We start from the raw sequence: 68,465 nt of genomic DNA on the forward strand, positions 1-68,465 counted from the left end.
ACTGTTAAGTTATGCACACACGTCCAACACACTCACAATGACACAACACACAATCAATCGGTCAGCGGCAGCGTCCTTCCCCCTCATCATCATCGTCGTCACTATCATTATAATCATTAGATAGGTGGCGGCCAGCGATGCAGCACACCAGAACCGGTTCGCTTCCACGACTTTTTTCATTCAAGTTTTTCTTTCCTGCTAAAAGCTTTCAGTATCCCTTCCGGGCTCTAGCGGAGCAGAACAACTTCTGACCACACCATCCATTCCGGAGTGACCCACCGGACACTGGAAATCTTGTTACTGGAAAAAACCCTTAAAATGTGGTGATTGAGTTTTGGCTTCCAACGGGATTTGGGAAAAGGTGGTTTTTCGTGGAAGCAAAACTGCTGCGAAACTAGCGAAAGTTGGAAAGCCCACAACAAGAACGAGGACACACAACTAGACATCGAAAGGAGCAACAACAACGACCGTGCAAAAGCATAGAAAATCGAAACACTGCACCAGGTGAGTCCTTGTTAGGCTGTGGGAAATCAATGGAACAACTCGGTCATGAGCGCCTATAAGAAGGAAAGGAAGTGAAATTCTGGTTTAAAATTTAAAAATACAAAAATACAAAAATACAAAAATGCAAAAATACAAAAATACAAAAATACAAAAATACAAAAAAAAATACAAAAATACAAAAATACAAAAATGCAAAAATGCAAAAATACAAAAATGCAAAAATACAAAAATACAAAAATACAAAAATACAAAAATACAAAAATACAAAAATACAAAAATACAAAAATACAAAAATACAAAAATACAAAAATACAAAAATACAAAAATACAAAAATACAAAAATACAAAAATACAAAAATACAAAAATACAAAAATACAAAAATACAAAAATACAAAAATACAAAAATACAAAAATACAAAAATACAAAAATACAAAAATACAAAAATACAAAAATACAAAAATACAAAAATACAAAAATACAAAAATACAAAAATACAAAAATACAAAAATACAAAAATACAAAAATACAAAAATACAAAAATACAAAAATACAAAAATACAAAAATACAAAAATACAAAAATACAAAAATACAAAAATACAAAAATACAAAAATACAAAAATACAAAAATACAAAAATACAAAAATACAAAAATACAAAAATACAAAAATACAAAAATACAAAAATACAAAAATACAAAAATACAAAAATACAAAAATACAAAAATACAAAAATACAAAAATACAAAAATACAAAAATACAAAAATACAAAAATACAAAAATACAAAAATACAAAAATACAAAAATACAAAAATACAAAAATACAAAAATACAAAAATACAAAAATACAAAAATACAAAAATGCAAAAATACAAAAATGCAAAAATACAAAAATACAAAAATACAAAAATACAAAAATACAAAAATACAAAAATACAAAAATACAAAAATACAAAAATACAAAAACACAAAAATACAAAAATACAAAAATACAAAAATACAAAAATACAAAAATACAAAAATACAAAAATACAAAAATACAAAAATACAAAAACACAAAAATACAAAAATACAAAAATACAAAAATACAAAAATATGAAAATATGAAAATACGAAAATCTACCTCCTTTTTGTAGGCTCTTTACCCGGTCATGGCAAAACCGAGGAACCACATGCCAGGATGAACTTGCACACTCCGCTGAACTGAAAAGAAGAACGATTGACTTTGAAACGAGCAATTGGTGAAAAGCTGGAAATGGCACAAAAAAAAACTTCCTCCATTAAGATGGTCCTCATGGTGTTTCATCTTTGTTTTTGGTCGCACACATGTGATGAAACTTTATTGATAGAGCACTCTGTTTGATGAAGACACATCGGTTGCCGATGGCAAGAATGAAACAAGTTGGCATATTCCGTCTATTTATCAATAGTTACGGAACAAAATTGTAAACAAGTCACGTGGGTGTAAATTTACTATTTTTGCTCCACTTGCTCACGCAAAATTAAACTTTTGTAGTATTTTTACCAATCGGGTCAGTGACGAACTTCATTAAAGGGCATTTATTTTTAGTACGTAAAAGTCTATCTGTAAAGCAAATTCTAATTAAGTTTTATTTGATGTGCTCGGAATTTGGAGAAATGTTAATTATAAATTCTGAGTATTTCTGATGTTGTGTACAATATGATCGAGTTATGAATTTACCGTAAAACGGGGTGACTTTGATAGGTTTGCGATTTTTCCGCAAAATGAAGAGTACAATTAAAATACGTACGGAATGGTTTAGAATCATACTGACCATCGTAGAGAAGTGTTCAAAGTATCTCAAAAAGAACTTTTCATAAAATTTCGAAAAGTTAAAAAAGTTAGTTAACTATAGTTAAGAAAATGTTGATGAAAGGCATTATTTTAAACTTCTCAAAGTGTCACGACTTTCTCAATGAACATGATTTTGAATCGAAAAACGGAATGCATTTTCGGATTCTTTGGACAATTTTCCACTAGGAGAAAGTTAAATAAGTTTGTAAATAGTAAATAATAAATGTTTTTGAAACAAAATTATAAAAATCTCCTAATTTATAGGCAATTTCAGTTGAACAAATTCCATGTAAAATGTGAAAACTTTTGATTTGTGCTTCGAATTCAATATAAAATGCAATATAAATCGATAATTTTATAAACAAAACTAGTTTTAACAAATTTCAGGCTAATTACGACTTTTTAACAAGTTTACCTAAAATATATATGTATATTGTTAAAAAGCTTATAAACTTAGTTAACTAAATATAAACATTGTTTTTTTTTTTTCTTAAAGACTATATCAGCTACTTTAGTGATGGTACATTTAACGTACAAACAAAGTTTGAACATCTTAAATATGATTGAGCATGAGCATGAGCATGAGCATGGTTGACTGTCAATGAGCTGCTACTCCGTTATTGACAGATCAGCTGAAGTTAAACAATGAATCAAAAATGATCAGTGGGAGCCAACCATCCGTTCACTGTTTAACCTCTGAAGATCCCTACTTTATTAGTCAATACCGGCGCCTTCCCAAGAAGCCTGCAGTTCAACGAAAGGGAGGAATGTTAGTCCGATAGTTGAAGTTGCAGACTCATCAAGCACATAGTTTTTCGCTATATACTTGTTGATACCGCTTGAGACCGTTGAATCCACAGCATCTCCTTCAAGCATCACGTGATTTATTTATTTTTTGTTAGTAGGATAAGGTATTGGCTTTTCGATGCCTCCCGAGCTACGACGCTATGGAGAGGACTTTCATAACAGACCCGTCGGCGAGCCTTCCGAGCAACGATGCTATGGGAAGGTCTTTCTGGTTAACACACAAAATCACTCACTCACAATTATCTCACTCCACTGTTAATTAATCCAAAATGTCAGTGCGTCTTTCGATCATTATATAGAAATGGCTTTTTCACAGCAAAAAAATAAAACCTTATTCGAAAAATTTAAGCACAATCCACCCGATGTCGTGCCTTCCGATCAACGATGATATAGGAAGGGCTTTGAAAATCACAAAACAATTAATTAAGTTTACAAAAGCACAAAAAAAAACCAATTACACAGAAAAAAAAAGTTGAATTTTGGAATGTTGAAAATTTGGTAGGTTGAATATTACCTCTTTATTTGTGTAATATTACATAAAAAATGTGTAAAACTGTGAACCTGATGAATATTCATCAAAAAATTATGAAAATTCATCATTTTCTGGGGTAAAATTTATCATTTATTTTGCCACAAAATCTGTCACCATTTCCTGATGAATATTACCATCATTTTTTTTCTGTGTACTCAACGAGAAAGACAAAAATAATTCAGTAAGGCAAGCGCGTGGCCTCACCGCCCGCAATCGACTGAAGTACTAAACACAATTAACACCCAGTTACTTTGGAACACAATTAATACGACAAACTCAACCGGCGGCGTGCCCTCCGATCAACGATGATAAAGGAAGGACTGATATCAGCTGATATTATTATTACTAGCAAGAAACACACACAATTCACGACAAAAGGCACACAAAAAAATCACTTTTCACTCCGAATATTTTTTACGACCACGCGCTCCCTTTACAAATTATGCACTAACCCCATACGAACAGCGACACAAAAGCACACCAAAAAAATAACCTGAATAATCACGACTTCGCGTCCCCACTTCCAGCGCACCAATGATCTGAACATCTTAAATATGATTTTAACAAGAAAAACTATGACTATCAAAGTCACCCCGGAATTTTAACTAAGAATTTTTAACGTAACTATTTTTCTAAACACTATTGGAAAAACTTTATGTCCAAAATAGTGCATGGATTTTGTGTAGCCTGTCCCAGTACATGTTTTAAAAATAATAATCTTGAGAAAAACCTTACCTATTGGAAAATATTCCAAAAACAAATTGAAATCCTATCAAAGTCACCCCGGTTTACGATACTTCCAGATTTAGTCAGCCTTTATACAAATATAAAACATGTTTTTTTTTAATTAAAAATACAATCAATTGTACATGTATTTATCAATAAAATGTCAATTTTAAATGAAAGAGAATTTTATCACTGCTTCGTCACTGGATATCGAAAAATGGACCTCGGATGCTTGGAACCTAAATTACCCCTTAGAGCAAAGTTTCACACAAATTGAAGAGGGGTGTGAGTTGGAGGAGAATTACCCATTGAAACTGCATCAAACTCATCAAAATCGCAAATGAATTCAGCGCTTAACCTTCAACGGACATTTCGTCGCTGTCGTGCTAACTTGTCGTACGTGCATTTTGGGCTAAATTGAGTTAAGAACGCCATTTCGTGCAGCTCACAATGCCTCACCTTTTGACCTTCACAGATCCCCAAAATTCGATTTCAATCCTGAGATATTCAATAAAAACCGAAAAAACTTCGTGCATTTTTGTCAAATGAAAAAAGTTTCAATCTTGTCGTGCTAGCTTGACACAGCCTGACAATTGAGGTAAGTGCGACAATTGGCCAAAGGGATTTCAGGTCAGAACGCGTTTGACACATGTACAAGCTCGACTAGCGTAAACATTTGCAATTATAACTCGGGACTCCAGCAGCCAATTTCAACCAAACTTCGGGTCAATGAACAGAATAGTCAACCAAACAAAAATACAAAAATACGTGTTTGTTATTGTTTATAACATTAAACGCGTTTTTCTCGAAACGTCAAAAAGCGACGTACGAGAAGTTAGCACGACAGCGTCGATTTGTTTGTTTGAATGAAGACAATGTTGCATACTTTCCGGCGTACCAACGTTACAAAGTTCATTCGCCAAACTGGAGCTCGTCGAATTTGCCGACAACTTTTTCTCGTGCCCCTTTTGGAAATGCTCCTTTCAAAAGGACTTAATCGAAAAAATCTAAAAACAGTCTGATTCCCACAAAAGGCGTGGGAAAATCCACCCTGGCGGTCACTCTCCGTGAACAAATACCCCTTTCAAATCCTTTCGTGCCTTCTCTAATTAACGACGCCCCGTTGGTTGACGTTATGACGGCAAAGCAGGCGCAATTGCGTGTGCTTTGACGTGCGCGCCTGAATGCACGCTTCGTGCCGCCACCCAATAGATGGCCCTGGTTGTTTCCGTTAATAAGCGGCCCATTTCCGTTTTGTCGCTTGTTTGGATTGCCCGGTAATTTTGTTTTATGTCATCACAGAGTGGTGGACTGAACACTTTGAATTGACATGCATAATTGAAATGCCAGTTTAGTGCTTTGCACGTGACGTTTTACCGCTGAAAAATGCCAAGTATTAACGTCGTTAATCTGTGCTACCGCCTTATTATCTTTATTATCTCACATAAGTGCACTTACGAAAAGTTACACTAACTTCCTGCTCATTTTCCGAAAGCTTTTCCGACCTCCAGACATTTCAGCATACTAAATAAAAAGACTGTCACTCACGCTAATATGTCCCGGGCACGTGACGAATAACCTCATTTTTATCCTCGTTATTCCGTTGAGGTCGCATAATCCAGACAATCCAGTGCGCATTAAATGACTTTGGTTTAGTCCCTTCTCGAATGTTTCTCCCAGCCGCCCATCCATCAGGCAAAGTTTTAATGAATCTGCCACAAATTAGCGGCGTGTCTAGCTTGAAGCGCTCTGGTGGTACCATTTTTTTATTCGTTGTTGTTGTCATTCTATAAGGTTGTATACTTTTAGGGGCCAAGCCAAGGGAATGACTTTGAATCGGAGCGCTGCTGGATGTAGAATTGCAGGCGCGTGCATTTGCTGAGGGGTGTGGAGAAAAGCCACAGTTGATGTGAGTTACGGATTGTGGCCCGATTGTATCACGGAAATGGAAAATTTCCGTATACGTGAGGGAATGTTTACAGAGGCGGTGTAAAAACAACGGACAAAGAACTGGCAGTAATGCGGAGGGAGGGTTTAAGGTATTGCAGGTAATGCTTACAAATTGCTGCAACTAAACTGCTGTAGTTAGTTCAATTTTAAAATTACACTTTGAGATTTAATTATTAACTGCAAACTACTCTTCATCTGTGATCTACGGAACAATTTTTGGAGGTCCTGGTCAATAACAGAGTAGCAACTACCGGTAGACACCAATGCTATGCAATGCTATTTTCACACATGTTCGATTTCTTTTCCATGTATTTGTAAATTTTTGTTTTTCAATTTTTTTTCATTTATTCAAATTCAATTCAATTTTTTTATTAGTAATTAATTTCAACTATGATTTGTACTATAGTTCATTCAGATGTAATTTGATATTCTAACAATGGATTTAGCAAGAGAAGTTTTTTCATTTATTTTATATTTATTTTCCTTTAATTTTTAACTGGTTTTCTATAGATTTTACATTTATTTTCAATAAAAAAAATATTTTCTACACAGCTAAAAAAGTAGTAATCCAGCAGCGTGTAAAAGGCCTGGGTGTATAATATATATCGCATTATTTTATGCAATTTTATGTGATTTTACACCCTGAAATATGTAGCCCATCAGTATGGAAAACCTACTTGACCGAAATGTCAAGCTCATATATGCGTTTATCCTAACAGCTCTTCATCGGTCTGATGGCTGATTGTGTTTGCAAAAATTGTACATGCAGTGTGTAATATTAAGTGTTTATTTTGACGAAGGTGATGTGCATGCTTTTGCATGCGATTTTACCATCAGATTTTTTGCAGACCAACGTAAATTTTATTTAATGTTTTTTTTAAATCGGGTTATTTTATTAATTTTACGAATTTTTCATTTTTGGCCCACAAAAAGCACAACTTATTTTCTATTCACTTCCGGTTTACTTTTCACTTAAGTTCCTTTTTCCATTTATTTTTTGGTTGGTTTCCATTTATTTCAATTTTAAGTTCCTTTCATTATTCCACTATTTTCCATTTAGTTCTGTTCGTTATTTATCAATATTTCAGATATTTTCTATTTATGTTTCATTTATTTGCTATTGTTTTTCGTTTGTGTTCTGTTTATTTTCAATATATTAACCATTTATGTACATATTTCCAATTATTTATTTCACTTGGTTACCAATCATTTGTCATTAAATTACCATTTATTTTATTTTTCATTGATTTTTCATTTGTTTGAACCGCAATTTCGCAATTTTTTTCGTGACTTTTTGATTTGGATAATACTTTGTCCATGCATGCTTTATGTAAAAAAAGTAATTATGCATCATTATTTTTTTTTCATACAGGTCTCCATACTATTTTAGAGGATGGTCATACACAATGGGTATGTAAATGTATGAAATTCTGTATCAGATCGATTTGGGGTCGTCGGCAAAGTTGTTGGTTATGATTAGGACTTTTCAGAAAATAGGAATACGGAAAAAATCCCCTTTTTAATTTTACTTTTTAATGACTAAAAGTTGAATTCCCAAATTACGTATTTTTACATTCGAACTGTTTTAATATGTTTTAGGATGCTAAAAAAAGTCTATTGAGTCATAGTGGCGTGATGGTGCAAAATCTGAAAGGAGATGGAGAAACGTCGAAAATCTCGACTAAAAAAATATTTTTTGAGTATTTTTTTACTTTAAACAATAATACTTAAAAGAAAAGCACCTCTGTAAAAAAATATTTTTGAAAACCTGAGAAAATTTTCTGTCAGGAATTTTTACAATCGTGCAATTTGATTTAGAGTTACAGCCTCACAAAGAATTCGAATCGATGAAAATTAATTTCTGTAAGTGTCACCTAATTAGACTGTAATACAAAAATTAAAAGTTTAAAACTTTTGCGAAATTTTCTAATCTTTTCAACAAAAATAATTTCAAAATTTTTAAAATTAAGCTCAACTTTACTGCCCATAATTGAAAATTCGGCTATTATGCCAAATCAAGTATTCCGAGAAAAACGCGTTTTAGTGTTTGTCACAAAATCTCCGTCAAGGCAATTTCCTATAAGAGTGGCATATTAGCCGTTTGCTTTTTCGCATCGGCAGCCAAGTCTAAACACTATTTCAGTGAAATTCAAGTTCCAGGAGATGCGTTGGAACATCCTCTACCACCTGGTGCTAATATCTCGTTTTTGCCAAAAGTGGATATTAGTTGTTTTTTGAATGGTGGGCAGTTTAGAAACGATTAAAAGTAGATAATTTTCCCTAATTCATATATTAGACCAAATTGTAATTTTTGAAATAGTTTTTATTGAAAACCCGGGCAGACGGTAATAACAAAATTCATGCCATTTCAATAACAAATATTGTTAAAATAACAGAAAATGTTATGGAATCTTCTTGAAAAATCCATTTTTGCATAAGAGTTTAATAACAGATAATGTTATCTAAACAAAATTTGTTATTGGTCTGATATTGGTTGAAAGCCAAAACAACTTTGAAATAACATGTTTTTTTATCGAAGAATACCTTCAACTGTTATTGGGACGATCGGATTAGTTGTTAAAATAACAAAAAATAATAACAGAGATTTTTTGGAAGAATATCAGACCAATAAGGTCTGTTATTACAATAACAATCCAATAACAAAAAAATCATAACGACGAATAACAAATTTTGTTATAAATAACATAAAATGTTATTGGCCTAGTATTTTCAAATATCAAAAAATGTTATTCTCAAGTTATTTCCGTCTGCTCGGGAAGATCAGAAAATGTTGCTGAAGTTCCAGGGAGAAAATTGTAGGAAATACTTTTTTCAGAAAAGCTTTTCTTTTAAAAAATATTTTTAAGCTCAAAAAACCTTTAAAAAATCTAAAATGTATGCCCAATAGGTAGTAGCTATAACTTTGAAACGGTGTTTTATTTTTAAAACGGACTTTTCGATTGCAAATTTGATTCTGCTTTAAAAAATCATTACTTATAATTTAATTGTACAGATTTACGATACATGAGCATGAGCATGAGAGATCACCCATGGTTGCCCCTCCGTTGCTGAACAGGACCGTAATATCCTATCAATACAACTGACCATACGCTTAAACGATCTAATGGTGTTTCCCTTATCAACAGCATGTATGAATGCGCTGAAAAGATAAAACACCATGATTGCCAAAGCTAGATCAGTTGCGAATAGGTAACAGTCATTGGCCACCAACGGCGCCCGCCATGTCAGTTTGTAGACCTCGAGTTTAAGGGACGGGAATGTTAGTTAGCGCAGGTTGCTACTAGGGCAGCTGATTTACTCTGTGCTTACACCCCACGAGCGCCAGGAACCTGAAAACTTGTTAGTAGGATAGGGTGTTTGGTCAGGATTCATCATAGAAGATGATGATGCGACCCAAAATCGAATGTTTTGTTTGGAGGGATGATGTATTATTCTCAAGGCAAGCAATCGGATGCTGCTGTTGAGACAGTTCCCGTTTATATGTTGAATTTTATATCAACGGTTTGATCTTAGACAGCCGGCTGTGGAAAGATAAAACCAAAGCTATATGTAAAAAGAGGGTAAAATATTAATCTCAGTGAGTGATTTGGAGCGATCTACATACTTGATTATTTAATTAAACGTAAAGCGTACGATCGTGACAGATTTACGATACATGCCAAAAACACAATTTTTTCAATAATTTATGTATTTTTCCGAAAACTGTATGCAGTTTTGCAAACTTACTTTTGACATTGGGAATACAAGGACGAAGTTTCATCCAAAAATACAAAGAAAAGTCAGCCTAACATTTTAATATTTTTAAGTGGTTTTGGTTGGACCAGATTCAAAGCAGAGAAATGTGTTCAATGTACACCGTACATACAATTTGAAGCTTTCAACTGCTCTGAAAGGTGCTGTTCCTATTCAGACTGTAGTCCCGATTTGCCCCCAGATGAGGGTACTCTATTTTGAAAAATTGAAAAACTGTATCTGCTGTGTCTCGAAAACTTTTTGATTTTTCATTTTTTTTCAATTTACATCAAAAACTTATCTCATTTTTTCAAGGATTTTTTTATCCGAAAAACAACGGCGTCAAAATTTTTGTTCGCATTTTTGTACGGCAAAAACTTGAGTTGATGATGGGAAAATGATTCTTCCCAAGTAACATTTTTTTCCAGGAGTTCTACAAGAGCTCTTCAAGATAGCTACAGCATAGCAATTTGGACCGTGGTAGGATAAAATGATCTTCAAAACTTCTTCAGGAGTTTGGAAGAGTACTTGAAGAGAGTTTTATCCTACCGCGGTCCAAACTGCTATGCTGTAGCTATCTTGAAGAGCTCTTGTAGAACTCCTGGAAAAAAATGTTACTTGGGTTATGACCATACGAAAATTATAGGCTAGTTTTGGAAATTTTGATTTTTGGGTCATATATGACCTATCAGGCCAGAAAGGGTTAAAACATATCTAAATTCTCTAGAACTTTTCCGTGTTCCTTTTTTTCTGAATAGTCCTTATCAATCCCGAAGACTGCAAATCGATCAGAAAATTCCTTCTAAAGATAAACGTTTTCGATAATTTACGTACCTTTTTTTGTATGGAGCAATTCCATGCCAAATAAGGAATCGGTTGAAACTTTGTAGACATATTATCCTACGCTTATATAAGCCATTTTTATGTATATGGAGCCAGTTCCATACGATAATGACATTTGAGAAGGGCGTAAGTGTTTTAAATATTTTTGTAATTCGGAATTTAAATATTTCTGTATCTCGAAGCCGTTGCATCGTATCAAAAAGTGGTCAAAGACAAACTTGTAGGAAATTTGACGGGCTTTTCGATAAAAATACACTGAAAGAAAAAAACAGTCAACTTTTATGAGATTTTTTGATTTTTAAGTTTAAAAGCAGACATGCATCCGCTCTAACTCCCCTTTTAGAAGAACTTGTTTGGCATTTCACTTAGAAGATACCCAGCATGTTTTGCCAGTGATTAGTATACGCTTATTACGCTTGTCTTTTAGGCTCCCGAAGACCTTGAGAGATTATTTTGAAACCCAACTGAGATATAGGTTAAGAACTCTTAATTGCACTCAAAGAGCTTTTAAGAAGTTCTTCTTGAGAGCTTAAGAGAACATTTACATGAAAATATAGCTAAAATCGGGTTTTTCAATGAACCAAAGTTTTCTACACATTATTCAAGCCAAAAACAAGAGATTTTTACCTAGCAACAAGCATAAAATTGCTTTAAACGAAAATGCCATCTAGAACAAGCTGAGTGCTTTTAAAAAGAGCTCATAGTGCCGATGCATGTCTGTTTAAAAGTCAAATTTGAGGGTGAGCCCACGATTTTTTTTCGTTCAGAATTTTTGTGAAAATAGCCTAAGATGTTACAAAAAGACTCACGAAAAATGCAGGATGGAGCATCTCACCTAAAAAAATACAAAAATCATTTACTGAAACTGTTTTTTTGAAAAGTGCTCTAAACGTCAAAATTTTCAAAAACCGAATACGGGAATCGATTCTCCAGACAATTTTACATAAAAGTCTCCATATTGACTACTGTCCTAAGTCCAATCCTTGTGAAGTTACAGCGGTTTTAAAAATAAAAATGTTGAAAAAATGAGTTTTTTGATGGTTTTTGGCAATTTCTATATGACAGACTTAATTTTTCAGTCTCGTAAATATTTTTACTGGAAAGCTCGTCCAATTTCCCATAAGTTTGTCTTTGACCACATTTCAATTGGATGTATGGGCTTACAGATATAAGCTAATTTACTATCCAGGTTACTATACTACACTGAAAAAATATTATGTTTTCAGTTATGAGCAATGTAATTAGCTTATATCTGTAAGCTCATACAACCAATTGAAATGTGGTCAAAGACAAACTTATGGGAAATTGGACGAGCTTTCCAGTAAAAATATTTACGAGACTGAAAAATTAAGTCTGTCATATAGAAATTGCCAAAAACCATCAAAAAACTCATTTTTTCAACATTTTTATTTTTAAAACCGCTGTAACTTCACAAGGATTGGACTTAGGACAGTAGTCAATATGGAGACTTTTATGTAAAATTGTCTGGAGAATCGATTCCCGTATTCGGTTTTTGAAAATTTTGACGTTTAGAGCACTTTTCAAAAAAACAGTTTCAGTAAATGATTTTTGTATTTTTTTAGGTGAGATGCTCCATCCTGCATTTTTCGTGAGTCTTTTTGTAACATCTTAGGCTATTTTCACAAAAATTCTGAACGAAAAAAAATCGTGGGCTCCCCCTCAAATTTGACTTTTAAACTTAAAAATCAAAAAATCTCATGAAAGTTGAGTGTTTTTTTCTTTCAGTGTATTTTTATCGAAAAGCCCATCAAATTTCCTACAAGTTTGTCTTTGACCACTTTTTGATACGATGCAACGCCTTCGAGATACAGAAATATTTATATTCCGAATTACAAAAATATTTAAAACACTTACGCCCTTCTCAAATGTCATTATCGTGTGGAACTGGCTCCATATACATAAAAATGGCTTATATAAGCGTAGGATAACATGTCTACAAAGTCTCATTGAAATCGGAGAGGGTCGAGAAAAAAGTACCTGAAAAATTCCTGTTTTGGGCTGGAATTGCTCTATGGACAATTGAAATTGTATGGAACCGGCGAATCAATGACTCAAAATGGCCTTTTTGCCATAGGAATGGCCCCTAAAAGTTTGAGGCCAAACCAAAAATACATGAAATTTACGGATTTCGTCGACAATTGCTTTAGGATTATTTTTTTCTTTTTTTTTTCGTTTTTCAATAAAATAAATTTGATCACTTTGTGCGTGGTTCTAGATTTTTGTTAACGCTTGTTCACGATTTTAGGAACTCATTCGCCGTGTAGGATCAACGCTTTTTACTACAAAAGCTTTACAAAAACCGAGAGAAATGGCAGAATCATCTCACACATGAATACAGTCGCAAAAATGTCCCACTATAACAAATTTAATATTGAAACTTACATTAAAACTCTGGAGCACACACTATGCGTCTAATACCTCAAAAACATCAAATTCCTTTTCAAGTTTTAATAAAACTCCAGCAGGGACAGTTATGCTTTTCTTGGGCAGTTAACCAAATACATTGCAAAACAGTTCAAAAAGAAATTTCCCCGCCAAAAAAGGCCCATTTGTAAGCCAATAAAGGGGGGAACAACCAGCAATCAATTTACGATTCCGGCAGACAAACATCTCGAAAAACGGCTCCACAAATCCCCATCCCGATAGAGCCATTCAAATTGAGTTGACTGCTTATCGCAACGCCAGCCAAACGTTGTCTACAAATGGGGTGGTACAAAATTGACGTTTCATGAACACTATACTATGCTTTTTTGTGTTGAATTTGATTTGTTAAAAGTTGGTGATAAAAAAGTCTGGCCATTTTAGTTTAATTTTGTACCACCCTATAGCATACTATACTATCCCTCCCAACAGTCACCATAAATCCTGCCCCAGCTTTCATTGGGCCAATAAAAACTCCATTAAATCACCCTCTTGAGTGAACACGGGAGAGGTAGACAACAGGCCCCACTTGTTCAACTTTGTTTGTTTTGCTACTGATCCTTTAATATACATACTAGAACCATGCTAAATTTGATTTGTTTTCCCGCTTTTTGCAGGTCAATTTGCTCCGTGATCACCCCCTGGTTTATCTGATTTAGAAGAGTTGATAATCTTGGCAGCGAAAATTGCCGACCCGCGACGAACTTCCACTTCCGGCGATGTCCACCATGCGGATCTGGACGACCGATAGTCAAAACGATGGTGAGTTTAGGAGTGAGTTGATTAGTTTGAAAATAGATTTGATTGAAAATTGATATTTTTTTCGATTTAAATAGATTTACTGTACCCTAGAAATAACTGGAAATAATTATAACCCTCTAAAACAGTAACTTCAAATTCAGTACCAGACAAAAATTTAAAATAGAAACGAGTCCCAAAATTTTGTTTTCGTTGAAGAATTGATCAAATTCCATCCTTATCCAATTAACTCGTTGTAACGCGCCGGCACCACGCTAATGAATCTCCGAGCCCACAAGAAATGTGGCAAAATTCTTCCGCGAAAGTGAAACTTTGCGGTGCCAGCCAAAATTTAACCCCCTGCAAAAGTTTGGCGCACCAACCTACGGTAAAAGTGTTGTGTCTGTAATTAACTGCTGCGCGGATAATGTCTCGATCGATATTCAGATAAAATTTATTCTCGGAATTGGGGCTTTTCTGTCTGGTGGCCTCGTCGAACTACACCCACCCTTAATGTGGTTATTTAATGAGTTGAATGTTGAAAGCTAATACGATTTGCACAGACAAAATTAGAAGCACTGACTTGACATTTGACTTTTTTATATATTTTTAATTTTATTGTTGATTGGTTTTTGCAGCAAAATTTAACAAATAACGCATGTAATTTGATATTTTTCAAAACAACATTTCTCTACACTCACTCTAAATTCAGGTCATATTCTAACGAAAGATTAGCAAGGATTGTCAAATCACGAGAATTTTTCTTATAACCTCTTTAAAAAATCACAAAAAATGGGAAAAATACTTGCATATCAGATATAGTAGAACTAGTAAATTTTAATAAAGCACAAATTGAACTTGATAGTAAAAGTAAATTAAAATTTTCAATCGAAAAGTATTTCACTTTTTATAACATGCACTTTTTAATTATGATTAAAATATTATTTTGAATTTTATTTATAGACTGTGGGCCTTGGCTGCTCTACTCCCAAAAAATTCCAAACTGTTAAACTTAGTCCAACTGTTACTTAGATGACAGACTTTTGAGAATGTAGTAAGTTTCAAAGTAGAAGTACCCACAATTTTTTATAAAAACCGTATTTTTATTAAATACTCAAATTTTCATAATTTGCTATGAAAGTATCAAACAAATCAAAATTTTGTATGCATTTTCACTGTATTATACATTTTGGAATGAAATTCTAAAATTTTCTCAAAATACCGTATTTTATGAAAATGTAAAAACATTATCATTTGCAATAAAATAAATAAATTTTGTATGTAGTTTCAATTTAGGGTTTTTAATAAAATTCTAAAATTTCTTAAAAAATCGTATTAAAAAAAAGAATTAAAATTTTCATAATTTGCATTATTCTGTATGCATGTTCACTTTTTTAGAGTTTTTAAATAACATTTTCACTACAAAACCCTTTCTTAAAATTCCTTTTTTTTATTTAAAATATAAGCATCAAAAGATTAGAAAATTGTACGCATTTTCACTGTTTTTTGGGTTTTTAAATGAAATACTTAAAAAAATCACTAAATAATTTCATAATTTGCATTATGAGTATCAAACGATTTTCACAAAGCAACGTTTTTTTTAAATACCAGATTTTTTTAATTTGCAATATAAATATCAAATGATAAGACATTTTATAAATGTTTTCACTGTTTGAGAGTTTTTGGAATTAAAAACTAAAATTTCAAAAAATACTGAATTTTTTTTAAACACTATTTTTTATAATTTGCAATATGGATATCACAAGAATCGAAATTTTGTATGTGTTTTCAATGTTGAGGGTTTTTATAATAATATTCTAAAATTTCATAAAATACCGTATTTAAAAAAAGAATTGAAATTTCCTTGGTTTGCATTAATCTGTAAGCATTTCCACTCTTTTAGAGTTTTCAGAATAAAATTTTAAAAATTTCACTGTCTTTAAATTCAAATTTTCTATAAGCATCAAAAGATAAGAGAATTTTATGCATTTTCACTGTTTGTGGGGTTTTAAAGCAAAATGCTAAAAAATATCACCAAATACCTTATTGAAAAAAATACTGATATTTTCATAATTTGCATTATAGGTTTCAAACGATTTTCATAAAGCAAATATTTTTTAAAAATTCTAAATTAGACATTTTGTATACTTATTCACTGTTTGAGAGTTTATGGAATTAAAAACTCAAATTTCAAAAAATACCGAATCTTTTTTTAATACCCATGTCTTCATTATTTTCAATATGGGTATCAAACGAATCGAAATTTTGAATATATTTTTGAAGTTTTTGTGTTTTTGAACAATATATAAAAAAAATCAGAAGAAAACGTTTTTTAATACTAAAATTTTTAATCAATACTTTATTTATTTTAAATAACATGATTTTTATAATTTGCATTATGGTGTCAAATTATTCGAAATTCTGTTTGCATTTTTACTGTCTTAGAGTTTTATGAATAAAACAAGCCTTACCCGACAAACTTCGATCTGCCTTTTTTCGTTTGTTGACGTTTTTAACTTTTTTGCTTTATTCAGCCTCCTGTGATCAAAATTTGATTTTACGTAACTTTTCCCATATAATCTGCAGATTTTCCGGAATCGGTTCCAGAGTGGCCAAAGTTGTTACTTTTTGGCGTAAGAACCTTCCTTGGACTTAAACGAACCTAACGCAACAAAGAGCACCTCGATCCGACGTTCCGTGTTGAATTGATTTGCGTTTGAACAAAACCGTCGAAATTTTATATATATAGATTCAACAATTATCACAGAATATTTTTTTAAAATACTAAAATCCTCTGCTAAAAAAATACTAAATCAGTGTTATTGTGTTATAGTGCTATAATAAATACGTTACGTCACTCTAGAAGGACAGACCAAATAAGTGAAAGGATTTTCAAATAGTTTAAATGATTTTTGATAAGGAAAGATCCATAAACCAATCGCCAAACCACCTCCCCCCTAAAGTGTCCACGTGGTATATGGATGGCTCCTAAGCCTTGAGAATCAAACTTAACCCTCTACTGCCCAAATTTTTTTTTCGAAATTTTTTATTTTTCCCGTGTTTATGTAATTTTGAGCAACTTTTGTTCTACGAAAAACTTAACTTCTCTTATTTTTGTTTTTCTTTTTTCTTGATTTCTTGTTTTATTTTTAGTATTTTTATTTGCATTTATCTTGTTTTTGTTTGTTTTTGGTAGTATTTGGACTATACTACTACTTCCTATCATTACATTTTGTCTATCTAATTTTTTCATGTTTGTACAGTCAGTTTTTCATATTTTTTTTTTGCACCATTGTTATTTAAATTGTAAAAAAAAATGCGTAGAGGCATAGTCCGGGCCACTACAAAAATTACTGCATAATTCATTTTACTTAAAATATAGGAAATGTTAGTAAAAATCACAGCCAAATTGTTTGACCTCTCAAAAATGACATTTTTAAAAACATTATCATAGTCACCTAAAACAAGTCAAACTTCCAACTCTAAAATTTTCTAAAATTTTAAGAGTTCTTCTTTCCAATGCTTTTGAAAGATCAAAAAATGGTTGAAAATGGATTTTTGGCGACTTTTTAGATCGAAGCCCGTTTAGAGGCAGGGTAAGGTTGTAGAGGGTATCTGATTGACTGAGAGGTATCCCAAATGACTTTAACTTTCAAAAATCAATTACCCAGAATTACACATTATATTCGCCACGCATAAGCAGCCTGTGGGTCTCGTGGCGCAGGGGTAGCGGCTTCGGCTGCCGATCCCGATGATGCTATGAGACGCGGGTTCGATTCCCGCCTTATCCACTGAGCTTCTATCGGATGGTGAAGTAAAACGTCGGTCCCGGTTTCTCCTGTCTCGTCAGAGGCGCTGGAGCAGAAATCCCACGTTAGAGGAAGGCCATGCCCCGGGGGGCGTAGTGCCAATAGTTTCGTTTCGTTTTTTTTTTAAGCAGCCTTAATCGTCACGGCCTACTCAGCGATCCCAAACGATAAATAAACAATCCCTGAAATTGTCTGCACTACCCTCGAGCCCTCCACCGTCAGACAAATATTTCATATTTCCCCCTAGGGACAGCGGGACTGCCAGAGCCGAAACGCTCCAAGTCTGGGAATATTTACCAAGTTGGTACAGCCGGCCGCCGCCATCTTTGCATAATTTATACACCGGCTTGTTTCCGGCGTTGTCTCTGTGCGTGCAGGCCCGCGTGCCTCGTCGAACCCAGCTGTGACAGGTCGCGACGACGCCATTATGGCAAGCCGTTCAATACTTTTCCCACGGCCTACTTTATGTGTGTGTGTTTTCTTTTTTTTTATTAAAGCCCGTGTTCAGTATGTTCCTATTGATTACTCCTCCCTTAAAGGACAATGCCCTCCACACTTCCCCCGTTTGTGTTGCGCCCGATGGTGGACGTTTTTCATCGAAAGTTTGGTGACACATTTCCACCCGATGACAGCGCGCTGATTTACGGCTGCAGTTCAGTGACCAATGAATTTATTATTATTTGCGCCCATTGACGGGGAAAATAACGGAAAGTGAAATGACAGCTAGTGATTGACTGAAGCGATATTTACAATACCTTTCTTTGAATTTTCGAAACATTCTTTTTTCCAGTCTGTCATTCTTTGGGAAAAATTGCCCAGGTTATACACCGGTGTTGGTCACTTTTTCGTTTGACACCTTTTTAGTACCCCGTTGGTTGATCAAAGTCAAACTAAAAAGTGACGAACTGTCACTTTTTACACGGCGCTCACGCACACTGACAAAACAAACGTTTGGTAGTGTGTGTGAACTCCTTGTAAACGAGGTGTCAAACTAGAAAGTGAGCCAGTTCGTTTGACAACAGTTGGTTTTAAACTATCGGGGTTTGGGTGTAGAAGTATTTGGCTTTAATCTGTTTATCTGTTCAACTGTTACTTTCTGCAAAATTGCATAATTTTCCCAACAATTTCCCCATTACCACTAATAGTCGCGCTAATTCTTTCCACATGTTTGTTCTCACCCACAAAAGCTCTCTATTCACTACTATACTCCGCTCATTAATTCATATTATGGTTGCGTTGAATCGACCTCCTTGTTGTTCCTTTTTTAGGTCACATAACTGACAACAAAAACAACATAAATCATACCGACGCCGCCGGCGGAAGTACGCCCAGCGATGCGGCCAATGACTCCAACCCTTACCTGGTGGGGGTGCAGTCGAGGTGAGTTGAGGATTTTTTATGTTCTGAAAATATGTTTTATGTTCTGAAAATAATTGAAAATAGATCAACAATTGAAGTCTTTGTATTTTAAGATTTTATAGTGTTTGCTATAAAATTACAAGCTCCTAAAAATTCTCAGTTTCAAAAATCAACATTTTAAAAGGGTTTAGCTCAAAATTGTGACCGTTTGGAACAAACCCAGTCGCCTCCTCTGCATAATTTGCATACCAAATAAGTCAATTGATTCCAAATAGAACGTCTTTCAATTAGGTTCAATAATCTTGCCATAATGGACAATAGTTGCCTATCCGATTACTAATTCACTTTCCCTGTACAATCCCGATACAGGTTTCGCCGCCGCTATTACCACAAATCTATTTTCATCGCCCTAGTTGTCATCATCATTATTCTCCTAATTGGAATCATTGTTATTGCCTGTTTGCGTAAGTATCTGGAAAGGGGTGTGGGAAGCGTGGGAGGTAACCCATTTTTGGGCTAATTATTTAATTTTGCCAGCATGCTTTGATCTTTTACTGTATTGACAAATCAATTATGGCACCGCCATAATGGCGTCGCAATTATGTCATACTGACAGTTCTAATAATTAACGTTTTCATTTCAAAAGGACGCAACATCATCCCACTAAATGAACATTTTCAGCGTGCTTTTTCCTGGAGGGTGCTGTGTCCTATCGCTCGCCAAGACCAGACCAAAATCCATGATAAAGCTGTCAGACAAAGACTGTCAGACCAAAGAGTTAAAAGTAAACAATCTTGGTATTTGACGTAGGTGCACACAATTCAAAAAAAGAAAATTTGAAAAATATTTTTTTATTTTTTTCATTTTGCAAAATTAAATGTACGCCAGAAAATGATTAAATAGTTCCATCATATCCTTGGATTTTTCACAAAGTCTTTTTCGGCGACGCCGTTATGGCAAACTGACAGCTCTAACATTCAGCGTTAATGTTACAAAAGGGCGCAACTTCATCTCATTTAAAAAATAACAGGTTTTTTTTTCAAAAAGTGCCATTCTGAAGTCGCCATTATGGCAAACTGACAGCTCTGAAATACAGTGTTTTTATCCATTTTTGCTTCGCAAATCCATAACACAAAAATGTTTTTGAAAAAATCGTTTTATAGCAGCCACTTTCCCTTCCACCAGTCCACTTCCCGCCGGAGATCTGCCTCAGCCCGGAGTGTCTCCGGTCGGCGGCGGACCTCAAGCAAACCATGAACACCCGGGTGGACCCGTGCGAGGACTTTTACGCGTTTACCTGCGGCAACTGGGCCGAGGATCACCCGCGGCCCGAGACGTACACCAGCTACGACTGGTTCAGCGAGCGGCAGTCCCGCATCTTGCGCAACGTCCGAACCTACCTGCAAAAGAATGACAGCGACTCGGAGCCGGAACCGGTGCGGCAGTCGCGGGCCATGTACCGGGCCTGCATGAATTTGAGTAGGTTTGCTGGGTTTGAACTGGTTGAGATTTATACTAAACATTTCTTTAGCCGCCATGGATTCGCTTGGCTACGATCCGATCTTCTCCGTGCTGGGCGAGCTTCAGCTACCGAACCTGCCAACGATACTGAACCTCACGGACACGGACTACGCGGCGTACAACTTTGACTGGATTCGCTCGTTGGCCAAGGTCAAGCAGCAGCTTCAGCTGGACGTTCTGTTTGGGTTTGACGTGTTTCCCGACCCGAAGGATCGCGACCATAACCGATTGGTGCTGGGCACGATCGAGACCAGCTCGAGTTTACCCTTGTAAGTTAGGTTCAACGGGTTTTTGAGATTCCGTACTTTAAGTTCCGCTTTGCAGCAACGATCACATCCTACGGCACGTCAGGGCGGCAAAGCACAGGATAGTGGTAAGTGAGAGTGATGACGATGACGATGACGTTCTGGAAGTTGATACCGCGTACCTGAAGGCGTACAAGAAGTTTATGATCGCGGCCATGAAGGTCCTGGCGAACAACACCGACTCCAAGGTTGAGTTGGACGCGCACGAAGAAAGCTTCCAAAAGGCGGCTGATATCTATGTAAAGATGTCCAAGGTCATCAAGAAGGTAGGTTGTATGATCGGGTGTAAGTAGTGGTTGATGTATTCTCTTGTAGTTTGAAGATCAAGCCGAGAATGCTTCCAAGACCAACAGCACCGAAGACAGGCTGAACTTGCACGACGTCGTCTACACGACGGCCCCCGAGCTTCAAAACATGACCGACCTGTACATAGCTCCGAAGGAGCCTTTCCCAATTTGGGAGCGCTTCCTGAACAAAGTCTTCGACGGCATTCCGGAGGCCCAGCTGAACGTCAAGGAAGACCTCATTCTCACCAGCAACGCGGACATGCTCTATCTACGACTGCTCGCGGACTACCTCGCCCAGACTCCACTCGCTCACATCGAGCTGTTCATCTGGTGGACCGTGGTGGAAGAGCTGATCCTGCACACGACCACCGAGATCCGGAAGCTGCACTACGAGCACTACCAGTCGATGATGACGGCGAACGGGTTCACGCCGCGATCGCTGTACTGCACCGGCACGGTCAACAAGCTGATGGGAATGGCGGTCAGCTACGCGATCGCGGGCCAGAACTTCCTGCAGGACACCAAGCCGAAGGTGCAGCAAATGCTGCAGTACATCCAGCACGCGTTCGAGCGGCTCGTGCGGGACACGACCTGGATGGACTGGAGCACGAAGCGCGCCACGCTGGACAAGTCGGAAGCGATGCGCAGCTTGATTGGCTTCCCCGAGTGGATTCTGGACGAGGAGCAGCTGAAGAAGCTGTACGATACGGTAGGTAAGGTACCTGGTATTCTGAAGCTCCTTAAACGATTCTTTTCTCCAGCTTGACATCAGCGACTCCCAGCACCTGGACAACATGCTGCAGATCATACGGTTGAGAAACGTCAAGAAGCTTCGCTACTGGCGTCTCAAGAACGTCGTCGGCTGGGGCACGCTTCCGACGAACGTGAACGCCTTTCACACCTTTCAGGACAACGCGATCAGTAAGTACCGTCTTTAACGAGTCCGTACAACGAATCCTAACCTCTTTGACATTCCCCGTGCAGCTATTCCGATAGCGATCCTGCAGTACCCGTTCTACCATCTGGGTCTAGAGTAAGCCTGCGCTGACGTTCTAGTTCTTGTGTCGATTTTGGCCCACGTTGCACTCTTTCAGCACACTTGGCATTGCTTGCAGAACTGTAGCACTGTTGCGACGCACCCCCTTCTGTCTGTCTGTCTGACTTCGTCTGAACGTCGTTCCCGTTCCTTGTTTCAGAGCGCTGAACTACGGAGCGATTGGGACGGTGCTGGGTCACGAGCTGACCCATGGGTTCGACGACAGTGGTAGGTGTTACGGAAGGTTTGGAGACATCCCAGCACTAACTGGTACCCATTACAGGTAGACAGTTCGACAAGGATGGTAACCTGAAGCAGTGGTGGTCCAACAGCACGATTCAAGAGTACGTCAACAGGACGGCTTGCTTCGTGCAGCAGTACAGCGGATACTACATCGACGAAGCGGACGACTACGTAAGTTTCCAAAACTACCAACTAACCTAACCTCAAAACTAAGACCCCTTCCCCATTCCAGATCGACGGTCTGCAGACCCTCGGCGAGAACATCGCCGACAACGGGGGGGTACGCGAAGCGTACCACGCGTACAAGATCTACATGAAGCACCACCGGAAGGAGCCGCTCCTACCGGGCTTCGAGAACTACACCCACGAGCAGTTGTTCTTCATCTCGTACGGCAACGTGAGTTCCTTTCGCCCAATTTCTTTGCCCCGTAAAAAAAATCCCCTCTTCGTTACAGCTCTGGTGCGAATCGCACACGGCGTCCGCGGCCAAGGCCGCCTTGGATGACACGCACTGTCCGGGCTGGATACGGCTCAAGGGCGTGCTCAGCAACTCGCCCGAGTTTAGCCGGACGTTTGGGTGTAAGCCGGGTAGCGGGATGAATCCCAGCGTCGGGGAAAAGTGTCGGATTTGGTGAAACAAAATTTGATCGGCAATCAAAAAGTGTGTGTGTTTGTAATTTTTTTAAGTGCATTCAAGTACAAGGTTTTCAATTTCCAGTGCAACCCGAGTGTGATATGAAAGCAATAAACTTTTTCAAAACAGCAGCAGCGGTGCGATGCGGGTAGTGTTGTTTGCTTCGAAAGCCAATATTGAACATTTTAGTTATGAGTTTTCTTGGAAGGGCTTGGTTTACGATGGGGATAATCAAAAAATTGCATTACCCGGCTAGAGTTTGTTAGAGCTTTGGAAAAAACACCTCTCTAACTTTTTTGGCTGGATATTGCTGCCAAAATGGCGGTGATGAAATACTGGAAAAAATCAAATTTAAATCAGACTAGGATACTTAAACACTTTTTGTGCTTATTTGGGGTCTATTGCTCCTAGGATCCGACCATTAATGTGCCCATTTTCGACCCACCTTCGGCGATGTTTTTTTTTTTTTTTGAACGGGATAATGCAAACCGTATCAAGTATCATTCCCAAGTGCAACGATGGAAAAACCTTCATCAAAAGAAAATCTTTTGACGTCTATCAAGCGAAAAAAAAACACGAAAGATTGGCCAAAAGAAACAAAACAAAATCATATTTTGGATTATTTGGGGGAACACCGATTTCACTACTACACTTGCAAAATGATCTGTCACTTGTTGCAGATGAACAATGGTTGTAAACAAAACCGAATAAATAAATTTAAATGATGCTAACATAAAAATTCACTAAATTTTCTTCGAGAATTTCGGTACAGATTTTCTTTTGCGCGATTGGCCTCCTCTCTCTTTCGCGAGTGAAGAAAATTCGCAAGCGAAAAAAAAACTTTTGCGATTATTCCATCCCTGCCCAAGTGGCAGTTTCCTGCAATTTTTCGGTACTAGGCCCAAAATAGGGACAAATACCTTTTGACACCAATCTTGTTAAAGAAATACTCACGCCTTGTTTTTTTTTTTTTTTTTTGAAAATGTTACAGACAAAAACAAAAACACACACAAAGCTCAATTTTTTCAAAGTTTATGCTGAAAATCAATATTTTAATTTAAAAAAAAACTTGTACAATTGATTGTAAACTGTTAAACGTTTATTTTTGTATTCTTAATCAAATAGGGCAAACAAATAAAAAAATGTTACAGAAAAAAGAATAAATGAACAAGAAATTCTCAAAATTCTGTTTGAAAACAGACTTATCTTGTTAAGATACATACATCACTGCTCAAGTTTTAAAGAACGGAAAAAACACTAAAATATGTCTATAATCAAATTTCGACCTTTTGTCCTTTCGTCTTTATTGCTTTTGATTATTTGGCAAAAGTTGTTGCTAAGAAAATGGTAAACAATATCGATATTTACTGAAGAAAAATGAAACTTTTATGATATTTTCAGGTTTGTCGGATAATTTCTATAAATTTAAGAACAACCTTATTTTTAAAAGTTAAAAATGCCATCATCAATAAAATGCGAGCAAAACTTCAAATTTAAATTTTTTTGATACTTCAAATAAAAACTTTCCAATTCATTTAATAAGGCTTTCTAGTCAGAAATTTACCAACACATTCAAAGTATGTTTACATTACAGCTGGACGTTTGTTTGCATCAGGTTTCCTATCTCTTTCTAGCATTTTTTTTTTGTCAGGCGACTTCTAGCTGGTTTTTTTGACTGGCCGCCCGATATGTCAGCAAACATACTTCGCAGGGCTGTGACAGCTCGAGCTCGGTCTTTGTTTGCATCAGGGCACTGTGACGAGAAGTTCGTCATTTTTGGGTTAAATTATATTTTTTCACTGGGCCTAGAAAGCCTTATATATTATGTCAAAGCATAATTTTTATACTTATTCATGAAATAATTTAATTTCAATTTAAGATAATCCGGTGATTACCTAAGCAATACACTCCCTTTTTCGTTTGACACTATTTAGTTTGTACCCCGTTGGTTTGACAAAGTCAAACTAATAAGTGACGAACTGTCCCTGTTTACACGGCGCTCACTCAGACTATCAAAACAAACGTTTGGTAGTGTATGTGAACTCCTTGTAAAAGGGGTGTCAATCTAAAAAGTGACCCCGTTCGTTTGACAACAGTTGGTGTCAAACCATCGGGGTTTGAGTATTCTTAATTCTTAATCGAGAAATTAAATGTGAGAGTGTGTGCAACATGGAGTTAAACTTTCTGTGCAGTTGCTGTGAAGGTTTCCATGGCACTTTGAAAAGTTTAACTACATGTTGCACGCACACACTCTCACTTTTAATTTCTCGATAAGGCCGAATTATAGCCCTTTCAGAGAATACCCATGATTTCTTCCAAGTGTGCGGACATTTTTCTGAATCGGCTATCTAATGCTTTTGTCTCTTCTTTTTCCCAACTTTTTCAAAATTTTCCCAAAACAAGATGACAAAAATGTTCATTGAAAGTACTTAAATACAATAAAATGCTGTTTAGTATTTGAAAAAAAAAATATTTTTTTATCAAACAAATAGTTTTGAAACTGCAAATAGGAAAACGAAGCGAAACTAGAAAAATAACATTCAGATATTTTTTTCAAAATTTTGACAGTGGCAGCTTTATGGAGGTGGTTCCTACACAAATGTGATAGTATTTTTTATAACAAACACACTTTTTTCCAATTTTTATATTTTGGCGTCATAAAAATAATTTCATGCTCCAACAATGGGAAGGTAACACAAAATAAATTGAATTTCAATTTCATAAAATGTTTCCAACTTTACCAATTCGTCGCTTGAGACACGTTTGCTGTAAAAAGATAGGACGTTTCACAAGATAGCACACAAGCGACGAGCTATGAAAAGGTCGTAAAATTAATTTTATTTATGTAAATATTTTCAATTTGGTTTATGTTTTACAGCTTTTTTTTTATATCAGAAAACTTGAGGTCCGATTTTAAAATCGAGCCTATATTTTAGTAAGATCCTACAAAACCATTGTTCAAGAACTCCATTCAAGGGGTTAAATACATATAAATCGGCAAAAATATCAGAGGTTGGAATGAGCACATACCACATTCTTTCTATCAGATTTGAAGGCAATAAACTACATTTTCAAATATTAATAAAATAAATATTATGACATTTGGTTGTATAATTGCATTCGAAAGGTCTTTTGAAGTTATTCAAAATGTGCCATAAAAATTCGAGATTGGTTTGACTTTGCTGATAGATTTTGCAAATTAGGGGAAATATTGCACCGCCTCGAGTAAGCACGCAAATTTATGCCATTTACTGGCCAAAAAGATCAAATTTAATGCAGTTTTGATCATAATTTCTATTTTGCGAGATCATTGCTCATCATTTTGATGGCACACACACACACACACGCAAGATCAGAGGTTAGCTGCTTAACGAAAGTCGCCATCAATATCTTTTTACTTGCGCTAACGATTTCAAAGCGCTTAAGATATAAAATTGTTTCCAACTTCCGGCAACATGTTCTTTTGACCATTACTTAGTCACTCACTTGAAAAATAATCCCGAAACATGTAAATAATTAGCAAGCACCATCAAAAAAACAAACGCGCTAAGTCTTTTGACGTTTCAATTTTGACTACCCATTCCAATCGTTGGCTGAAGAAACCCGAGTGTGGAGCGAAGGCAAATAAAGAACAAAGGGTGGCCACCAACACCACCAACATGCTGGTGCAGCTTTAAATGCTACTTTTCGTGAGTGTTCGCTAAAAATTTCATCAATTTTGGCAGCAGAGCAATTCTCTACGAAATCGGTCTTTTTTCTTCAATTTTAATTTTTGTATTTTTTAATCCGACTGAAACTTTTTTGGTGCCTTCGGTATGCCCAAAGAAGCCATTTTGCATCATTAGTTTGTCCATATAATTTTCCATACAAATTTGGCAGCTGTCCATACAAAAATGATGTATGAAAATTCAAAAATCTGTATCTTTTGAAGGAATTTTTTGATCGATTTGGTGTCTTGGGCAAAGTTGTAGGTATGGATATGGACTACACTGGAAAAAAATAATACACGGTAAAAAAAAATTGGTGATTTTTTTATTTAACTTTTTATCACTAAAACTTGATTTACAAAAAAACACTATTTTTATTTTTTTTTATTTTTTGATATGTTTTAGAAGACATAAAATGCCAACTTTTCAGAAATTTCCAGGTTGTGCAAAAAATCATTGACCGAGTTATGAATTCTTTAATCAATACTGATGTTTTCAAAAAATCGAAATTTTGGTCGTAAAAATTTTTCAACTTCATTTTTCGATGTAAAATCAAATTTGCAATCAAAAAGTACTTTAGTGAAATTTTGATAAAGTGCACCGTTTTCAAGTTATAGCCATATTTAAGTGACTTTTTTGAAAATAGTCGCAGTTTTTCATTTTTTTAAATTAGTGCACATGTTTGCCAAGTTTTGAAAAAAATATTTTTGAAAAGCTGAGAAAATTCTTCATATTTTGCATCTTCGGACTTTGTAGATTAAACCTTGAGTTGCTGAGATATTGCAATGCAAAGGTTTAAAAACAGGAAAATTGATGTTTTCTAAGTCTCACCCAATCAACCCACCATTTTCTATCGTCAATATCTCAGCAACTAATGGTCCGATTTTCAATGTTAAAATATGAAACATTTGTGAAATTTTCCGATCTTTTCGAAAAATATATTTTCAAAATTTTCAAATCAAGACTAACATTTTAAAAGGGCGTAATATTGAATGTTTGGCCTTTTTGAAATGTTAGTCTTGATTTGAAAATTTTGAAAATATTTTTTTCGAAAAGATCGGATAATTTCACAAATGTTTCATATTTTAACATTGAAAATCAAACCATTAGTTGCTGATATATTGACGATAGAAAATGGTGGGTTGTTTGGGTGAGACTTAGAAAACATGAATTTTCCTGTTTTTAGACCTTTGCATTGCAATATCTCAGCAACTGAAGGTCGTATCAACAAGGTCGAAAGATGCAAAATATAGAGAATTTTCTCAGCCTTTCAAAAATATTTTTTTCAAAACTGGGCAAACATGTGCACTAATTTAAAAAAAAAAATGAAAAACTGCGACTATTTTCAAAAAAGTCACTTAAATATGGCTATAACTTGAAAACGGTGCACTTTATCAAAATTTCACTAAAGTACTTTTTGATTGCAAATTTGATTTTACATCGAAAAATGAAGTTAAAAAATTTTTACGACCGAAATTTCGATTTTTTGAAAAAATCAGTATTGATTAAAAAATTCATAACTTGGTCAATGATTTTTTGCACAACCTGGAAATTTCTGAAAAGTTGGCATTTTATGTCCTCTAAAACATATCAAAAAATAAAAAAAATTAAAAATAGTGTTTTTTTGTAAATTAAGTTTTAGTGATAAAAAGTTAAATAAAAAAATCACAATTTTTTTTTTACCGTGTATTATTTTTTTCCAGTATAGTCCGTATCCATACCTACAACTTTGCCGAAGACACCAAATCGATCAAAAAATTCCTTCAAAAGATACAGATTTTTGAATTTTCATCCATCATTTTTGTATGGACAGCTGCCAAATTTGTATGGAAAATTATATGGACAAACTAATGATGCAAAATGGCTTCTTTGGGCATACCGAAGGCACCAAAAAAGTTTCAGTCGGATAAAAAAATACAAAAAAAAATCGAATGACCGAAATCCTAGAGAACTGCTCAGCACTAAGCAGACCCAAAAGAGCGCTGGAAGAAAAAAAGAACTAAGCTGAAAATAGAAAAATGAGCGGGGCCGAATGCACTCAACTAATTAGAATGCATTTTTGAAATAATAGCATAACTTTTAATAAAAGTGAAAATAAACAGAAATGTTCACAAAAAGTTGCATCACTCAAACACGACCGCTTATTAGGCTTAAAATTGGCATATTTCCCCTACTGTTTAAAATAAATATTTTTGAAATCCCAATATTTTTTTCACTTCGGTCAAACGTAAGGGAAGTTTCCTCTATCGTAAAGGGCTCATACTTGGCATGAGTTCATTTCATTGGCGTTAGTTGCTAACGCCAAACATGATTTATGTACTTAACTTTCCCAATAAGATTCCACTGGAAATGACTAAAACTATTGGCTGTTCATCGATTGCTACCGCAGTCCCTCATTCCATTACAAGCTTTGCAGTGTGCATTCCATAAGGGATTCCCTTTACGCGCACGGCGGAACCTGTTTGTCAACTCGTGTGTTTACCAGGTTGGGATATTCTATCTCCGTAATCGAAAGGTGTTGATTCTACATCATCGCAATAAAGTATAAACAACGCATCAAATACGGATGTAAACAAAGCTCGCCTTTCGCGTGAAATCGCAAACGGTCAGCGACTTTACAGTGATACGAGAACTCCAAGTGGCTCAAGACGATTTACGGCCATGCTAATGTTGATTAATTAGGCGGTGCGCACTGCAATAAATTGTGCTGCGATTTGAAGAATCCCACAGTAATTCGAAATTTTACGGTGTGCCAAAACCGGTTTTTATGCCGCAGTTACTCATCTGCGACGATAATTAAAAATTCTTATCAAACGGCAGAGCGACCATTAAAATCGGTGTGTCATTTGCAAAGGAAATTAAAAGCGTTGCTGTTCTAAGTTGTTCAAACGCGCGTTCTTGTTCGGTCATCGCAGCAGGCGCTGCTCGCGATTGCGCGCGCTTTTCGTTTAGTCTGTCGCCGCAACGCAGATCGATCGCCTGAAGTTCACGGAGCCTGCTACGATCGTTGGCGTTAGAGGTAGCGTTAGTGTGTCCTTTCGCTTTGAATATCGTTTGCATTAATTTTTCTTCGGGTGATTGATGGGTAACTAGATTCAAAGATTAAGTAGGATTTTATTTAATTTCATGACCACCGGAAAAGATGAGTTAGTTCTCTGATTAGTATCCAGATAAATTTACTCATTTTTACGAGCGGATTCAAACTACAATGATGTCGGAAACTACAGAGGATAGATTCATAGGTTAGTTAAGCATGGTAATTATAAAAATCAGTATAATTCTGTACTAAATAATTAATAGCCCTGAGCGTGGAGGCAGCAGCGAACACAAAGTCTTCAACTCCAAAGCATCTTACCGTGATCATCAGAAAGGAAGACAGGTATTGGTCTCTGTAACAAATATCGTGGATTCTATGTTAATATCTTGATCGATCCTTAGTGGATGTCACGTGTTCTGCCGCCGCTTCTTCATGTGCATTCTGCTGCTCGCTGTGGTCTTTCTCACCTCGATCATCTACGGTATCTACTACTTTGGTAAGGATCCCATAGTTAGTATAGAACCCTGCTAACGCTTAACTAACGCTCAACCAGCCAACACGCTGCCGGACGTGTGCCACAGCAAGGAATGCCTCCGGTCGGCGGCCACCCTCAAGCAGAACATGAACCTGCAGGTCGACCCGTGCGAGGACTTTTACGGCTACGTGTGCGGCAACTGGGCCGACGATCACCCGCGGCCAGAGAACCACATCGCCAACAGCTGGTACCAGGAGCGCCAGCTGAAGATCTTCCGCAATATTCGGTCCCAGCTGGAGCGGAACGCCAGCCGGACGGACCCGAAGCCGGTGGCGCAGGCGAGGACCATGTATCAGGCCTGTTTGAACTATGGTATTGCGAGGGATGCGTTGGGTCTTACGGAACTACTAGAGATGGCTTTTTGTAGACGCACGCGAGAAGGAGGGCGCCAAGGTGATCGCCAAGTATCTGCAGGAGTTCGGACTGCCAACGCTGCCGACCTTGCTGAACCACACCCGGTTCGGTCCCCGTCGCTACAAGTTCGACTGGATCGCGACCGTAGCGCGCATTCAACGAAAACTCGGACTCAACGTGCTGATCGGGTTCGACATTGTGATGGACCAGGAGGACCGGAATCGGAACCGGCTAACGCTGGAGTATCACTACTCGCCGGATCTGCTGAACTTTCCGTGAGTACTAATGGTTAGAGTAAGTTACAAGATCTTGAAGTATCTTCCGGATAGGGCCTACGAGTGGTCAAAGCTACACTCCAAGGGTTACAGAAGCTCGGTTGAGCCCGTGGAAGAGGAGGAAGAACCTGAGGATGAAGAAGATGATGACGCTGACGATGGTCCAGATGCTGCCGAGCTTGCCGATGGATTCCTGAAGATTGCTGAAGCTATCAACCCAGGCTTCAACGGGTCCAAATACGAGGCAAGCTTTATGACCTTGGGCGAAACGTACATGGACTTCTTCAACCAACTTCCGGGGGTAAGAAAATCTTGTACGAAATGAATCAAATTACCTCAAATCCTCCCAATTCAGCGCAAGGCAGACACCGAAGACGATTCTGACGACCCAGAGGAAGAGCAGCTGTCCTACTACACCGTCCAAGAGTTGCAGAACATCACCGACGCGTACATTGCCCCGGACAAACCCTACCCAATTTGGCAACACTACCTGGACGAACTGTTCGCACCGTTCCCGGGAGCGAAGCCGACGCCGCAGGACAAGCTGCAGATGTCCGATGAAAACATCGACTTCCTCAAGAAGCTCGTCCGGGTGGTCTCCCGGCAGCCGATCCAGGTCGTTGAGCTGTACATCTGGGGTCTGGTGACCACGTACATCGTGAGCCACGAGTACAACGAGCTCGAGACGGAGGAGGACTGCGCCAAGAACGTCCAGACGCTCATGGGACTGGCGGTGAGCTACGCGATCGCGGATAAGAACTTCCTCGAAGGTACCAAGCCACGGGTCGAGGCAATGCTGAAAGATATCCGGGATGAGTTCAACCAGATGGTGCTGGAGACCAACTGGATGGACGCGTACACCAAGTACGCAACGCTGGAAAAGTCCAAGTCGATGGAGAGCTTGATCGGCTTCCCGGAGTGGATCCTGGACGTCAGGAAGCTGGAGGAGCACTACCAAGGGGTAAGTTGGGTGTTCTGGGTCAAGGCGCTGCTAAACGTGGTTATCTTACAGTTACAGATCAAGAAGAACCGACACCTGGAGAACTGGGTCAGCGCGATCGAGTTTCTCATGAAGGATCGTCTGCAGACGTGGCGCGTCAAGAACGAAAAGTACTGGGACATGGATCCTACGGAGGTGAACGCGTTCAACGTGCAGAACCGGAATGCGATAAGTAGGATTCTCACAGAATAGATCAAGATCAGCAGTAACATTAACATCTTACAGATATCCCTGTGGCGATCATACAATATCCGTTCTACTTCCTTGGACTTGAGTAAGTACCGAAATTTGTATCCAAACGATCTTCCACTAACTCAAGACCTCAACAGAGCCCTCAACTACGGCGCCCTTGGGGAGATCCTAGGCCACGAGCTGACGCACGGATTCGACGACTCCGGTCGCAACTACGACAAGTACGGCAACGAGAAGCGCTGGTGGTCGAACCACACCCTGCAGGAGTACGACAAACGAGCCGACTGCCTGGTCAAGCAGTACAGCAAATACTATCTGGCGGAAGCTAAGGGATTTGTACGGAATCGCTAAGAAATCTTAAAGTATTCGATACGATCTAAGCTACGATTCCTTCCAGATCAACGGCACCCGCACCCTGGGCGAGAACATTGCCGACAACGGTGGCATTCGGGAAGCGTTCCGCGCGTATCGGGCGTACGTCAAGCGGAACGGTCCGGAACCGATGCTGCCCGGGTTCGACGACTTTAGCCACGAGCAGCTGTTTTTCATCTCGTTTGGCAATGTATGTTTCACTCTCAACTAGTTAAACAATTACAAATTAAAAATTTAAATTTCAGCAAAACTGCGAAGTGGTGTCTCCGGCGGGGGCTGCGGCGATCCTGCAGGACGAGCACAGCCCGTCCAAGTTTCGCGTCAAGGGCGTCCTCAGCAACATGGCCGAGTTCAGCGAGGTGTTCCAGTGTGCGCCGGGCAGGCCGATGAACCCGGAGAAAAAGTGTCGGGTGTGGTAGTTGTACGTTGAAGCGAATAAAGCTTTTTTTCTAAATTATACAAAATGTCTATTATAAATTTGGACTAATTCAGTCATTTGTGTATGATGCAAAAATAGTCAATCAATAGGGTCCTAAAGTCCTATGTAAATTGGTAAAAAAACACGTTTAAAAACCATTTCTGATCACATTTTTTCACTTTAACTCAAAAAATAAATTGACAATACAACATTTTTCCGATGAATCAACTATGGTCCCCTTGGAACGAGCTGTCAAGTAGGACCTTTTCAGTCAAGAAGGGCCGCGAAGTTACTTTTTTTAATTGAACGGTGTGCGTGTGGGGGAAAAAATAAAAAGATCAAAAATATTCAAAAGTTAAAATTAAATAGATTGAAAATGTTATAATGAAATAAGGAAATTAAGAAATAAGCATGTTAGGAAATTAGGAAATTTGGCAATTAGTAAATTAGGAAACTAAGAAATTTGGAAGCTAGGAAATTGGGAAATTTGGTAATTGGGTACTAAAGCCCTATGTCAATATTTATGTACAATGGTAAAAAAACACGATTAAAAACCATTTCTGATCACTTTTTTTTTCATTTTAATGCAAAAAAAAAATTGACAAGACAACATTTTTTCGATGGATCAACTATGGTCCCCTTGGAACGAGCTGTCAAGTAGGAGCTTTTCTGTCAAGAAGGACCGTGAGGTTAATTTTTCAAAATTGATTTAAAAATCCATTTTAAACTCTTTATGGTCGTACAAAGGGTCATTGTACTCAGAAAAATAAGCTTTATCGCTGTAAACAATAATATCAGCAATCTAAGCTTCATTTTAGGACCCAATTAGGAAATTATGAAATTATGTGATAATAAAATCATGAAATGAAGAAATTGGGAAATAAGGAAATTAGGAAATTTGGATGTTAGGAAATTGAGAAATTTAGGAAATTAGAAAATTAATTAATTGAAATTAGGAAGTTAGGAAAATTGGCAATTGGGAATTTTAATAATCAGGAAATAATGAAATTAGGAAGTAAGGAAATTAGGAAATAAGGATGTGAGGAAATTGGGAAATTTGGTAATAAGGAAATTAGGAAAATTTGATGCTAGGAAATTGAGAAATTGAAGAAATTAGGATATAAGCAAATTAGAAAATCAAAAAATTAGGAAATTAGGAAGTTGGAAAATTTGGTAATAAGGAAATTTGGTTATTAGGAAATAAGGAAATTAAGAAATTAGAAAATAAGGGTATTTGGGAATTTAGATGTTAGGAAATTAGGAAATTTGATAATTAATAAATAAAGAAATTAGGAAATTGGGAAGTTAGGAAATTTGGTAATAAGGAAATTTGGTTATTAGGAAATAAAGAAATAAGGAAATTAAGAAATTAGGAAATTAGAGTATTAGGGAATTTAGATGTTAGGAAATTTGGTAATTAGGAAATTAGGAAATAAAGAAATTTGGAAATTAGAAAATTGGGAAGTTAGGAAATTTGGAAATTAGAAAGTTAGGAAATTAGTAAATTTGGAAATCAGGATATTATAAAATAAGGCTGGTGCAAATGTTTAAAAGCTTTTCTTAAATTCTAAAATTCTAAAATTATGAAATTAGGAAGTTAGGAAATTAGGCAATTGGGAAGTTAGGAAATTTGAAAATTAGGAAATTAGAAAGTTAGGAAATTTGGAAATCAGGATATTATAAAATAAGGCTGGTACAAATGTTTAAAAGCTTTTCTAAAATTCTAAAATTTTTAATTAAATTCTTAAATTTCCTAATTTCCAAATTTTATTTTTTTTCGTTATTCTTAAATTCTTAAATTTTGAAATTTTTGAACTCCACATTTTTTATTCTGGAATTTTGAGTTTTTTTTATTTTTTGAAAAAATAGTTGGGGGGGGATTTGGCCATCCTTGGGGTGGAATGAGGATGCAATAAAAAGTCCATGTTTTAAAACGTTTTTGAAAAAAAAATTGTTATATCTTGCACATAAAAAAACAAATGAGAATTAATTATATAATTCGCAAATCAATGAAAAATTTCGTATAATTGTGAAAACGAATCCTTCATACAAGTTTTAAAATTTTATCAAGCAAAACTAATTCTATTAAAATAAAAAATGTGTTTAATCATATTTTTTATATTCAAAATAAGCAGTTCTTGTTGAGAACATAACAAATTAAGAATTTTCTCAAGTTTTTGGTTTGTTTCTGCCATAAGCTGATCTCAATTTCTTTCTGATTTTTTTTATTTTCGTTACCGTCATCAGGGGTGACATTAGGTCTGTGGGGTGAGATTGGGTCAAACAAAAATGCTGAAATTTGTATGACACAATGTCACCCCTGAAAGCGGTAGTTTTAGTTGTTTCTTTGAAGAACAAAACAAAACATATTTGTGAGGTTTTGCATTCATTTGTTTTATCTACATAAATTTGTAGGAGTTTTGGCGTGCAAAAAGTAATAAAATTTGAATATAATTATTTTTTTCTTTTAAACAACAAAATATGCTATCAAAATTGTAATCATTTTACGATCATTAAAGCCAACATTATGACATTTGTGCAATGAAACAAATTATTCAAAAAGTGATAGGGTGAATGATTCAGAAGGTCATGAAAATCAAAAAAGGGGGGGGATGGGTCGAAAAAGGTTGAGAACCACTGTAAAAAAAAGTCATGCTGAAAAAGAAAAAATAAAGAAAGTAGGCTATTTTGGTTTTAACACATGTATAAATATATTTTAAATTAAGGTGAAACGGGACACCAGTTTTGGACAACTTCTGTTCAACTTAAATCAATTTCTGAACTCGACAGATTGCTTGCTATCTTTATATTTATCGTTTGCAACAGAAAGAACTTGTCAAAGTTGGGTCATTTTCATTCATTGCTTTCAAAAACACGAGTCGAGGTTTCAATATGGCGCTGCTATTCCCGTTTCACCTTAATACAAAGTTGAATGATATAGAATTCCCGATAAGCGATTTTTTGTTTTTTTTTAACAAGTGTGAGGAAGGCACTAACCACGCAGTTGGATTCTGTAAAATATTTTTCAATTATCCGCGTGGTTAATGGACTATCCCTTGCTACAAGATGCTCGATGTTTAGCCGTTCGCAACGGACATTAAAATCATCAATAAATGTAAAACTTTAAAAATGGATGCCCTGCGAGTGTCCGAGCTCATTACAGGAATAGTCGTGATCAGTCAGTCTGGTAGTCAGACTAGCTTCTTCGTTACAACAAACTTTTTAGTTAAAATTTACGTATTCTTCATGCAAGGAAATGAATAGTGAAATTAAGTCTCCCGAAATACACTTAGATAAACTTTCAGGTAAGTTAAACGACAATCCAATTTACAATGTTTAATTGTATTTTACCATAGATGCTACAACAGAAAATATAAGCCTCAATTCTCATTGTGCATGTACCGTAGGAGAATATGAATGGTAGTATATCAAATGAGCTTCAAAGTTAAATTTAATTAATATTAATGCAAAGTTATTCACTTAGCACCCGAACTTTCGTATGTTCACGACGAAATCTCATCTATATCATCTTATCGATTGTGATATTCATCGGCATCAGCATCATCGTCATCGTCATAGCCAGAGGTATTAAATTTATCAAATTTTCCTTGAAAGTGTCAGTACAATCGCTAATTCCCAGATTCCTCTCGCGCGAACCGCCAAATCTGCCTCAGCGATGAGTGTCTCCGGTCGGCCGCCGGCCTCAAGCAGACCATGAACCTAAACGTTGATCCATGCGATGACTTTTACGAGTACGTCTGCGGCAACTGGGCCGAGGATCGAACCGAGCGGGACGACGGAAACGGCTGGATGCAGGAGCGTCAGCTGAAGATCTATCGCAACATTCGGGCCCACCTGGAGCGGGACGCCAAGCGGTTCGACCCGAAGCCGGTGGCCCAGGCGAAGGTCATGTACCGGTCCTGTTTGGGTTCTGGTATGTTGTGGGGGGGATTTTTGGGGTTATTGGAAATTTGTAAATTTGATTTTTTTAGCGGGTCAACGAAAAGCGGAAGCTGTTCAAGAAATTGTACAGAATCTTAGGGAATTTGGTCTTCCAACAATTCCAAGTTTTTTGAACCAGGGTGAATCTACTAAATTTGATTGGGTTGTCAGCTTAGCTAGGATTCAACGAAAACTAGGTTTGGATTTACTGATTGGTTTTGAAGTTATGACCGATTACAGAGATAGCAATCAATCCCGAATTAGGCTTGACTATCAGAAGCCATCAAATCCCCTTGGAGGAATGTAAGTAACATGAAATTGTTATTGAAAGTTTCTCAAAATAGTTTTGCAGGGTTATAAAGACGGAAAATGATAAAATCAACAATGCCACTATACTGGCTCAAATATTATCTAAACTCGTGGATAAAATCGATTCTGATTTCAATAGTACCAAGTACGAAAGCAGCTTTGTAGCTTTGGCTGAGAAATATCTAGAGTTCTGGAATGATCTTTCAAAAGTAAGTCAAAAATTATAGTAACTGTCGTGCTATCTTGTCGTACGTCGCTTTTTGACGATCCGAGAAAAACGCGTTTTAATGTTTAACCTTGAATAAACAAAAAAGAGAGCACGCAATGTAAACAATAACAAACACGTTGACACGTTGGTTAACCATTCTGTGCATTTGCCCCGAAGTTTGGTTGAATTTGGTTGCCGGAGTCCCAAGTTATAATTACCAATGTTTACGGTAGTCGGGTGTGTCAAACGCGTTCTGACCTGAAATCCCTTTGGCCAGTGTCGTGATCGGGGACTTTCTTTTATAATAAAAACACAGATATTTTGCAATTAACAAACAACACGTCTTATTCCACACAAATCAACCACAAAACTGTTTTGACAATCTTCATTCTCTCTTTCACCAGCCGCGCGCTTCTCGCTCTTTGTTCTCGCTCGCTAGCGCGCACTCGTGCTCAATGCACAACCTGTCAAGTTAGCTAACAAGGCAATAGGTCTATTCCCGTACTGCAGAATTCTGCAATTCTGCACGAAATCGGCAGCAGAGCGTTCCCGTACTTTTCTGCAACAAAAGTAACTTTTCTCTCAGGCAGAACTTCTGCAATGAGAGAGACATAAGTTGCAGCAGAACCGTTCCCGTACTTTTCTGCAAGCTCTCTCTTCTCTTTCTTGTTGAAAAGTGACTGCAAGTTGGTGTGATGGATGTTGAGTACACGCTTACATAAAATTTGCAAGTTGGGTGAAATCAAGAATTTTATTATTAGTTGTAATAAATTTGATGTTTTATTATTACTAAATTCAGGTAGTCTTATTGAAGGGACGTTTGTACATTTTAAATTGATGGGTTTTGGGTTAGCTTTTTAAATTTCTGGTTTTCTTAATAGCGATATTTTTTTATAATAAATTTCAAATAAATATTTGTTGAGGGATTAATTTTTGATCTTCAATTCTTTTTTAACAGACTAAATATGTGTAAAAATAATAGGTAAATTTAAATGGAAAATAATTAAATGTACCTGTAATGGTGCTACCAACATGTATTCTTATATGAACAAAAAATGAAATTTTGTCGAACTTTCAATGAAGAAATTATAAAGGAGTTATTAGACTACACCCAAACCCCGATGGTTTGACACCAACTGTTGTCAAACGAACGGGGTCACTTTTTAGTTTGACACCCCTTTTACACGGAGTTCACACACAGTACCAAACGTTTGGTTTGATAATGTGCGTAAGCGCCGTGTAAAAAGTGACAATTCGTCACTTTTTAGTTTGACTTTGACCAACCAACGGGGTACAAATTAAAAAAGTGTCAAACGAAAAGTGACCAACCACCGGGGGTTGAGTGTATACCAAACAAACAAACAGGCTGACAGGTGCGAGTTTGTATGTTGTCATAGTTCAATACCTCCTTAGGTTATATAATTGACGATAAACTTTGCAAAATATTAGCAACGGCCTTTTTTTTAAATTATAATTTTATTGATTAAAGTTAAAAATAACTGTTGCTTTTGAATTTTTAATGTTTTGAACTCTTATCTATTTTATTTTGGTCGTTTTCAGATATAAATACACTCAACCCCCGGTTGTTGGTTTGTACCCCGTTGGTTGGTTAAAGTCAAACTAAAAAGTGACGAACTGTCACTTTTTATACGGCGCTCACGCACACTATCAAAACAAACGTTCAGTAGTGTGTGTGAGATCCGTGTAAAAGGGGTGTCAAACTAAAAAGTGACCCCGTTCGTTTGACAACAATTGGTGTCAAACCATCGGGGTTTGAGTGTATTTGCTTTTTAAATTTTCAAAATATCTGACTTATTTTTTAAGTTTTCTATGTGAAAAATTTATTTTTGTATTATTTGTATATATGAATTTATTAATTTTCGAATTTCTAAATGTTTGTTTTTTGAGCAGTGCGTGGCCGAATGGTTACGGTGTTCGCTTTGTAAGCGGATGATTCTGGGTTCGATTCCCATCTGCTCCAACCTTCCATCGGATGAGGAAGTAAAATGTCGGTCCCGGCCTTGGTTGTTAGGCCGTTAAGTCATTCCAGGTGTAGGAGTCATCTCCATGCCATAAGTACAAACAACACACCAAACCAAGCCTACTCCGGTGGAATCGCTGGCGGCGGTTGGACTCGCAATCCAAAGGTCGTCAGTTCAAACACTGGGGTGGAAGGTTCCTTGGAGTAGAAAGAGGTTTGGGTGCTCTCCCCATTCAAGCCTTCGGACTCCTAGGTTCGAGCAGAAACTTGCAATAGAGACCACAAAAGACCCGGGGGTCGTTAATGTGGATGGTTTGATTTTTGATTGTTTTTTCATGTTTTAAAGGTTTTGATCATTTTTTTTATTTTTTGGAATTTTGATGCACATTCCATGTGCCACCCGGTCGTAATTTATTTATGTTATACTGAATACTTTTTTCTGCTATTCAAAAAAGTATTTATGATCCTTTCTATACTTAACCTTTGTTTTTGTTTTTTTTTTAATTATGTGTGTTAAACGTACCTGCAACTCTCATTTTTAAAATAGTTTACCTAATGTAAAAGTTTTTAACTGTTGCTAATGTACTTTCTACCTGTTCATAATTAATATAAAATAAAATATTTTTTAAATATTTTGAAATAATAAAAAAAAACTTTTATACCCAATTTGAGTAAATCCACTCAACTGTGTACAATATTGCAGAAAAAGTACTGGAACGCGCTACCCAGGCAAAAGTTTTGCGGCTTCTCGCCTTGCAGAACTTCTGCAAAAGAGAGAGATGAAGAGAGCAAGCTTAAAAGTACGGGAACGTGCTGCAAAAAAGTGACTTATGCTGGCTGCAGAATCCTGCAGAAGCTGCAGAAATTCTGCAATTCTGCAAGTACGGGAATAGACCTAATATTTATAAAGGTGCGCACTTTTTGTTGCGCTCTAAATTCTTATTTATTAATCATAATAATGTTATAACAAATACACATAATACACATAAACATCCAATCCTGCAACCCATAATCCCTAACTTCTTTCATATGAAAAGTGGCGAAAATGCACGGAGTTTGTTGGGTTTTTATTGAATACACTCAACCCCCGGTGGTTGGTAACTTTTTCGTTTGACACTTTTTTAGTTTGTACCCCGTCACGCACACTATCACAACAATCGTTTGGTAGTATGTGTTAGAGGTGGGCAAAAAAAGAGCGAGCCGCTCAAAGAGCCGGTTCACTAAAAAGAACGAAAGATCCGTGGCGCACAAAAAAAGAACCGCGGTTCTTTTTTAAACTTCCGTCTTTTGCTGAATAATTTAGAGATTTTGGAAAAAAATCCTTTTAGCAATTACAGACTTTATTGATTAAATCAGAATGTAGAAAAGAGTTCGCAGAATGTTTTCTCCAAATAAAATATCAGCATTAGTTCAATTCTTGCAGAAATAAACGCAATTTTAAAATTAAAAGCAATTTTTCCAACATCCTAGATTTAAGTTTGGATGTCATTCAATTACTTGAATTACAGGTTCGAGTAGAAATCTTGACCTAGAGACCGCCAAGACCTATGGTTTTAAAGGGCATCTTCTCGTTTTCAGTTTTAATTTTTTTTATCAAATTATTTGTAAAAGTCCAATGTGAAATAACTTATAAAATCATACGATTTTAGAAAAATCTTTTCATCAAAATTTTGAAAAAGAGCGAAAGAGCCGTTCAAAAGAGCGGCTCTTTTTAATGAGCGAACGAAAATGAGCGGCTCCTAAAAAAGAGCGGTTTTGCCCACCTCTAGTGTGTGTGAACTCCGTGTAAAAGGGGTGTCAAACTAAAAAGTGACCCCGTTCGTTTGACAACAGTTGGTGTCAAACCATCGGGGTTTGAGTGTATCTAAGGATTGAAATCGAACTTCTGGGATCTGTGAAGGTCTAAAGGCATTGTGAGCTGCACAAAATAGCGTTCCTAGCTCAATTTGCCCAAAATGCACGTACGACAAGTTAGCACGACGGCGACGAGTTGTTAAAGCATTTTAGTTTAAACGATATTTTTAAAGGACTTAACCATGGACAATGATCAAGAAGACGATTGGTCACTGTACAGCATACAAGACCTGCAAAGAGTCACAGAATCAGATGAATCCTTCTCCGTCTGGGATCGCTACTTTGAAGAATTGTTTGCTCCGTTCGCCGAAGCCCACCCGACATCCGAGGACAAACTGCTAATTTATCGTCTAGATCTTGAATATCTGAAAAGGTTCGTCAAACTGATCACCCAACAAGAGCCACAGGTTATCGAGGTCTTCATTTGGCATCGCGTAGCTGCGTATCTAACTTTTCACGCGTTTGAAGAAAAGAAAACCGAAGAGATCTGCGCGAGGAGTGTCCAAAGTCATATTCCACTTGCCGTGACTTACACAATTTCCGATGAAAAGTTCCTCACAGACATTGAACCACGCTTGCAACAAATGCTTGGAGGTATTCGAGAAGGCTTCAATCAAATAGTTCTGGACACTAGTTGGATGGACGCCAAAACGAAGAATGCAACGTTGGAAAAAGCTTTGGCGATGAGAAGTTTTATTGGATTTCCAGAATGGGTTCTGGACGTTGAAAAGCTGGAACAGTTTTATGATGGGGTAATATAATTAAACTATATTTATTGATAAAAGAAAAACTTAAGCAATTTCTCACAGTTACAGATAACGAAATCTCTTTACATAAGAAACATGATCAATGCGATCGAATTCTTCAGGAAGAAAATGTTACAATCTTGGCGCAAAAATCATGGACTCCGCCTTGTTATTGATCCTTCTGCAGTTGATGCCGTGTATTCCGCTCAACGAAATAGGATTTGTAACTTGTTTTTTAGGTTCATTACAAAAATCGTTCAAATACAATAACTTTAACTTTTCAGTTATACCAGTAGCTATAGTTCAATACCCGTTTTACTATCGAGGACTTGAGTAAGGTTGCTTGAACAGAGATGTTGACAAATTTGTAATTCTCACGTCTTCGTCAGGGCATTAAACTACGGAGCAATTGGAACGGTTCTTGGTCACGAGTTGACCCATGGATTCGATAATAATGGTAACGGCTTTCACCTGAATATGAATTGTTGAAATATTACTGATTATTCAAATAGGTCGCCTTTTCGACAAATTCGGCAACATGAGGACATGGTGGTCGGCCCAAACCCATCAGGAGTACGAAACCCGTGCCAACTGTTTGGTCGAGCAGTACAACAGCTACTCCCTGCCGGAAGGATTCGTCAACGGGACACGCACCCTGGGCGAAAACATTGCTGACAACGGAGGAGTTCGGGAAGCTTTACGCGCATACCAAGCCTTCGTGAAGCGGCATGGTCCGGAGCCGACTCTGCCGGGATTCGATGACTTTAGCCACGAACAGCTGTTTTTCATCTCGTTTGCCAATGTACTTAATTATCTTTACGTTTAGAAATTATTCACAACTGTATTTTTTAAATCAGCTCTGGTGCTCAACTCTAACACCAGCGCGTGCGAAAGCGCTCCTGAGCGGTGACGCGCACAGTCCGGGCAAGTTTCGCGTCCGCGGCACCGTCAGCAACATGCCCGAGTTCAGCGAGGCGTTCCGGTGCGCACCGGGCACGGCGATGAACCCGGCGCGGAAGTGTCGCGTTTGGTAGGATGCAGACTTTTTGTGAAGCAATGAATTTGGCAAAACTTGAATAAAATCGGATTAGTTTCGTTATTCGTTATTCGCTATTCGCTATTCGCTATTCGCTATTCGCTATTCGCTATTCGCTATTCGCTATTCGCTATTCGCTATTCGCTATTCGCTATTCGCTATTCGCTATTCGCTATTCGCTATTCGCTATTCGCTATTCGCTATTCGCTATTCGCTATTCGCTATTCGCTATTCGCTATTCGCTATTCGCTATTCGCTATTCGCTATTCGCTATTCGCTATTCGCTATTCGCTATTCGCTATTCGCTATTCGCTATTCGCTATTCGCTATTCGCTATTCGCTATTCGCTATTCGCTATTCGCTATTCGCTATTCGCTATTCGCCATTCGCTATTCGCTATTCGCTATTCGCTATTCGCTATTCGCTATTCGCTATTCGCTATTCGCTATTCGCTATTCGCTATTCGCTATTCGCTATTCGCTATTCGCTATTCGCTATTCGCTATTCGCTATTCGCTATTCGCTATTCGCTATTCGCTATTCGCTATTCGCTATTCGCTATTCGCTATTCGCTATTCGCTATTCGCTATTCGCTATTCGCTATTCGCTATTCGCTATTCGCTATTCGCTATTCGCTATTCGCTATTCGCTATTCGCTATTCGCTATTCGCTATTCGCTATTCGCTATTCGCTATTCGCTATTCGCTATTCGCTATTCGCTATTCGCTATTCGCTATTCGCTATTCGCTATTCGCTATTCGCTATTCGCTATTCGCTATTCGCTATTCGCTATTCGCTATTCGCTATTCGCTATTCGCTATTCGCTATTCGCTATTCGCTATTCGCTATTCGCTATTCGCTATTCGCTATTCGCTATTCGCTATTCGCTATTCGCTATTCGCTATTCGCTATTCGCTATTCGCTATTCGCTATTCGCTATTCGCTATTCGCTATTCGCTATTCGCTATTCGCTATTCGCTATTCGCTATTCGCTATTCGCTATTCGCTATTCGCTATTCGCTATTCGCTATTCGCTATTCGCTATTCGCTATTCGCTATTCGCTATTCGCTATTCGCTATTCGCTATTCGCTATTCGCTATTCGCTATTCGCTATTCGCTATTCGCTATTCGCTATTCGCTATTCGCTATTCGCTATTCGCTATTCGCTATTCGCTATTCGCTATTCGCTATTCGCTATTCGCTATTCGCTATTCGCTATTCGCTATTCGCTATTCGCTATTCGCTATTCGCTATTCGCTATTCGCTATTCGCTATTCGCTATTCGCTGTTCGCTATTCGCTATTCGCTATTCGCTATTCGCTATTCGCTATTCGATATTCGCTATTCGCTATTCGCTATTCGCTATTCGCTTTTCGCTATTCGCTATTCGCTATTTGCTATTCGCTATTCGCTATTCGCTATTCGCTATTCGCTATTCGCTATTCGCTATTCGCTATTCGCTATTCGCTATTCGCTATTCGCAATTCGCAATTCGCTATTCGCTTGTTTTTGGTTTTGTTGTTGTTGTTTTTGTTTTTGTTTTTGAAACACTGGATTTGTACAAACTAATTTTATTTTTTTTCAATATAAAATTGTTGAGGGAATAATAAATTTGTATATAAACCCAAAGCAAACCATCCTGCTATCCCACGACTTCCGCATTGTAAATCCAGTCAACCGTACAGTTGAAGCCCTCAATACAAACATACACACACGCACAAACCTGAAAATCCCAGTATTGCCGATTCAAACGAGATATCAAAAAACCCGCAAACGTTGAGTCATCCCAAAGTCGCCTACCACGATCTCTGTTTACGAGATGTTTTCGTTCATTCGTCGTTCTGCGTTCATCCGATGCTAGTCGGGTCGGTTCCAAGGCTACCTTGATTGGAGTTTTGCTTATTTTTAGAGATAAGCTAGTTTAGACTTTAGTTGCGCTGTGATATCGTCGTAATTTTAAGCATATCAAGAAAAATGGTTAAAGAGAATCATCGGGACTCCACATCAGGTAAATTTTGTGTTTTCCTCTTGTTGCGCTTTATGAAAACAATCTAATTATCATTTTTAATTTGTTTGTAGCGCGATACACTTCGCCGCACGAGGCTGACGTGAAAACACTGTGCAAACAAGAGTGTGTGAGAATCGTCCATTCAAAAAGGTGAGCACGCACGCACACATGGTGAACCTCCATGAATAAATCAATTGACGTCGAGTAATTCAATTTTTACCCACCAGGTGTCGCTACGCGCTTATCCCGCTGGTTTTGTTTTTAACCATATTGGTTATTTACGTGATATTCGACTGTAAGTCGTTTCGCTCGCTCAATTATGTATGACTCATTAAAGTTGTGATTTTTTATTTGTTATTCATAGACCCACCTGAACCGCCCCCCTTCTGCGCGACCGCAGCGTGTATTCGTACCGGGTGGAACCTGAAACAAAGCATGAATCTACAGGTAAAACCCTGCGATGACTTTTACTCGTACGTTTGTGGTGGAAATTGGACCAAGCCGAGTGATAAACGGAAGCCCGGCAATGAGTGGCAGAACCTGTTGGCCGAAAATGTGTCGCAATCGGAGCCGAAACCGGTGCATCAGGCCAAGCAGATGTTCAACGCGTGCACGGACAGAGGTGAGCGTTGGCGCCATTATGGCAAGTTTGACAGTTTGATTTTTTTATGGCAAATGCTTACTTTACAGGCAATCGCATTGTTGAAGGGTACAGCAAGCTTCAAGGTTATTACACGAGGTTTGGGCTGCCCACGATTCCAACGGTTTTGAAGCGTTCCGAAGGTTGGACTGTAGAAGAAGATCTTCCATTCGACTGGGTTGATTCTGCAGCTCAAATCAGGCGTTCACTTGGACTAAATGTGCTCATCGGGATTGACGCTGCCGACACGAACCGACTTGTTTTGGGATACCCCGATCTGCCGAAGGGTTGGGATTACCCGTAAGTCTTGCGCAATATTGTTATTCATGACGTGTTCACGGCAAATTTCATTATAGGACAAGCTACAGGCCAAAGATCGAGCACGTTTCTCAGCTGCTGGATACTGTCCAAATAGTGGCAACAAATATGATTCAGGTGGCCGATGCGATCAATCCCAACTGGAACATTACTGACCGCGAGAATAAGTTTGAAAATCTTGGATACCAAATTCAAGATCTGCACCGATTACTTCCAAATGTAAGTACAATTGATATCATTGATTGACAATGAACTGATCGCAAAGCAAAGGCAATCACAAAGAGGTAACGTAACTGTCAACCGCTCTGAACTTCACGTTACCTGACAGTTGAATAACCTTGAATTACGAAAGCACGAGACACCAACACAATCCAACTAATTTTCTTGTAGAAAACAACGACTGCCTCTGCTGACGATCAAACGATCATTAGCGTTCAAGATCTAGATCCAATGCTTCAACGCTACCTCAACTCACTATTCACCAATCTACCGGACGCCAAACCAGCCCCAACAGATCGTCTCCAAATCTCAAGCACAAATCATCAATACCTTAAAGATCTCACAAAAACCTTAGCCAGCCAAGACCCCGAACAAATCGAGCTGTACATCTGGGGAGTCGTGTCCACGTTCCTGCTTCGGCACCGATTCAGCCACGTCGGCCTCGAGTCCGACTGTGCCGACCAGGTTCGCCAACTGATGGGACCGGCGATTTCCTACATGGTGATCGAGGCCAATAACCCAGATAACGCGTCCGTTGAGGTTATGTTTCAACGGGTACGACCCGAGCTTAAACAGACGATCTTGGCCATAGACTGGATGGACGCACCTTCCAGAAATGGCTCGTTGACGATGATCAACGCTAAGATTGAAGTTTTGGAGCGTGTTTTGAACGCCTCGAAGCTCGAGCTGTACTACAGAGAGGTTGTCTGAATGTTTTCTGTCAAAAAGGACTTGAACTGACTTTGCCTACTTTTAGCTTGACGTTGGCGGCAACAACTTGGAGAACTGGATCAACGGACTTGGGTTCGTTAGTGTAAACAAGCTCAAGTCGTGGCGTTCAACCTCCGGTTCTCAGTGGGATCCTTCTGCGACAATCCTACAGAAACCCTTCCGCGATCTTGGCTTGGAGTAAGTCAACACTTATAAACTTTCAGGAACATAACCTCAACTACTCAAATCTTCTAGCTCCCTTAACCTCGGTTCCCTTGGAGTAACCTTAATCAGCGAGCTCCTGTCCGGATTGGCCAACTCATCAAGTTGGTCAAACCGCACCAACCAAGCGTACGCACATCTCGCAACCTGCTCCGAGGACAATCGGTTCGAGCTGGACGCCGTAGGACTTATACTGGCGATGCAAGTATTTAAACAAACGGAAGAAACGGAGCAACCTCTGCCGGGGGAATTTTTCACCGCCCAGCAGGCGTTCTTCATCTCGTACGGATGGCAAACCTGCAACGGAGACAGGGGCGAGCGGAGCAAATCGCGGGTGAACAACGTGGTGCGCAATTTCGAACCGTTCAGCGAGGCGTTCGAATGTTCGGCCGGAAGTCCGATGAATCCGGAGGAGAAGTGCGGTGTCTGGAATTAGAATCTAAATGAATTTGAGGAGTTACAGGTCATTTTCAAGCAAAAGGTGATATTATTTTTAGTCCCGCCCGTGTGGATCAATCGGACCGCGCACTGGCTCACAATCCAGAGGTTGCTGGTTCGAATCCCGCAGCGGGCGCTCTAAAATTCTTTGTGTAAATATGGGTATTCGGCGCCGTCGCTCCGTGCCATACTCTAGTACACTTAGGAGCCCAGGGCGGCGAAGTCCTTGTAGTTAAAAAGGAAGACACTAGTGGTTGGTACTAGCAATGGTGGCCGACAGCTATAAAGTCAACTTCGTTTTTTCGATATTATTTTTAAATACAAGCTAAATTATAAAAAAAAATCTGTTTATTAGTTTTGCAAGAAAAAAGGAAATTATTCATTATGCCGTTTTAAGTTATTATTATCGAATTAAATCATTTAAAAAATTAGGTTTTTCACACACAAAAAAAAACGCAAATTTTCTGACTAAAACTAAAAACTAAAAACAAAAACTAAAAACTAAAAGCTTTTGTAGTGCGCAATTGTATAGGAATACAATTTTTAACCTCTCTTGATACAGATTTATCAACACAATAGCTACAGGCCTTTTCGGCAACACTGTCATTTCAATGTAATTTTCTGTAAAAACTGCCAGCACCCTTCCCGCGACTGCCAGCCAGTTATACAGAAATATCTGAATGATACAGATTTTTCGATCCAAAAAACACAAATATCTGTTAATAATGAATTTTCACAAATCGACGGTAACATTTCAAAAGGCATCATGTATATTTTGACACTTTCTGAGTTATTGCATATTCTGAAAGAACTCCTAATAAGCTACCTCTCCACCAAAAATGAGCAAAAGTTACTTCAGTAAAGTCTGTTTAATCATGATTTTAAATAAAGTAACATAAACAAAATCTCTGCCATCAGCAGTCCCTGTTTATATAGCCCTGTCAACCTGTCAAACAAAAGACTACATAAACCTCGTGACGAAAAAAAAGCAACATGAACAAAGCGCCATGTACATTCGGCGAAGAAAAACGAATCTTAACAAAGCGTCCCCCTCAATGACAGCAGGGTGATATCGACGTTGGTGATTTCAAAAGGAGTTATGTTTGTTTTTCTCAAATAAAATTACGGAAATAATGTTTTATTGAATTTGGATGATCAAGTATCAATAAAAGCAACGGTTTTCATCGTTTGTTATTATCAGAACATCTTACTTTGCTTTTATATTAAAATGGGAATTGAAAATGGATGCTCAACATTAAAATGCCTTTTTCTCAAACCGCATGGTTTGTACATGATGCTTTTTGAAATGTTGGCGTCGAAATTATTGAGGTTTTGCAGCGCGACTGCGTTTCAAATGTAGGTGGCGCCAAAATGAGGTTACTTGCCTAAAGTCGTATGCCTTTCTGTCGATTAAAGAACAAAATCGCTTATTTCTCATGATTCCCTGCATCAATCTTCATGAAACTGGTTGCAAAAGACGAGAAAAATTTTTTGCTTTAAAATAATGAACATCATATTTTGGGCGCGCAAAAATTTGTGACCTTTTTCTTTAAAAAACATGTTTTGGAACGCGAAAAAATGAGTTTCCCCGTATATATCAATGAAATAAACAGTTATATAGTTGATAACAGATGTGTTAACGTATATTCAACAATTTGTATTGATTTTTGACAGACTTTCTTGCCAAATAGTCCAAATTACTATCTTTTTCTAAATCTACAGTTTTCTCATAGAAAAATCAAACAAATATTGGAAAGTTATACACCAAATTGCTGGAAATAATTTTTCTCATCCGAATCCGGCATAAGTTTTATAAAAATGTTGATTTGGAAGGAAAAAACACATTTTTTCTAAAAATCATAGGTTTACGCTATTTGTTCATAGGTGGCGACACGCGTCTTTTAGCTTTGCTGCAAATTCTCTATTGCGTTTAAAATTTGTTACTAATTATTGATTGACGTACAAAAAATCTAGTCTTTTTTTTAAAGTTCCTATATGAAACTACAAACATGGATAAGAGTTCACAATACAAATGTTTCAAAATATAATGGCATCCAATAAGGCTGGTACAAATATTTTTTAAAGTTTTTGTAACCCCCCCCCCCCCCCCCCCTTCAAAATTGGCCCGAAAAATCAGGGGGCAAAAATAAAATTTTTACAATTAACTTTAAAATTTCAATGAAAATTCAAGTGCAACCAGCTGAAATCAAATTAAAATACATTCTCCTGCGTTTGAAATCATTTTTAGCATGTTTGGGTTTATTAAAAAATCTTAAGATTTTTTGAAAATTTTCGTTGTAAATTTTTTTTTTTTCGACACAATTTTTGTTTTTGTCAGATCTTAGATTTTTTGAAAACTGATGATTGCAAAACAACTGAACTAGTGTAAAATGCATTTTAAAGCACTTTTTTCATTTAAATGTGAAGACTATGGCTTGTTATTTAAATTTTTATATTATTTTATTCCCCCGGCCCTTGACCTCGGCCAGGGTCGGGGGACAATTTTTTTTTTAAATATTTGCATCGGCCTAAATATCTTGAACCAAAAAATAAAATAAATGAAAAAATGTCAGCACAGTGCACGCAATTCGAAAATTATATTTAAAATACATTAAAGTTTTGGGAAAAAACCTGCATAACAATCTAAATAATTGGGTCCTAAAATGAAGCTTAGATTGCTGATATTATTGTTTACAGCGATAAAGCTTATTTTTCTGAGTTCAATGACCCTTTGTACGACCACAAAAAGTTTAAAATGGATTTTTAAATCAATTTTGAAAAATAAACCTCGCGGTCCTTCTTGACAGAAAAGTTCCTACTTGACAGCTCGTTCCATGGGGACCATAGTTGATCCATCGAAAAAGTGTTGTCTTGTAATTATTTTTTGTTGCATTAAAATGAAAAAAAGTGATCAGAAATGGTTTTTGATCGTGTTTTATACCGTCGTAAATAAAAATTGACATAGGGCTTTAGTACCCAATTGTAACAAATTTGAACAATAAACAATAAATTTTATAAATTGTGTGTAATTTTAGATAACTCCGACTCCGGGTTTATCAGAAATTTTCGACCCCAGCTCCGACTCCGACTCCAGCTCATAAAATTTAGCCGACTGCGGCTCCGACGCCGACTCCAGCTATTAAGTTTTGACGACTTCAACTCTGACTCCAGGCTTCCAAAAAAAAATTTGACTCCACCAACTAAACAGTCTGCAATCAAAAGCAAAAATTAAAAAATTCAAAAAATTTGAAGAGCCAAAAAGTAAGAATTGAAAAAATACAAAAATAGGAATAAAAAAGCTCGGAAAATAAAAATTCCGATATTTCAAAAAATCTTAAAGTTTCAGATTCAAAAATTCTGATGATTAAAATTCTGAAACTAAATTTCAAAATTTTAAAATCCTTTATTTCTTAAAAAAATAAAAAAGTATGAAAATTGAAATTACGAGCCATGATTTCAACATTTTAATGAAAAAAGTGTTTTTAAATGCATTATACACCTGTCCAGTTGTTTTGCCATCACTAGTTTCCAAAATATCTAAGTATTGACGAAAATTTTATTTTTTGCGAAAAATATTTTTTTTGCGGTGCTGTACATTGGAATTACATAAAAATTCAAAACATTTTTAAACAAGCCCAAACATGTTAAATTTGAATATCAATGCAGAAAAATGCATTTTAGATTGTTTTCAGTTGATTAGACTTCTATTCTCATCAAAATTTTGAAGTTTTTTGGAAAAAAAAATTTTGCCCCCTGATTTTTCAGACCAATTTTGAAGGTGGGGGGGGCGACATAAACTTTGAAAAATATTTGCAACGGCCTTACATTGAAATTGAAATATGTTTATATTTCTCAATTTAAACATAATTCGTCATTCTATTATTATGGTTCTGCGTTCACGCATTGTAATAATTGAGAGAAAAAGTCATGTTTTTCATGAAATGTTATACAGTCCAGACTTGATTATTCGATGGCCTTGGGAAAATTTCACTTCGGATAATCGAATCTTTGGATAAGTCCAGACTCCATTATCCGAAGCCTCGAACTGTAATCGAATCCGATTTCGAATTTTTATATCCAAGATGGCGGCCAAAATGGGGGTGATGAGATATTGAACATGCCTTTTTTTATTTTATTTTATAGGCATACCATTCAAATTTGACTAAAATGGGGTTGCAGAACTCAAATTTGATGTCAAAAGCAAGAAAATAAAAAAAAAATATGAAAAAAAAAACAAAAATATCCAAAACAAATGCCTTCCCGTTTGTAAACATAGTACAGAGCGGATTCGCAAATTCGAATGGAACTGCATTCTTATGAGCGAATCCAAATTCGCTAATTGAAACGACTGACACCTGTCAAAGGCTTGAAATCACGTGTTGGGAAATTGTCGAACAATTGTGTTGAAACGTCAACATCAGTTTGACAACTGGTTTTGACGCTTGAGTGATTTTGAATCGAAGATGTTCGAATTAGCGAGCATTCGAATTAGCGGACATTCGAAGTAGCAAAGTTCGAATTAACGAGTCCGATCTGTACACATTTATGACTCCGAATTCGACTTGATACCGACCACATACAGACTTTTTCCAAGGCACATACAGACCTCCCATAAAAATCAGTCTGGCAACCCTGCACTGCCAGCATCGCCCAAACGTCAAACCAGTCCGTCAGTCCGTTCGTGCAGTCAGTTTAGTGAAAAGAAAAGCAAGTTTCGGTTCGGTCGCGGCGCCCTGCCCAAAAAAAGAAAAGAGCAGCGAGAAATTTTAGAAACAGCTCAAAAACGGTCGTCCAAACCGCGAAGTTCCCGCTGAACTGGGTGGAAAGTGCGTGGCGTCCGTTCGTGTAAGTGTCCGAGGGGTTGGGAATTTCGCGTCCCCCGGATTCGAATCCAGTTTTGGGGTGCGTTTGGTTTCTTCCTCTTCTTCGAGTCGAGTGTGTTTGTGGACGAAAAGGGGGCGAAAGGTGGAAAAGGGACGGCAGGACACGAATTCCTCAGTGCGATGACCAAATCGCATCAGCAGACCCCGTCGCCGCCGACTTCGATTGAAGAAGTTTGGTGTTGGACACAAGCGGCAGAGTGAACGGGACGGCCGCACAAGAGGGGGCCGTGGGAGCGAGCGGGACGGCACGGCGACGGCTAAAATGGCGTTTGTGGAATTTGATGATTTTTTTTTTCTTCCGCTGTCCGTCCGCTGGCGATTGCAGTTTTTCATTGGGAGAGAGAGTGTCGCGACTGGCGGTTCCTGCGGAACCTGGAACCGTTGGTTCCGGAAGGCAGTCGCTTTCGGAAGTAGCTCCTCGAATGCAAACGAATCCAGCCAATCGAACTTGGACGTGGCAAATTTGATTGGCCTGAATTTCTCTTCCCAACCCCAGAAGCAGCAGCAAAAAAATAACGCCACAAAAATCAACGGGATCAACAACAATCAACAAATTACGTAACGAAGTTGCGACTAATAACAAGTGCGGGGAGGTGGGAGGGAGCCTGGTCCCTTTAAATTCTGGATTTCCCCCCCTCGAGTTGGTTGAATCAAAATTGTGTTGCGGGGGAGGAAGGAGTGAACGGGACGGACTGCAATGTGTTATCATCGAAAAACGGTTGTGCAGAGCATCAGAGTGAGAGAGAGGAAGAAGGGATTCTGGGTTGCTTGGATCGGGCAGACAGACAGATCAGACGGAGGAGTGGGTGGTGGAGTGTGACGGGGGAAAGGTCAATGGCTACTGTGTTTGTGTGGATGTGCGAGCGGGGGAGTCTGGGATGATTTTCGGGATAAAAACAGCAGGCTGCGGCTCAGCTGATGGCAATAGAAAAGGAGTCGGGAGGGTGGGGATGATGCGGAAAGGCAAGATTCTTTGATTGAAGAATGATTCGTTTCAGAATGTCAATGAATGAATGAATAAATTAATAAAAATCACTATCAACTTTTCAGCACTTAACACAGTGCCAAAATGCAGGACATTTTTTTTTGTTCGGAAGTCGGCTGCCTTTTAGAACCATTATAGAAAACAAAAAAGATTTGCTTATTTTAAAGCCACTAAAAATAACAAACGTTCTTTACAAATATTAATTATCGGAATTGCCTCATAAATTGAATCGTAAGCATTAGTGTGTAAAACGCAAAATCTTGAAACGCTGAAATTTATAACGACAAATTTTGGTTTTATTTTGAAGAATTAAAAAAAAATTCAGAATTTTAAGAATTTTCAAATTTTAAGAATTTTCAAATTTTAAGAATTAAAAATTTTGCGAACTCAAGAATTTTATAAATCTGGAATTCACAAATTTTAAAAAGTTTTGAAATTTAATTTAAATTCCAAAATTTTTAAGCCAATATTAAAAAAATTTACAATCTAAAAAACTTGAAGAATATATAAATTTAACAAACTTCAAAAGTTGTAAATTTTATAGTTAAGGAAATACAAAATGTAAAATTTTAAGAAATTAAAAGTTCAAGACTTCAAAAATTAAAATATTTTTTTCCTCCAATTTTCAAAAATAAAAAAAAATTCACTAATTTTTTTTTAAGTTTTAAAATTAAGGAATAAAGAAATTCAACAAAACAAATTAAAAAAAAAAAGTTTTGACATTCAAAATTTTTAAAAAATCCAAGATTTCCAAAATTTCTATTTTTCATAATTTAGAAATTTATATTGAAAATGCAAAAAGAAATAATTTTCAAAAATTTTAAAATTTGAAGATTTTAAAATTTTGCGAATTAAAAAATATAAAAAATCTGGAATTCATATATTTTATTAAGTTTAGAAATTTAATTTGAGTTAAAAAATTTTATGTTCAAATATTTAAAAATTTAAGAATCTAAAAAAAATAAGAAGTAAATGTATAAATTTCACAAATTCCAATAGTTAGTAATTGTATGGTTTTAGGGAATTAAAAATGTAAAATTTTAAGAATTTAAATGTTTAAGAACTTTTTTTTAATTTTAATACTTCTGAAACTTAGCAATGTAATACAAATAGTTATAAATTGAAAAAAAATATCCTGATTTTTTTTAAATATTCAAAAAAATCATTCACTAACTTTTTTTAAGTTTCAAAATTAAGGAACATAGAAATTTTACAAAACAAGTATGAAAAAATCATTAGTTTTGATATTCAAAAATTCTAAAATCAAAGATTTTCAAGAAAACTAAAAATTTTACAATTTTCAAAAAATACATTCAATAATAAAAAAAAGTTTTAAAATTAAAGAAAAACGAAATTTAACAAAACAAATATAAAAAAAAATAAGTTTTTTATATTCAGAAATTCAAAAAAAAAAATTCCGAAATCTCTAAACATATATCAAAAATGCAAATATAAAAAAAATCTAATTTTCAAGAATTTATGAATTTTAAAATTTAGAGATTTAAAAATTTTACGAACTTAGAAAATTATAAATTCCGGAATGAATGAATTTCAAGAAGTTTTGAAATTTAATTTGAATTCCAAATTTTTTAACTTCAAATGTTAAAAAAATAATTATACAAGAGAATGAAATTTAAAATTTATTTCTAAATTAAAAAATTGTAGAATTCATAAATTAAAAAAAATGAAACTTTATTTAAATTCCAAAAATTTAGATTTCAAATATTTAAAAATTCAGGAATTGAAAAAAAGGAAAAATAATAATTTCACAAGAGTTAGAAATTTTACAGTTTTTGGAATTTAAAGACATTAAATATCAAGAATTTAAAAGTTCAAGTCTTCAAAAATTCTGAATTTTGATGTTCAAAAATTTAATTAGTTATAAATCTAAATATTTCTTCCCTTCAATTTTAAAGAATTAAAAAAAATCATTCAAAATCTCTAAAATTTAATGATTTAGAAACATATATAAAAAATCATTCAGAATTTTTTTTTTGAAATTTCTGGTATTTCAGAATATTTTGTCACCATTAAACAAATAAAACTCTTCTCACAAATCCCCCGGAACTGTAAGGGCGTAGGTTTAAAGCACAGTGTTGGGAATTTACGTTCTCAGATATTTTTGATAAAAATGCTTCAAATCACCAACTCAGAAAAGAAAAGAATAAATTCAGGACGGATAAATCGGCATCAGATCAGGCGATGTAAAAAAGAAAAACGATTGGAAACTCGGTACTTGGAACGTTTTAACTCTCCAGGATCTTGCACCTGCTGGCCTTCTTGCGCGGTAGCTACACAAGCTGAACGTGCATGTGGCCGCCATCCAGAAAGTTCGATGGCCCGGCGGTGGACCCCATCGCCAACACCACTTTCAAATACCACATCTACTACAGTGACGGCGAAAAGGCGATGTACGGAGTCGGTTTCGTAGTGATTGGGGGTCAGAAGACCAGAGTCATCAAGTGGAAGGTGGTGAATGACCGGATCCGCGTGTTGAGAATAAAGGGCAAATTCTTCAACTACAGGTCCGATGCCGACAAAGGACACTTTTTACGAGCGTCTCGATAGGACCTGTAGAGAGCACCCAAGTCATCGGAGAAGCAAACGCGCAGGTCGGAAGGGAAGCGTTCTTCCACCCTGTCATTGGCAAAGAAAGTCTTCATCCTCGCACAAATGACAACGGCTTGCATTTGATAAATTTTTGATCAATATAATCGGAAGCGCGACGGGTAACCTGAACGCGCACTGGGGAGCTCTCCAGAGCATCGTGAATACAACGGCTACCAAAGTAATCGGCACGACCAGAGGACGAAAACCCAAAGTGTGGTTCGAAGCGGAGTGCCGCCAGCGAGTAACGCACGAGAAGAACGCACGGCCAGAAAACGTATGCTGGTTAAGGGTACGCGCCGGAACTGTGACCGATACAGCGAGCTGCGAAGAGCTGAGAAACGAACCCACCGCCGAAAAGAACAAGAGTACGACGAGCGGGTTCTTGCCAAAGCTCAAGCAAAGTACATCGCGAACGATAAGCGGAGGTTTTACGCAACTGTCAACGGTGTAAGAAGGAAAACCACGCCTTCCCTTGTGATGTACAACGACACGGAAGGTATCCTGTTGACAGACAAGGTTGCGGTGGCGGCTATGTGGAAGAAGCACTATCAGCAGCTGTTGAACGGTGAGACACGAGAGGGAATTGTCGTTGAACGCTGGAGGACGTAGCTAAGGCTGTTCAGGAGAACGAGAAATCCGCGGGAAAGGACGGACTTCCGATCGATTTTTTAAAGCACGGGAGTAAGCGGATGACCGAGATTCTGCACCAAATCATTCTACGCATTTGGTAGTTACAAATAACAGCTTCCTATCGACTGGTTAGACGAGCTCATCACCTCAATCTACAAGAAGGGGCAACGACTCGATTGTGCCAACTATCGAGACTAAGTACTCTCCCGAATCCTGTGCAGCAAGAACGAATCAGATGTTCACTCTGCAACAAATCCAATGAGAAAATTAAATTTCTCCATTGAATTGAAGGCCTTTTTCGAAAGACCTATTTCGAAAGCGTTTGATTTTTAGGCAAGGTTCAGTTTTAAAGAGTAGTAGAAATCAGAAATAAACATTCCTTATTTGGTAGAGTAGGAAAAAAGGTAAATCAACCAGCAAATTAGGCCTCTTTAGCAGTCCCAATCTGTCTAGCCTAGGATATTGATTTTCTCTCCTGCTACCAGCAGGCAGCAGCAGGTCAGAAAACCGGCATTGCGTTCGCCCATCATCTTCTTGGACGACGCCACATTATTTTTTTAATCTCGTTTTTAATTATCTCTGCCAGAAATCGATTCCTGCTGCGGCGCGACCTGTTTAGCTACGTAAACTGCTGAATTTAGTGACGATTCGAACGGCGAAGCCCCGTTATCTTTCGCTCGCACCTCTTGAGATTATTGGCACAAGTCTACCTGTTTTTTTAAAGGTGGTAACAGATAAGACTCTTAATGAGTGCACGAGGTTGAAATTGTGGAGCAGGTCTTCCGATTGCTTAAAAGTTCTACAATTTTGTTAAGCCTGTGACTAAGTTCTAAATCGCTCAGTTGGTTGATAGCGTCATTCCTCAACTTCTCTCACACATGCAAACAACATTATTGCTGTTTTCCACACGATAAGTAAGGTATTTCGTCGCGCATAATTCAAACATTGTATGACTCATCGCACCTTCGGTGCGCGGTTGCAGTCGTCATAGAATCGTTTCTTTATCAAGTCGCGAATTTAGTTCCCTTTCTCTGTTTCAAAAGAAAAATATAAAAAAGGGGAAAAACTCTGAACAAAATGTTTATGTGTGTGAAATTTCTTATCGTAGCTCTTATCAATTCGTGGAATAACAGTGATAAACTAATTTTGTTTCTCTCTCTTCTTGTTTTTCCAGAGTGTCGTGATTTGAGAAAAGAAATCAAGTAAAAATCAACCGGAAGTCAGCTCAGATCCGCCAAAATGCAAACGATAAAGTGCGTGGTGGTGGGCGACGGTGCCGTCGGTAAGACCTGCCTGCTCATCTCGTACACGACCAACAAGTTCCCCTCGGAGTACGTGCCGACCGTGTTCGACAACTACGCCGTCACGGTCATGATCGGCGGCGAGCCGTACACGCTGGGCCTGTTCGATACCGCTGGTGAGTTTGTGGTTATGCTTTCCGCGACGAGTGAACCAGACCAGAAGGTAAAAGGGTCTGCAGTTTGATAAGTTTGGGAGTGGCAGCGCGACTTCTGTGCTTTGTGATTGTGATTATGGGAAGACCGATACTGAGTCATCGATTCATTGACTAGTGACCAAGAAAAGAATGCATCGTGTGTAGTGAATGTTTGGAGAAAGCTCAGTTAGAAGTCATTAAAGAATGGGGGAAAAAAGTTTTGCTGCTCCATACCAACTTCAATACCCTCAGACCGGCAGAGAAATTATTAAAAAGAGAAGACTTGGATAGTGCTGATACAGCTTATTTCAGTTCCAGACATTTCAGATTGTTTGTGCTCCTTGCGGCCCAATTTCGAGAAAATTGGGCATTGTTTGGCTCCGTCTAAACATAGAATCAAGCACCAGAAAGACTACGGGACCAACGGGATTTGATCCCTGAACTTTCTGCTTATGAGACGGAAACCGCAACCACTATATTACAGAACTGAGTTACAATCTTCAAGTTACAATCTAAACCGATTGAAGAACTTCAAGGACTTCAAACATTATAATTCCAAAATTAAAAAGCTGAACAACACAAAAATAAAAAAAATGGGTCATTCCAGAACAACTGGATACACGTTTGGACTCGACCTGCACCGATTTGGACCATAGGGGAAATAGGGGAACTATACCCTTTTTCAGCCTATTTCTATTATCGGCCTATCAGTATTTGATCACGAATTACAGCTTTCATAAAGTGTTTTTGGCTGTTCCAAAGTAATAAATAGCTCAAATAAAAGTGAGCAAGCAACTCTCCATTGTTGATACATCTGAAATGTTGATTCAATAGCGGGAAACGGCAAAAGTGATTAGAATTGGTCGAACTGCTTAGAGTGTTTAAAATGGGTATATTTCCCCTATACCCTTTCTAATCAAACACTTATCTTCGTCATATGGAGAGTTTGATGCTCGATTAAAGCTCCAAAAATACTATTTAGGCTATAAACTTACCAGCAACAGCAACGCCTCGAGTAAGCACGCAAATGTATGCCATTTACTTGCCAAAAAGTTCAGATTTAATGCACTTTTGATCATAATTTTTATTTTGCGAGACCATTTCTCATTATGTTGGTGGCACACACATCCACACGCATGATGAGAGGTTAACTGCTTAACGAAAGTCGCCATCAATATCTTTTCACTTCCGCTAACGATTTCAAAGCACTTAAGATATAAAATTGCTTCCAACTACCGGCAACATGTTATTTTGCACATTAGTTAGTCACTCACTTGAAAAATAATCCCGAAATATGTAAATAATGAGCAAGCGCAATCAAAAAAACAAACGCGCCAAGTCTTTTGACGTTTGACTTTTGACGACCCATTCCAATCGAAGGCTGAAGAAAACCGAGCGAGAAGCAAAGTCAAATAAAGAACAAAGGGTGGCCACCAACAGCGCCTGTTGGAGTGAGCCAGTGATGCCAGGAAACTGTCTCTATAAATGCTACTTTTCGTGAATGTTCGCTTAAAATTTCATCAATTTTGGCAGCAAAAAGAACTAAGCTGAAAATAGAAAAATTAGCGTGGCCCAATGCATTCTCGTATGATTAAAATACATTTGGGAATAGAATAACTTTAAGTAAAAGCAAAAATAAACAGAAGTGTTCACAAAAAGTTGCTCTACTCGTTGGTGTACTTGGTTTTAGTAAATTTCAAGGAACAGTCCAGATTATCCAGCATCATTTAGACACGACGGCTTATGAGGCTTAAAATGGGTATATTTCCCTTACTTGGAAGAATGAAATTATAATTAACTTTTAACGAAATTTAAATTCAAAAACATAAAAACGCCCTAAAATAAACAAAATTAAAAATCAGAAAATTTAAATTTTTAGCTTGGTTTTTACAAAATGTGGGATTTATCAAAATTTCACTGCTGGTAATTGGATCACGAATTTTTTTATTTTTCTCAAAATGTGGATCTCTAACCTAAAATATGACTCAACAAAGTGCTCCAAAATTACCAGATTTTCTGTAACTGTGATGTTAGCGAAAAGCGGAATTTAAAAATTCAAGTGTTTTAAGAAATTTTCAGGATTAAAAAAAATATGAACGAAAGGTATTGATAATTCATTGTTTTTTTTTAATTTTTCAGTTTTAAAATTATTGATTTTTTTTGTATTTTACAGGGTGGCCACCTCGGGAAAAAACCGGGAAAAAACCGGGATTTTTATCCACCGGGAGAAAACCGGGAAAAACTCGGGAATTCGACTGACAAACCGGGAAAATATTTTAAATTTAGTTAAAATTTGACAAAAGCCTCTTTAATGCATTCAATATGTTCTTTGCTCAAAAAGAATATTATTCCTGTTATTCTAAATGAAGAATTCTCGAAAACTTTATTTGAATTTGTGTAATAGACTCATGCTTCTTGGCTATGGATGTTTTTTGTGTTGTATCCTATGATATTTTTACTTGGCGAATGTGTTTTTTTTTTTTTTTAAATAAAGCAATTTTTTTTTCTCTACAGCAGCGGTTCTCAACCTGGGGTACATGTACCCATGGGGGTACCACGAGCGGTTTCAGGGAGTACGGAAGAAAAACCCCGTAATGGCGGACATTTGTCCCAAACAAAATATTTAAGAGAAAAAAAAAACAAATTGATTTGAAGCAAAAAACTAACAACCATATTTAAGGTGCAGTGATTTACGGGCGAATTATTTTTGACCAATCAGAAAATGTTTTACAAAATATTTGAATGATAAACCTATAATTTGCATTCGTTAAGAAATTTTAAGAATTTAAAGTAAAGTGTACCGTTTTAGAGTTTTATCTTTTTGTTTTTTTTTTTCTACGAATATTTATTTCAAATTTGTAAATTGTGCCAACTACCATTTAATTTAATATTTTTTTTGCCTCCTGACTGTTTGAGCAACTTTGAAGGGACAAAAACTTTAAATACAATTTGTACCAGCCTTATGTGTTGTTGAAAAAATCGCAGCACGGACATTTTTTACAATTTTTTATCCCATCAATACATACAAACTTACCGAAGATACTAAGTCGATAAAAAAAAAGTTTCAAGTTACCGATTTTTTACATTTGTATGGAACTTTTCCTGCACTGCTGGGAAAGTTTATACATTTTTTTACTTTTTTGGTTAAAAAGAAAGTACTCACACAATTTTAGCCAAAAAATAATAATTAATTCACAGAAATTGATAATTCTTGGAAGAATCGTTCTTCTTGAATACACAAAGCTTTTTTCAAAGAAATCTTACGAGCCTTTATATAAATGTTGTTAACAATGTATTTTTGCAAATCTTTTCTACAAAATTAATAAATTGTAAATGCCATTTCCTGCTTTCTTACAATAATTTATGGTATTCTCAAAAATAAAAACGTTTTTATTTAATTTTTTATTTTGAAAATCTGTGGAGCATGATGATGAAAAATCCCAATCATTAGGAAAATTAGAGGTTTGGATTGGAAACAGATAAAAAAGGCTTCGTTGAGGAACTCAAACTTTGAACCAAATGTATGCGTTCCAAAAGTATGTTGATTCCAACGTTAGCCTAAAAATTATTGAAATTTGGTTTGAAAACATTTCGGAAAATTCCTTCTAGTCTCGGGAGAAAACCGGGAAAAAACCGGGAAATTGAAAATCGATATCTGGTGGCCACCCTGATTTTAGAATTTTTAAATTTTTTAAATTTCAAAATGCGTACATCTAAAATAAATAATAATTTAAAATTTCATAAAACTTTAATTAAATTTTAGCGACATTTAAATCCAGAAATTCAAAAACTCAAAACACGCATTAAAAAATGTATTAAAAAACAGAAAATCTAAACTTTTAGCTTAGTCGATTATCAAAAGGTCCTCATCAAAATTTCACTCCTGATAATCGAATCATGAAATTTATAGTTTTGTCAAAATGTGGGTCTCTAACCTAAAATATGACTTAACAAAATGCTCCAAAATTATCTGATTTTCTGTAACTTAGCTGTTGGCGAAAATGGCGGAATCAAAGAGATAAACGCTTTAAAATTTTAAGGATTCAAGAATTTATGAATTAAAAGTTTTAAAATGCATTTTTTATGTTTAAAAATTGAAATAACAGGTCACGGTTTAAACACTTCAATGAAAAAACGGTTTTAAAATGCATTATACACCTGTCCAGTTTCCAAAATTTCTAAGTAGGTATTGGCGAAAATTTGATTTTTGTGAGAAATTTTTTTTTTGCTCTGCTGAAATTGTAATTTCATAAAAGTTTAAAATATTTTTAAACAAGCCCAAATAAAAGCTTTATATCATTATCAATGCAGAAAACGGCGTTTTAAATTGTTTTGAGTTGATTTGACTTCTATTTTCATTGAAATTTTCCAGTTTTATGAAAAAAAAATTTGCCCCCTGATTTTTCGAACCAATTTTGACGGCCTTATTACTTTTAATTTTACAAATTCTAAATATTTACCTTTTAAAATTTTAGAATGTTTTGATTTGGAAATTTCAAAAAAAATTAAAAGATTTGAATTTTTAAATTTTAGAATTTCTGAATTATTATTTTTTTTTTCAATGAATTGAAAAAATAATAATTTAAGATTTGAATGTTAGGAATTTTAAGGAATTTAAACATTAAAAAATAAATTTCTGCCCAGGCCCCGAGCTCTACTTAAGCTGTACAGTCCAGACTCGATTATCCGAAGGCCTTGGCGAAATTTCACTTCGAATAATCAAATCAATCATTTTTTTTTTCGCTTTCTTATTTTTATTTATTTTCTTATTTTTATTATTATTTTCTAATTTTTGATTGTTGAGCAAGTATGACCCATAAACTACTCCAGAGTGATTTTGATTTTGTAAATCCAAGATTTCGGCCAAATATTAAAAAAGATTTTTTTAATTTAATAGGCAATCAACCAGTCAAATTTGACTAAAATGGGTTTGCAGAACTCGATTTTAATGTTTAAAAGCGATTTTTTTTGTTTAATTCACGATTCGAAATCCCATACAAACCTTCGGATAATCGAATCTGGACTCTAACCGTTTTACACCCATTTACCATTTTTGCTTTCACATGATTTTTTCAACGGAACAATATTTGTCTTTTTCAAACCACTAACAAACATTATTTTAGACGGCTGAATTTTTGTCACCTGCCATCAACTGAAAATAGAAAATTTCGCCTGAAGATGGAAAAGGATTCGTTCAAGTTTGAGTTTTAGACATCCCTTATTTTGCGTGACGGGACAACAAAAAAGCAGTTTCAAGATAAAAAAAACTGAAATCGTTATGCTCTTGGCATGACCAATACTACAATGAACTTAATGGACTACTTTCAGATTGTTTCATAATGCCAAGATGTCAGTGAAAATACAACTTTAGTCAGTATTTATTTTTATTTTTTGATGCAGGTCGTTATGCTACAGGCATGACCCATATGAGAAAAAATAATTCGACCGATTTTAGACTATTTCAAGTCTTATAACCTTTTAACTTGGCTGTTTACAAGTTCTAAGACGCTAGTTACCTATCCACCTATAGTTTTCATAACTTTCTTCTAATCAATTAGTAATTTTCGATCACCGACCAAACCGTAAAACCAACAATAATTTACAATTAGCGGTTAGAAACAATTGGTTAAATTAGCAATCAGCCACGATTTGATGGGCTAACCCATTGAATGTTTCCAAATGTCCCCTATTTGAAGGTCCACGAAGGTCGTTCCGGTTGGTAATTTTCAATAACGGCTTGGACTGCTCCTTGTCCACAAAGCCATCTGTTTCCAGGTTCAGGTTGCAGGAAGTCCAAGATCTTCGATTTCCTGTTGCAGGACTATTGAATTTTAATAATAATTTATTCGCATTCGCATTCGCATTCGCATGGAGATGGTGATCTTAGCGGGTTGCAGACTGGATTTCGTCATGTATATGTGATGATTGTCTAGCCCAGGTTGCTTAGAAATTGATTAAAGGGAATTAAAACCAATTCTACCCGAACAGGACAGGCAGCACCATGAAAGCCATCCATTGCCGGCCGCTCCCATCTCCACCATTCACCGGGGCAGGAATAAGGATTAGGAGCACAGGGAGTGTTGATGCTAAACTTACTTAGAAGAAGGTAGCGAAACCGCAGGCTCTTTTTCCCAATCCTATTGTGGAACTCGATCAAATTGACCGTTTGACCAAATTTGATTGAATTTAAACAACAGGGCTGCGTAAGCATCGCGGGGAGTTGGTAGTTGAGATGGGTAAAGGTCTAGGATTCGCCCCAAGCAAGCGATACGACCAGTGGCAAAAATGAATTAACGTTTGCGATATTATTCTCAAGGCAAGCAATCGGATGCTGCTGTCGAGACAATTCCCGTTTAATCAAGGTGGTAAACTTAGTATTTTAATCAGATTGAAAATTTATTCTCAAGGCAAGATGCTGCTGTTGAGACCGCGGTCAATTAGTTGGTGAATGTTTAACATTTTATCCCGACGCGAATATTTGTTTAGGATCCAATATTAGACAGCCGGCTGTGGAAATACGGGATCCTATGAATACATAAAAAAGTTTAGATATACCGACGTTTTAGCGAGCAAAAGAAATAATTACTGATTTAATTGAATACAACTTTTGAGATAAAATGCAAATTATGAAAACCAATAAACCGAACGAAAACGCATCGCAAATCAAACTAACTTTGCTGAATCAGAGCAATCGCGGGGAAGTTGATAAAAATGTTAGTGCAGATTAGTACAATACATGGGTGGTAGAGACCGATAGTTCAACTCCTTTCTAAACTACGCAAAAATATTAGTTGCTCCAGTTACATAATAAAATAACGCTTCATCAAAGGACATTTTTGGTTCTTGTAAACAAAAGTCTGTAAGGAGAACAATGTGAATCTGCAATAAAAAAAAAGTCTGTACTGCTGTCGATTCAATTGAGCTGTGTCCACTGGTCTTGACAGCTTGGTCGTGAGAGCTGATATGTTCATCTCGTTCTCTCAAACATCAGAGGAAAACAAATATAAACGAAATGCAGAAAGATGAAGATGAAGAAAGGAATTTTGGAAAGCTCTCACCCGAAACACGTCGATCTCGTTGCTGTCGTGAATGTGCTAGCAACGTGACGCAGCCCGCTTCAGTGACCAACCAGCCAGTCCGTCTCGTTTTCTCCCTCGTCTTTTGCATCTTCACTACTACCCTCCCCCTCGTCCGTTTCTGCTGCCATCATTGACTGCATTAATTGAACCGAAACCCCACTTCCTGGCGAAACGCAAATCCGGTGAAAATAACCCAATCACTACAAAAAATTCCCTCTCATTTTTGTTCTTTCTCACACTATTCTTCGATCTTCAATAATTTCCTACACAAACAATGGTTTTGTCTCGCTCTAATTGAATTTTAATAATAATTTAATTGAAAAAGAAAATCCCGTACAAAACTTCTGAAAAATCATCAATTCTAAACAATCATTCAAGTTTTTGGCACAAGTAAACTGCAAAATCTGCCGTGATGAACTCATCACTGTCATGTTATTCAGTTCTGAAAAACCAATAATAATTCAAACACTCGATATATAGCTAGTTAGCATCCACGTGATATCATTCGATCGTTCTCTAGTGGGCCAAGAAAAGACGAAGAAAAAGCCGAGTCGCTGCTCAAAAAATCTCGTACGGGTGGGAAGATATTCAAGTGGTTTGGCACGGCAAGAAGCAAAACACTTCATTCATAAATTCACGGCACGCCCACACGACCTGGTGCGACGACGACGACGACGACTTTCCTTTAACGAACCGAAACGAAAACAAACTCTCAATTCAATCGTATTTACCTGTCTTTGTTGTGTATCAATCATTTGCATAATTTTTGAGAACGCACTTAACCCTTGATTTCTTTGCTTGCTTTTTTGCTGATTTCCAGGTCAGGAGGATTACGATCGACTGAGGCCGCTGTCCTATCCCCAGACGGACGTATTTCTGGTGTGCTTCTCCGTCGTCAGTCCCAGCTCGTTTGAGAACGTCAAAGAAAAGGTAGTTTTCCCCTAACTTTAAATTGTCACAAGTTAAAAAAAATTAAACCGATTTTTCATGATTTTTTTAGTGGGTCCCGGAGATAACGCACCACTGCCAGAAGACGCCGTTCCTGCTCGTCGGCACACAGATTGATTTGCGCGACGAGCAGAGCACGCTGGAGAAGCTGGCCAAGAACAAGCAGAAGCCGATCACGCTGGAGCAGGGCGAAAAGCTGGCCAAGGAGCTGAAGGCGGTCAAGTACGTGGAGTGCTCGGCGCTGACGCAGGTAAGGGACTTTCTTTTTAATTTTCGAAAATTGTGACCAGTGCTGGGCAATTTTCAATTTACCCGAGCAGACGGAAATAACTTGGAAATAACATTTTTTGATATTTAAAAATATTAGGCCAATTGGATTGTTATTGTAATAGCAGACTAATAACATTTTGAGTTATTCTTCAAACAAATCTTTGTTATTATTTTTTTGTTATTTTAACAACTAATCCGATCATTCCAGTAACAGTTGGAGTTATTTTTCCATAACAAAAAATGTTATTCCAAAGTTGTTTTGGCTTTCAACCAATATCAGACCAATAACAAATTTTGTTATGAAAACATAAACTGTTATTGAACTCTTATGCAAAAATGGAGAAATCCTGTCCGCAAAATCGACAACATTGTTTCCAAAATTTGTCGGGAAAAATCTGGGAAATTGAGAATCTGAAGATTTAGGAATATATGGGATTTTGCGAGTTTGGGCTTTTCGGAATCTGCGAATTAGGGAATTTCTGATTTAAGGAACTTGGATATTTGGAAATTTGAGATTTTAAGAATTTGGGAATCTGGGAATTTAAGAATAAGAATATCTGGGAAATTGGAATTTTGGGAATCAGAAATTATGTAATTTTGGGAATTTAAAAAAAAACCTTTTAGATGGTGCCTTCCAACGATTTATTGCAAACTCCCCTGTAAATTCAGAAATGTGTTGTTGTTTGAACATTCATGCTCAAACCCAATCCAATTCAAAGTGTTATCATTGCGGATAACTTAACGCCGTTGGCCTGGCCCGTTTAGAAAAGAAGAAAGAAAAGAAATAATCGCCATAACATTCTCCAGGATGCTTCCGAAAGGGTGGCTGCGAAAGTTTTTAATAAGATTAGATTAGAATTTTGAGTTCGCGAATAATGGATTTTAGGAATTTAAGAATTTTTTGATTTTGGAAATTTGGAAATCTGCAATTTTGGAAAATCAGGAATTTGAGAATCGAGGATTTTAAGAATTTGAAAGAAATTTTGGTGTTTGGAATGTGGGAATTTGGAAACGTGAGAATCTGGGAATTAGGAAATTTGAAAATTAAAGAATTTAGGAATTGGTGGATTTGGAATTATGAGAATCTGGGAATTTGGGTATCTGAGAATCCGAGAATTTGAGATCTGGAAATTTCGTATTTTGAGAACCAGGAAATTTGGGCATCCAAGAATCTGGGAATTTGGGAATCTGAAAAACAAGGAATGTATAAATTAATGATTTTAGGAAGTTGGGAATTTGGAAATTGAAGAATTTGGGATTTTTTTGAATGTGGTAATTTAGGAATCGGAGATCATGAGGAATTTGAATATTTGGAAATTTATGAATCTAGAAAACTAGAGTTTTTGGAATCTAGCATTTTGGGATTTGGGGTTTTAGGAATTTGAAAACTTGGATTTCCAGATTTTCAAAATCACAAACTTCCAAATTCTCAAATTTAAAAATTTCCTTTCCGAATTTCCTAATTTTCAATATTCCTAAATTCAAAGATTAAAAATTAGGAAATTCGGGAAGGAAATTTTTAAATTTGGTAATTCGGAAGTTTTTGATTTTGAAAATTTGGGAAATTGAATGTCTGGAATTTATGATTTTTTGAAGGTATGAATTTTGAAAGCTAGAAATCAGACAATTTGGGAATAAGTGATTAATAAATCTAATAATACTGGATTTTGAGAATCTGGGTATTCAAGTATTTGTAATTTTAAGAATTCGAGAATTTTAAAATAGGGAAATTTGTACTTTTTGGAATCTGGCAATTTGGGATCTAAGACCTTCAGGAATTTTGGGAACTTTTGAGTTT

At 36.8% G+C, this 68,465-nt stretch overlaps 4 protein-coding genes and 1 long non-coding RNA gene across 9 annotated transcripts in view; all 5 read left to right on the plus strand.

The window, feature by feature from the left end:
- The first annotated feature begins 229 nt into the window (after positions 1–229).
- Positions 230–43,341, plus strand: LOC120418560 (uncharacterized). The gene is given in 36 exon segments (XM_052710011.1): positions 230–504; positions 13,991–14,135; positions 19,189–19,300; positions 19,649–19,743; positions 20,465–20,758; positions 20,811–21,069; positions 21,125–21,371; positions 21,421–22,101; positions 22,154–22,425; positions 22,589–22,656; positions 22,712–22,842; positions 22,904–23,068; positions 23,127–23,302; positions 23,435–23,453; positions 29,983–30,031; positions 30,183–30,254; positions 30,313–30,391; positions 30,451–30,545; positions 30,603–30,896; positions 30,952–31,213; positions 31,268–31,514; positions 31,569–32,174; positions 32,226–32,385; positions 32,439–32,487; positions 32,543–32,741; positions 32,803–32,967; positions 33,023–33,192; positions 36,870–37,129; positions 37,418–37,440; positions 37,482–37,655; positions 41,663–42,241; positions 42,299–42,458; positions 42,520–42,568; positions 42,625–42,692; positions 42,748–43,037; positions 43,093–43,341. Coding segments are annotated over 35 exon segments (6,789 nt in total). The 5' UTR covers positions 230–504; positions 13,991–14,092; the 3' UTR covers positions 43,270–43,341.
- LOC128093248 (uncharacterized) lies at positions 36,343–36,799 on the plus strand. Its single transcript, XR_008212347.1, has 3 exons — positions 36,343–36,500; positions 36,552–36,615; positions 36,680–36,799. It is a non-coding gene; the product is annotated as an uncharacterized LOC128093248 (long non-coding RNA).
- LOC128093247 (neprilysin-11-like) lies at positions 36,841–37,479 on the plus strand. Its single transcript, XM_052709343.1, has 2 exons — positions 36,841–37,129; positions 37,188–37,479. Exons 1-2 carry the CDS (start codon positions 36,910–36,912, stop codon positions 37,442–37,444), a joined length of 477 nt encoding a protein of 158 aa, XP_052565303.1. The 5' UTR covers positions 36,841–36,909; the 3' UTR covers positions 37,445–37,479.
- A 1,558-nt stretch (positions 43,342–44,899) lies between the features above and the next one.
- On the plus strand, positions 44,900–46,252 carry LOC120419396 (neprilysin-like). The gene is made up of 5 exons (XM_052709338.1): positions 44,900–45,279; positions 45,351–45,429; positions 45,507–45,574; positions 45,644–45,901; positions 45,970–46,252. Exons 1-5 carry the CDS (start codon positions 45,246–45,248, stop codon positions 46,221–46,223), a joined length of 693 nt encoding a protein of 230 aa, XP_052565298.1. The 5' UTR covers positions 44,900–45,245; the 3' UTR covers positions 46,224–46,252.
- Positions 46,253–52,499: 6,247 nt separating this feature from the next.
- Positions 52,500–68,465, plus strand: part of LOC120418831 (cdc42 homolog) — a 19,494-nt gene continuing 3,528 nt past the window's right edge. The window contains exons 1-4 of one of the 5 annotated variants that reach the window (XM_052709340.1): positions 52,500–52,653; positions 58,110–58,352; positions 66,270–66,379; positions 66,450–66,647. In XM_052709340.1, the coding sequence (XP_052565300.1) occupies positions 58,175–58,352; positions 66,270–66,379; positions 66,450–66,647 (486 nt within the window). In that variant the 5' untranslated portion in view covers positions 52,500–52,653; positions 58,110–58,174. Of the gene's footprint in view, positions 52,730–57,590; positions 57,855–58,109; positions 58,353–66,269; positions 66,380–66,449; positions 66,648–68,465 lie in introns of those variants that run through there. The other 4 variants (XM_052709341.1, XM_052709339.1, XM_039581353.2 and 1 more) reach the window with 4 other exon arrangements.

The sequence above is a fragment of the Culex pipiens genome, chromosome 3 (genome assembly GCF_016801865.2).
Source record: "Culex pipiens pallens isolate TS chromosome 3, TS_CPP_V2, whole genome shotgun sequence".
NCBI lineage: Eukaryota > Metazoa > Arthropoda > Insecta > Diptera > Culicidae > Culex > Culex pipiens.

Excerpts from the sequence above, each read along its gene's own strand:
- LOC128093247 (XM_052709343.1), top strand. The coding sequence starts at position 36,910 with ATGAACCTAAACGTTGATCCATGCGATGACTTTTACGAGTACGTCTGC. Across the intron at positions 37,130-37,187 it reads CCGGTCCTGTTTGGGTTCTG|CGGGTCAACGAAAAGCGGAA; the intron begins GTATGTTGTGGG and ends TGATTTTTTTAG.
- LOC120419396 (XM_052709338.1), top strand. The coding sequence starts at position 45,246 with ATGGTTAAAGAGAATCATCGGGACTCCACATCAG. Across the intron at positions 45,430-45,506 it reads AGAATCGTCCATTCAAAAAG|GTGTCGCTACGCGCTTATCC; the intron begins GTGAGCACGCAC and ends TTTACCCACCAG. Across the intron at positions 45,575-45,643 it reads TATTTACGTGATATTCGACT|ACCCACCTGAACCGCCCCCC; the intron begins GTAAGTCGTTTC and ends TGTTATTCATAG.